Source organism: Doryrhamphus excisus, linkage group LG6 (assembly GCF_037039965.1).
Source record: "Doryrhamphus excisus strain RoL-2023G ecotype Guam linkage group LG6, RoL_Dexc_Guam_v1.1, whole genome shotgun sequence".
NCBI classification, from domain to species: Eukaryota; Metazoa; Chordata; class Actinopteri; order Syngnathiformes; family Syngnathidae; genus Doryrhamphus; species Doryrhamphus excisus.
Window position 1 is genome coordinate 836,114 of NC_136362.1, and position 72,089 is coordinate 908,202.

At 40.6% G+C, this 72,089-nt stretch overlaps 1 protein-coding gene across 1 annotated transcript; it reads left to right on the forward strand.

Moving 5' to 3' along the window:
- The first annotated feature begins 15,214 nt into the window (after nucleotides 1-15,214).
- LOC131137799 (PDZ domain-containing RING finger protein 4) lies at nucleotides 15,215-59,697 on the forward strand. The gene is made up of 8 exons (XM_058086110.2): nucleotides 15,215-15,628; nucleotides 43,771-44,015; nucleotides 47,059-47,161; nucleotides 51,305-51,403; nucleotides 54,458-54,520; nucleotides 56,803-56,904; nucleotides 56,994-57,122; nucleotides 58,051-59,697. Exons 1-8 carry the CDS (start codon nucleotides 15,560-15,562, stop codon nucleotides 59,230-59,232), a joined length of 1,992 nt encoding a protein of 663 aa, XP_057942093.2. The 5' UTR covers nucleotides 15,215-15,559; the 3' UTR covers nucleotides 59,233-59,697.
- Nucleotides 59,698-72,089: the final 12,392 nt, after the last annotated feature.

The following is a 72,089-nucleotide window of genomic DNA, read 5'->3' on the forward strand; positions in this document are numbered from 1 at the left end:
TTAAAGCGTCAAGATGGAGGACCAGTAGAGGCAGAATGCAACCCCGAGTCCCCAAAGATTCATACGGTAATGAACGTCAAGGCCATCCATCTCCACTATCGCACGTCCGCCTCTTATCTCACTTTCATTTACGGTAGGCGGCATCAGACGTTGGGACAACATTGATTTAACGTTAGTTCCACAACAAACATTCCTGGCTTCAACGTCCACCATTTAACATGTTTGTTCACAAATACCCCGGGATTTAGCACAAATACCCCGAGATTTAGCACAAATACCCCGAGATTTAGCACAAATACCCCGGGATTTAACACAATAGTCCAGGATTTAACACAAATACTCCAGGATTTAACACAATAGTCCAGGATTTAACACAAATACTCCAGGATTTAACACAAATAGTCCAGGATTTAACACAAATAGTCCAGGATTTAACACAAATAGTCCAGGATTTAACACAAATAGTCCAGGATTTAACACAATAGTCCAGGATTTAACACAATAGTCCAGGATTTAACACAATAGTCCAGGATTTAACACAATAGTCCAGGATTTAACACAAATACTCCGGGTTTTAACACAAATACTCCGGGTTTTAACACAAATAGTCCAGGATTTAACACAATAGTCCAGGATTTAACACAAATAGTCCTTGATTTAACACAAATACTCCGGGTTTTAACACAAATACTCCAGGATTTAACACAAATAGTCCAGGATTTAACACAAATAGTCCAGGATTTAACACAAATAGTCCGGGATTTAACACAAATAGTCCGGGATTTAACACAAATAGTCCGGGATTTAACACAAATAGTCCGGGATTTAACACAAATAGTCCGGGATTTAACACAAATAGTCCGGGATTTAACACAAATAGTCCGGGATTTAACACAAATAGTCCGGGATTTAACACAATAGTCCGGGATTTAACACAATAGTCCGGGATTTAACACAATAGTCCGGGATTTAACACAATAGTCCGGGATTTAACACAATAGTCCAGGATTTAACACAATAGTCCGGGATTTAACACAAATAGTCCGGGATTTAACACAAATAGTCCGGGATTTAACACAAATAGTCCGGGATTTAACACAAATAGTCCGGGATTTAACACAAATAGTCCGGGATTTAACACAAATAGTCCGGGATTTAACACAAATAGTCCGGGATTTAACACAAATAGTCCGGGATTTAACACAAATAGTCCGGGATTTAACACAAATAGTCCGGGATTTAACACAAATAGTCCGGGATTTAACACAAATAGTCCGGGATTTAACACAATAGTCCGGGATTTAACACAAATAGTCCGGGATTTAACACAAATAGTCCGGGATTTAACACAAATAGTCCGGGATTTAACACAAATACTCCAGGATTTTACACAAATACTCCAGGATTTTACACAAATACTCCAGGATTTTACACAAATACTCCAGGATTTTACACAAATAGTCCAGGATTTTACACAAATAGTCCAGGATTTAACACAAATAGTCCAGGATTTAATACAATAGTCCAGGATTTAACACAAATACTCCAGGATTTTAACAAATTTGTTCAGAAATACTTGGGTATTTAACATGTTTGTTGACAAATAATCTAGGATTTAACACAAATATTCCAGGATTTAACATGTTTGTTTACAAATATTCCAAGATTTAACACAAAGAGTCCAGGATTAAAATGTTTGTTCACAAATACCCTGGGATTTAACACAAATTCTCCAGGATTTAACACAAATACTCCAGGATTTAACACAAATACTCCAGGATTTAACATGTTTGTTCAAAAATACTCCAGGATTTATCACAATAGTCCAGGTTTTAACACAAATAATCCAAGATTTAACACAATAGTCCAGGATTTAACACAAATATTCCAGGATTTAACTAATTTGTTCAGAAATACTCGGGTATTTAACATGTTTATTAACAAATAATCTAGGATTTAACACAAATATTCCAGAATTTAACATGTTTGTTCACAAATACTCTGGTATTTAACATGTTTGTTTACAAATACTCCAGGATTTAAAATGTTTGTTCACAAATACTCTGGTATTTAACATGTTTGTTCACAAATGATCCGGAATTTACCATTTGTTTACAACTATTCTGGTATTTAACATGTTTGTTGACAATTAATCCTGGATTTAAGACAAAGAGTCCAGGATTAAAATGTTTGTTTACAAATACTTTGGTATTTAATATGTTTGTTGACAAATACTCCAGGATTTAACACAAATAGTCCAGGATTTAACTAATTTGTTCAGAAATACTCAGGTATTTAACATGTTTATTCACAAATACTCCAGGATTTAACACAAATAGTCCAGAATTTAACATGTTTGATCACAAATGTTCCAGGATTTCGCATGTTTGTTCAAAAATACCCCCAGATTTAATACAATAGTCCAGGATTTAACACAAATACTCCAGGATTTTAACAAACTTGTTCAGAAATACTTGGGTATTTAACATGTTTGTTGACAAATAATCTAGGATTTAACACAAATATTCCAGGATTTAACACAAAGAGTCCAGGATTAAAATGTTTGTTCACAAATACCCTGGGATTTAACACAATACCCTGGGATTTAACACAATTTCTCCAGGATTTAACACAAATTCTCCAGGATTTAACACAAATACTCCAGGATTTAACATGTTTGTTCAAAAATACTCCAGGATTTATCACAATAGTCCAGGTTTTAACACAAATAATCCAAGATTTAACACAATAGTCCAGGATTTAACACAAATACTCCAGGATTTAACAAATTTGTTCAGAAATACTTGGGTATTTAACATGTTTATTCACAAATTATCTAGGATTTAACACAAATATTCCAGGATTTAACATGTTTGTTCACAAATACTGAGGTATTTAACATGTTTGTTCACAAATACTCCAGGATTTAACATGTTTATTCACAAACAATCCGGAATTTACCATGTTTGTTTACAAATATTCTGGTATTTAACATGTTTGTTGACAATTAATCTTGGATTTAAGACAAAGAGTCCAGGATTAAAATGTTTGTTTACAAATACTTTGGTATTTAATATGTTTGTTGACAAATACTCCAGGATTTAACACAAATAGACCAGGATTTAACACAAATACTCCAGGATTTAACACATTTGTTCAGAAATACTCAGGTATTTAACATGTGTATTCACAAATAATCCAGGATTTAACACAAAGAGTCCAGGATTTAACATGTTTGTTTACAAATACTCTGGTATTTAACATGTTTGTTGACAAATACTCCAGGATTTAACACAAATAGTCAAGGATTTAACATGTTTATTCACAAATATTGCAGGATTTGTTCACAATTAGTCCTGGATTTAACACAAAGAGTCCGGGATTAAAATGTTTGGATTTAACAAATTTGTTCAAAAATACTCGGGTATTTAACATGTTTGTTGACAAATACTCCAGGATTTAACACAAATAGTCCATGATTTAACATGTTTGTTCACAAATATTCCAGGATTTAACACAAATACTCCAGGATTTAACATGTTTGTTCACAAATACTCCAGGATTTAACGCAAATATTCCAGAATTTAACACAAATAATCCAGGATTTAATATGTTTGTTCACAAATACTCCAGGATTTAACACAAATATTCCAGGATTTAACACAAATACTCCAGGATTTAACATGTTTGTTCACAAATATTCCAGGATTTAAAACAAATACTCCAGGATTTAACATGTTTGTTCACAAATACTCCAGGATTTAACACAAATATTCCAAGATTTAACACAAAGAGTCCAGGATTAAAATGTTTGTTCACAAATACCCTGGGATTTAACACAAATACTCCAGGATTTAACACAAATACTCCAGGATTTAACACAAATACTCCAGGATTTAACATGTTTGTTCACAAATACTCCAGGATTTAACACAAATATTCCAAGATTTAACACAAAGAGTCCAGGATTAAAATGTTTGTTCACAAATACCCTGGGATTTAACACAAATACTCCAGGATTTAACACAAATACTCCAGGATTTAACACAAATACTCCAAGATTTAACATGTTTGTTCAAAAATACTCCAGGATTTATCACAATAGTCCAGGTTTTAACACAAATAATCCAAGATTTAACACAATAGTCCAGGATTTGACACAAATACTCCAGGATTTGACACAAATACTCCAGGATTTGACACAAATACTGCATAATTGAATGTATTTGCTCAGACGTACTCTGGTATTTAACGTGTTTGTTGACAAATACTCCAGGTAGCCATAAGTCTTGGGACTGACCGCAGGTCCGTGTAACTCCACGGTGTCCCGATACTTCAGGTGGTCTGAAGGAGATGAGCATAGCTTTTGGGGGCCTTTGCCCCGTCTTTGGCCTCACAGGTACACCAACCAGAAACCTTGTTGTCTGTTTGCTGCAATTATTCTACAAAATGTCGGCGTGTACATCTCCTGTCAGGGTCACCGTGGCAGGAAGTGGCCTGCGTGGGGTGGGGCCACGGCAAGGAATTAATTAGCAAGGACGCTAGCTGTGTGTGCTGGTGTTGCCTTACCGGCTGCCTCCCTGGTGTCTTGTCTACAAAAGTAGTGATGACTCGGCACGCACAGGGGGGGGGGGTTGCTGAGGTGAGACAAATAAAGCAATTTGCATGTGATTACCTCCTCCAAGGAAGGCCATTTTTCCCATATGGATGTTCCTCTTATTGTTCCACTTGAGAGCAGAAGCTGCATTTCTATCCCAGTGTGTTTTTATAAGAGAGGAGCCGGTTACTCGTTACAATCGAGTATCCGTTACGGATAATGCATTTATTCCGGATACGAGTATGGTACAGGTACATTTCATCATCATCCGTACTCGTGTTTATAGAAAATTCCCATTATGTATTCACTCGTCACTAGGGTTGGCTATCGTTTCAGTTGGAGCGATTCCGGTTCTGATTGCGATTCCTCATTTTGATTCCGGTTCCTAACGATTCCGATTCTTTTCATGCTGGGTCTTTTGAGAACAATACAGTGAACGAGGCTGACCGTTCGTTTTCTATCATTGCATATTTGTATGAATTGGCAAATACTCCAGGATTTAACACAAATACTCCAGGATTTAACACAAATATTCCAGGATTTAACACAAATACTCCAGGATTTAACACAAATATTCTAGGATTTAACACAAATATTCCAGCATTTAACATGTTTGTTCACAAATATTCCAGGTTTTAACATTTGTTCACAAATACTCCAGGATTTAATACAAACACTCCAGGATTTAACACAAATATTCCAGGATTTAACACAAATATTCCAGGATTTAACACAAACACTCCAGGATTTAACATGTTTGTTTACAAATACTCCAGGATTTAACTCAAATGTTCCAGGATTTAACTCAAATGTTCCAGGATTTAACGCAAATACTCCAGGATTTAACACAAACACTCCAGGATTTAACATGTTTGTTTACAAATACTCCAGGATTTAACGCAAATATTCCAGGATTTAACACAAATACTCCAGGATTTAACACAAACACTCCAGGATTTAACATGTTTGTTTACAAATACTCCAGGATTTAACGCAAATATTCCAGGATTTAACACAAATAGTCCAGGATTTAATATGTTCGTTCACAATTATTCCAGGATTTAATATGTTTGTTCACAAATACTCCAGGATTTAACACAAATATTCCAGGATTTAACATGTTTGTTCACAAATACTCCAGGATTTAACACAAATATTCCAGGTTTTAACATTTGTTCACAAATACTCCAGGATTTAACAGAAATATTCCAGGATTTTACACAAATACTCCAGGATTTAAAGCAAATACTCCAGGATTTAACATGTTTGTTCACAAATATTCCAGGATTTAACACAAATATTCCAGGATTTAACACAAACACTCCAGGATTTAATATGTTTGTTCACAAATTTTCCAGGATTTAACACAAATATTCCAGGATTTAACACAAACACTCCAGGATTTAACACAAATATTCCAGAATTTAACACAAATATTCCAGGATTTAACACAAACACTCCAGGATTTAACATGTTTGTTTACAAATACTCCAGGATTTAACTCAAATGTTCCAGGATTTAACGCAAATACTCCAGGATTTAACACAAATAGTCCAGGATTTAATATGTTTGTTCACAAATACTCCAGGATTTAACAGAAATATTCCAGGATTTTACACAAATACTCCAGGATTTAAAGCAAATACTCCAGGATTTAACATGTTTGTTCACAAATATTCCAGGATTTAACACAAATATTCCAGGATTTAACACAAACACTCCAGGATTTAATATGTTTGTTCACAAATTTTCCAGGATTTAACACAAATATTCCAGGATTTAACACAAACACTCCAGGATTTAACACAAATATTCCAGAATTTAACACAAATATTCCAGGATTTAACACAAACACTCCAGGATTTAACATGTTTGTTTACAAATACTCCAGGATTTAACTCAAATGTTCCAGGATTTAACGCAAATACTCCAGGATTTAACACAAATAGTCCAGGATTTAATATGTTTGTTCACAGATACTCCAGGATTTAACACAAATAGTCCAAGATTAAAATGTTTGTTTACAAATACTCCCGGATTTAACACAAATACTCCAGGATTTAACACAAATATTCCAGGATTTAACATGTTTGTTCACAAATATTCCAGGATTTAACACAAATAGTCAAAGATTAAAATGTTTGTTCACAAATACTCCAGGATTTAACACAAATAGTCAAAGATTAAAATGTTTGTTCACAAATACTCCAGGATTTAACACAAATACTCCAGGATTTAACACAAATACTCCAGGATTTAACATGTTTGTTCACAGATACTCCAGGATTTAACACAAATATTCCAGGATTTAACATGTTTGTTCACAAATATTCCAGGATTTAACACAAATATTCCAGGATCTAACACAAACACTCCAGGATTTAACATGTTTGTTTACAAATACTCCAGGATTTAACGCAAATATTCCAGGATTTAACACAAATAGTCCAGGATTTAATATGTTTGTTCACAAATATTCCAGGATTTAACATGTTTGTTCACAAATATTCCAGGATTTAACATGTTTGTTCACAGATACTCCAGGATTTAACACAAATACTCCAGGATTTAACAGGAATAGTCCAAGATTAAAATGTTTGTTCACAAATACTCCCGGATTTAACACAAATACTCCAGGATTTAACACAAATAGTCCAGGATTTAACATGTTTGTTCACAAATATTCCAGGACATGGTGCTCCTGAACGTGCTCAATAAATGAGTCTCGTTTTTGTTATTTTTTTTCCATCCATTCATTTTCTACCGTTTATCCTCACGAGGGTCGCGGGGGTGCTGGAGCCTATCCCAGCTGTCTTTGGGCGAGAGGCGGGGTGGCATATACAAAATATACTCAAAATAAAGTTAACCAAGAAGATTTAAAAAAAACATAGAAATTGGAAAAAAAATAGCAAACATAATATTCTGAAAAAATAAAAATACATTTATATATAATAAATAAAAATGTATTAAAAATTAAAATATTATATATATAAAAAAATATTCTGAAAAAATGCTAATCTCATGAGGAAAAATCCTGAGAATAATACTGTATGAATGGAACATAACATGAAGAGGGACCCAAGTGGAGGAGTGAGGTTACAGGGAGAAGAGATACAGAAGGTGGAGAATTTGAAGTAGTCCAGAAACAATGGAGATTGTGAAAAGGAGGGGAGGTGAGACCAGCCATGTTGTTTGGTCTGGAGACAGGAAGCAGAACTGGAGGTAGCAGACATGAGAGTGACCATGATGGATAGGATCAGGAAGGAGTACATCAGAGGTACATTACATGTTTAGAGGCGTTGGAGATAAAGTCCTTTAGGCCAGACTCCAGTGTAGAGATAGTCAATATACAGTGAAGAAAATAAGTATTTGAACACCCTGCTATTTTGCTATTTCTCCCACTTAGAAATCATGGAGGGGTCTGAAATTTTCATCGTAGGTGCATGTCCACTGTGAGAGAGATAAACTAAAAAGAAAAATCCAGAAATCACAATGCATGATTTTTTAACAATTTATTTGTGTGATACAGCTGCTAATAAGTATTTGAACACCTGAGAAAATGAATGTTAATATTTGGTACAGTAGCCTTTGTTTGCTATTACAGAGGTCAAACGTTTCCTGTAGTTTTTCACCAGGTTTGCACACACTGCAGGAGGGATCTTGGCCCACTCCTCCACACAGATCTTCTCTAGATCAGTCAGGTTTCTGGGCTGTCGCTGAGAAACACGGAGTTTGAGCTCCCTCCAAAGATTTTCGATTGGGTTCAGGTCTGGAGACTGGCTGGGCCATGCTAGAACCTTGATATGCTTCTTACGGAGCCACTCCTTGGTTTTCCTGGCTGTGTGCTTCGGGTCGTTGTCGTGTTGGAAGACCCAGCCACGACCCATCTTCAATGCTCTGACAGAGGGAAGGAGGTTGTTCCCCAAAATCTCACAATACATGGCCCCAGTCATCCTCTCTTTAATGCAGTGCACTCGTCCTGTCCCATGTGCAGAAAAACACCCCCAAAGCATGATGCTACCACCCCCATGCTTCACAGTAGGGATGGTGTTCTTCGGATTGTACTCTTCATTCTTCTTCCTCCAAACACGCTTATTGGAATTATGACCAAAAAGTTCTATTTTGGTCTCATCTGACCATAAAACTTTCTCCCATGACTCCTCTGTATCATCCAAATGGTCATATGCAAACTTAAGACGGGCCTTGACATGTGCTGGTTTAAGCAGGGGAACCTTTCGTGCCATGCATGATTTCACATCATGACGTCTTAGTGTATTACCTACAGTAACCTTGGAAACGGTGGTCCCAGCTCTTTTCAGGTCATTGACCAAGTCCTGTCGTGTAGTTCTGGGCTGATTCCTCACCTTTCTTAGAATCATTGAGACCCCACGAGGTGATATCTTGCATGGGGCTCCACTCCGATTGAGATTGACCGTCATGTTTAGCTTCTTCCATTTTCTAATGATAGCTCCAACAGTGGACCTTTTTTCACCAAGCTGCTTGGTAATTGCTCCGTAGCCCTTTCCAGCCTTGTGGAGGTGTACAATTTTGTCTCTGGTGTCTTTGGACAGCTCTTTGGTCTTCGCCATGTTACAAGTTAAAGTCTTACTGATTGTATGGGGTGGACAGGTGTCTTTATGCAGCTAACGACCTCAAACAGGTGCATCTGATTCAGGATGATACATGGAGTGCAGGTGGACTTCTAATGGGCAGACTAACAGGTCTTTCAGGGTCAGAATTCTAGATGATACACAGGTGTTCAAATACTTATTTGCAGCTGTATCACACAAATAAATTGTTAAAAAATCATGCATTGTGATTTCTGGATTTTTCTTTTTAGTTTATCTCTCTCACAGTGGACATGCACCTACGATGAAAATTTCAGACCCCTCCATGATTTCTAAGTGGGAGAAATAGCAAAATAGCAGGGTGTTCAAATACTTATTTTCTTCACTGTATTGGTAGAAGGCTGTGTTGTGCTGGAGAATATGAAGCAGTGATATGTCACATAAAGCCTGACTCAAACCTTTGCTGCCCGACCGTCACACGAGTGGAGGCTCTTCTCTTTGACCAATGAGCTATGATGCTAACATAACATATGCCTCCGCCCCGCCCACTCTTGCTATACAATTAGTTCTGGGCTCATAATGTTGCCATCATAACATTCATTCATTTTCTACCGCTTGTCCTCACGAGGGTTGCGGGGGGTGCTGGAGCCTATCCCAGCTGTCTTAGGGTTCGTTCATTTTTCTACCACTTGTCCTCATGAGTGTTGTGGGGGCGCTGGAGCCTATCCCAGCTGTCTTCGGGTTCGATTAATTTTTCTACCACTTGTCCTCACGAGAGTCGCGGGGGTGCTGGAGCCTATCCCAGCTGTCTTAGGGTTCGTTCATTTTCTACCGCTTGTCCTCATGAGTGTCGTGGGGGCGCTGGAGCCTATCCCAGCTGTCTTAGGGTTTGTTGTTTTCTACCACTTGTCCTCACGAGGGTTGCGGGGGTGCTGGAGCCTATCCCAGCCGTCTTAGAGTTTGTTCATTTTCTACCGCTTGTCCTCACGAGGGTCGCGGGGGTGCTGGAGCCTATCCCAGCTGTCTTAGGGTTTGTTAATTTTCTACCGCTTGTCCTCACGAGGGTCGCAGGGGTGCTGGTGCCTATCCCAGCTGTCTGAAGGTTTGTTCATTTTCTACCGCTTGTCCTCATGAGGGTCGGGGGTGCTGGAGCCTATCCCAGCTGTCTTAGGGTTCATTCATTTTTCTGCCACTTGTCCTCATGAGTGTTGTGGGGGCGCCTATCCCAGCTGTCTTCGGGTTCGATTAATTTTTCTACCACTTGTCCTCACGAGAGTCGCGGGGGTGCTGGAGCCTATCCCAGCTGTCTTAGGGTTCGTTCATTTTCTATCGCTTGTCCTCATGAGTGTCGTGGGGGCGCTGGAGCCTATCCCAGCTGTCTTAGGGTTTGTTGTTTTCTACCACTTGTCCTCACGAGGGTTGCGGGGGTGCTGGAGCCTATCCCAGCCGTCTTAGAGTTTGTTCATTTTCTACCACTTGTCCTCACGAGGGTCGCAGGGGTGCTGGAGCCTATCCCAGCTGTCTGAAGGTTTGTTCATTTTCTACCGCTTGTCCTCATGAGGGTTGGGGGTGCTGGAGCCTATCCCAGCTGTCTTAGGGTTCATTCATTTTTCTGCCACTTGTCCTCATGAGTGTTGTGGGGGCGCTGGAGCCTATCCCAGCTGTCTTCGGGTTCGATTAATTTTTCTACCACTTGTCCTCACGAGAGTCGCGGGGGTGCTGGAGCCTATCCCAGCTGTCTTAGGGTTCGTTCATTTTCTACCGCTTGTCCTCGAGTGTCGTGGGGGTGCTGGAGCCTATCCCAGCTGTCTTAGGGTTCGTTCCTTTTCTACTGCTTGTCCTGACGAGGGTTGTGTGGGTGCTGGAGCCTATCCCAGCTGTCTTAGGGTTCGTTCATTTTCTACCGCTTTCTACTCACGAGGGTTGCGGGGGTGCTGGAGCCCATCCCAGCTGTCTTAGGGTTCGTTCATTTTCTACCGCTTGTCCTCACGAGGGTCGCGGGGGTGCTGGAGCCTATCCCAGCTGTCTTAGGGTTCAAAGTGTCTATGGCCAAAAATCTCAGATTTCATGCGTTTTAATGCACTTTCCAAACAGCATCCGTCACCAAGCTTTGACCGCCGCCAGGGGCTCCTGTATCGGTCTCGCTTGGCAGATGATGAGATGAACCATTTGGGTGACTGATGAGCGTCTTAACCTCGAGGGTCACTGATTGCCGCGTCGCAGCGTAACACTCATTCTTCTGCACCGCTAAGACTTTCACCACCAATAACCGAGACCGTCAGCAGCCTCTTTTATTTCTCTTTGTTGTATTTTCTGTTCTGCTTTTTGGTTTTGGTAATGGTAATGGTAATGGTAATGGTAATGGTAATGGTAATGGTTTTATTTCATTTGAACATGCATCAGATTCCATTTGAATGCATCCCATAATCAGTTCCCAGTTCCACATGTCCAAAAGGAGCAGGAAGAAGCAAAGCTTATTAAATCCTACCCCTCCATCTGGTACTTTTACAATCACTAACTGTTACATTTGTTCACTTCCTGCTTTCCTAATAGAGTTTACGTTTTTTTTGTTTAAATTAAATTAAATGAAATTTTAAAAATTAAATTACATTTAAAAAATGAATTAAATTAAATTAAAAAATAAACTAAATTAAATTAAATTACAATTTCAAAAATGTTATTTAATTAAAATTCAAAAATTAAATTAAATTAAAATTTCTTAAATTAAATTAAAATTTCTTAAATTAAATTAAAATTTCTAAAATTAAATTAAAATAAAAAAATAAATTAAATTAAAATTTAAAAAAATAAATTAAATTAAAATTTAAAAAAATAAATTAAATTAAAATTTAAAAAAATAAATTAAATTAAAATTTAAAAAAATAAATTAAATTAAATAAAAAAATAAACTAAATTAAATTAAAATTTTAAAAATTAAATCAAATAAATATTAAAAATAATTAAATTAAATTAAAATTTTAAAAAATAAATAAATATTTAAAAAATAAAATTAAAATTAAAAAAATAAATAAAAAATCAAGGATCAAAGTAGGAGGTGATATGACCTTAATTTAATTTAATTTAATTTAATTTAAGTACATTGCAGTACATTTAGCGAGTGAAGATTGCTTTTATAGTTATTATCCCATATTTCCACACAATAAGTAAGATATGGTAGAACCAGAGAGCAATAAAGAGTGTGGAGTGATTTCTGATTGAGAATAGAAATTCTTTTGGGTTGTGGACTTTGCAAAACAGCTTAGTATCCGTAGCTGCCTGACTTCCAAAGACTCAGTAAGTCCAACATACAGCATCTCGGCTCCAAACAAAACCCTTTCATGCCAAACAAGCTTCAAATCTGGGTTTTGCAATCGCCTAGCAACAGCAGAACGTTCCACTACTTGATTCTTGCTCATTCCCCCACCTTGTCTTTGGATTTTCTTTATTGGGAAAAAGTTCCTGCACTTGTGGTTTCCTTACCGCCAGGAGATCCATCCCAGTTGGGAACATCTCCGTGTGGAGGTTGCATGTTCTCCGCATGCTCGTCTCGGTTTTGTTTGGTTTCCTCTTCTGAAGAAACAAATCATGTAGTTTCTCTCCAGATTATATCCTCGTATTTGCTGAAAACAAATACTTTTGGTCCCGCGGGGGGGTTCTGTCATGCCCCCACCAGTTGATTCAGTTATCTGTACAAACAACTGCATGAGTTGCTGGCAACAGCGTTGTTCAAGAATGTTTACTGACATCTCCGTTACTTCTTTCGTGCAGCCCCCAGAGGGGCATTGCCCCCAACTATTTGACCATTACTGTTATTTACATCCGATGACATCAAAATTAGCTCAGATAACTGATCCCAGACATTTAGCATGCTAGTTGCACCCCCCCAAAAAAGACCTCCATGGCGTCACACCAGCTTGATTCTTCATTCTTGATTCACTCCTTGATTTTTGGGGATGAGGATATTTTTGAGCATCCACGACCTGGATGGATGCGAATCGCCGGATGTTTGATGCTATTATCCGGAATGGATCTTTGTGATGTAGCTCAACGTCTCTTGGCTCACCTCCAGGCATTCCCGGGCATCATATCCCGGGAGGACACTGATGAGCGACGCTCCCGGCGCCGTCGGCTGGGAGGCCAATTTGTTAGCAATTATGGCTTGTTAGCGGGGGCTTCCTGCTCATCAGAGGGGTTTCCACGAGGGGGACAATCACAGCAAAAATTATTGCAGTTTGAGGGGAGACAGAAGTGGATGAGGATTATTTTTTATTTTTTGCTGTAAATAAAAAAATAAGTGTATTAAAATTTTTTAAAAAATACATAAAAAACAAAACAACAACAAAAATAACTTAACTATATTAGGAAAGCAGGAAGTGGACAAATAAAAGAATATAAAATAAAATAAAGAAAATAAAAGAATATATATATATAAACAAAACAACAACAAAATAAAATAAAATATATATATTACATTTATTAATTGCATTAATTTCAATTAATAATACAATTATATAAATTAATTTATTATTAATTTATGTATTATTTATTATTATTGTTACATTTATTTATTAAAAACTATATTAGGAAAGCAGGAAGTGAACAAATGTAACAGTTACTGATTGTAAAAGTACCAGATGGAAGGGTAGGATTTAATAAGCATAATAAAACCATTACCATTACCATTATAGACAGTGGGCACGATCGTGCATCAGTCACTGAGTGTTTTTCTGCTTGTTTCGGCTGGCGTGACTCTGTTGGAAAAGCGCTTGCGGTACTGAATGCAGTACTATTGAGAAAAATACAGTTCCTTAAAAAAGTTAATAAAAAAAACCAAAACAAATTAATGCACAGAGTGAAACCTCTTCCTGCTGGTTTGAAGGAAAACACATGGCAAAATAGACGGTTGTGCAGCGCTGTACAGTGCGAGGGCGGCATCAAGCATTCTGCATTTGTGGCTAGCATAAAATACTACACTCCTCTCAATACGTTGCAGTATATACCTTGCAATGTTAAAGAAAATATTTCAGAAAATACATTGTGTTTTTAATAGGACGGCGAGCACGATCGTGCATCGGTCACTGATAAAAACTGTTGTTGCAAGCCCGACACATTATTGACACATTGTTATGTACCTGATTGCTAATTAGCTGCGTTATGAATATGCAATAAGTTGCTTTTCACCCAATTATTTTCAACTCCCCGTCAGCCAAAACAATCAAGGTCAGTTCATGGTGGGTATTTTTTCATTCTTAAAAGTTATGTTAAATTAAATTAAATTAAAAAAATAAACAAAATTAAATTAAATTAAAATTTCAAAAATTAAATTAAATTAAAATTTCAAAAATTAAATTAAATTAAAATTTCAAAAATTGAATTAAAATTTCTTAAATTAAATTAAATTAAAATTAAAAATATAAATTAAATTAAAATTTTAAAAACTTAAATTAAATTAAATAAAAACTAAATAAACTAAATTAAATTAAATTAAAATTTCTTAAATTAAATTAAAATTTCTTAAATTTAATTAAAACAAAAAATGAAATTAAATTAAAATAAAAAAATTAAATTAAAATTAAAAAAACATAAATTAAATAAAAAAACTAAAATAAATTAAAATTTTCAAAATTAAATTAAATTACAAAAATTAAATTTAAATTAAAAAAAATAATTAAAATTTAAACAATTAAATTAAAATAAAAAAATTAAATTAAAAAAATTAAATTAAAATTGAAAAATTAAATAAAAAATTAAATAAAATTTTAATTTAAGTTATGTTAAATTTGCATCTTGACTCCCAATTGTATACCGCCTTGTCATGTGACCCTTATTAATAAATACATAATAGAGACTTATGATAAAATGATGCAGGATTGGAATTCAGGATAAATGATGGTTATATAAGGAATATTTATTATGTATGACAGACGCTCATCATACAACTGATCCTCGCTTGCAAAGAGCCAGCTGTCAGCCAACTAGCTCCTCCCCGCCTTTAGGCCCGCCCCCCCAGCATCGCTTCCTCTCATTATTCATCAATGTAGTCACCGCGAGGAGGGACCAAAAGAGGGGGGGGTGTCTCATCCAGTCACAACTCCTCCGGCGTACGAGCGTGCGAGAGACGGCAAAGAGGCAAGGAAGGAAGAGGAGCGTGCAACACGGGGGAAGGAGAGGGGGGGGCGGCGGATGCTGAAGCTGCGAAAAGCGCCGTCCAGTCAGGTGGAGCGAGCGCGCCGCCTCCTTCTTGCACCTCAGAGAGATGCTCGGCGAAGAGGAGTGACGGACGGACGGATGAGAAGCAGGTCTGCGGTGTGCGTGGACCGTGACCCCCTCCCTCCGTCCCGTCGTGTCCGCCACCGCCGAGGATTGGACGCCTGCCGTTTCCACGACAACTAGAATGGGCTGCAATCTGTGCACTTTCCAGAAGCGAGAGGAACACTACAAGCTGCTGTATGAGATTGCACAGGTGAGATGCTGCTGCTTGTTTAGCGCTCTTGGTGGCGACAAAAGTGAAAGTGAAAGTGAAAGTGAAAAGAGGAGGGGCCACTTGGTCCTTTTTATGGAAGGTCAGTTCTGAAGAAACAAATCATGTACGTAGTTTCTCTCCAGATTATATCCTTGTATTTGCTGAAAACAGATACTTTTGATTGGAGGGGAGGGTTCTGTCATGCCCCGACCAGTTGATTCAGTTATCTGTACAAACCACTGCATGAGTTGCTGGCACCAGCGTTTTTCAAGAATGTTTACTGACGTCCCCGTTGCTTCTCGCACAGCCCCCAGTGGGGCACCGCCCCCAACTATTTCACTGTTATTGTTATATACATCTGATGACATCAAAAATAGCGAAAATTTAGCATTAACATTTAGCATGCTAGTTGCACCCCCCCTAAAAAAAAAGACTTCCACGCCGTCACACCAACTTGATTCGCTCCTTGATTTTTGGGGATGAGGATATTTTTGAGCATCCATGACATGGATGGATGCAAATTGCCGGATGTTTGACGCTATTAGCCGGAATTGATCTTTGTGATGTAGCTCAACGTCTCTTAGCTCACCTTCAGGTATTCCCGGGCATCATATCCCGGGAGAATGCTGACATCAAAAATAGCTCAGATAACTAACCCCCCCCCCCAAAAAAAGACCTCCATGGCGTCACCCCAGGTGGTTGTAATGTGTGCCCGAATTCAATGCACCTCGCTGGGCTTAGGATTAGTCAACGCTTCCTGTGATCCTGGTGCTTCCCAGTGCTTCCGCGTGCTTGTGAATGAATCCCGTGTGAAGCAGCGTTGGGAGCGGATTCGGCGCCGACGTTTTAGCCGCTGCCTTTAAGCATGCAATTTGTCACACTATGCCACAGCGCGGCTACCGCCGGCTCACGTTTGGAGGTGTAAATGTGTGAATAATGGGTGGTCGCTTGTCGCTAAAGGGTGACGCTGGGTCGAGGAGACTATCGGCACTCGCTAAGAGACAAGAATGTCACTGGGGGGCACGGGGGGGGGGGCAGGAAGTGCCTGGCTACCCGGTGAAAGCAGTTTGATGGAGTTATGAAACAAGATTTGGTAATTATGAAGTATTCATTTTAGCATTTAGCATTATATAACAATGTGTCTACACTGCATACTCATACAAAAAAATACGTTTTTGAGTATGTGAGAAGTATGCATCATCAGCTTACTACTCATACTCAAATTACCCAGGATGCAATGCAACGTGATGTCACTGTGAAAAAAAAAATAGTCTGAACACTGAACAGCAGAATGGACCAAGCGGCGATGTCAAGTTTTGGGGGTTTAGTACCCCCAAAAGGGGGGAATATATTGTAAAATGACTACTTTCTTGTTGTGATTGGTCACACTCCCAAGCATTCCCGAGGACTTCCAGACTACTGGTGTTTACTGGCAGGCAATCTGGGAATGTGGTTGCTTACATGATATATTTCCAGTTAGGAAATACCACAGGTACAATGACTTCTGGTTACGCTCAATGACTCACACTGAATTCATCACACAGCGGCTTAATAAGAATATCAATATGAATTGAAAAAACAATATTATTTTAAAGTCCCATAATGTAATTGTATTGTATATAGCGCACAGACCTCACAGCTAGGAGACCAGGGTTCAATTCCACCCTTACGGGTCCCAAGATATGACACCACCACAATACCAAAATCAGGGGTCTCAAACTCAATTTACCTGGGGGCCTGGGTGAGACTGGGCCGCATCAGGTAAAAAAATATATATATATATATATTATTAGTATTTGATTATTAATAATAATAAATAATAAAATAATAATTATTATTATTTATTTAAAATTAAAAAACAGTTTATTAAAAATAATAAAAAACAGAAGAAAAATAAAATTCCGGTTTTCATTTTTTTACAGAAAATAAGGTGGAAAAAATAAATCAAGAATAAAGAAAATAAATAAATAAATCAGTAATAAATAATAAATAAATACTCATAATAATACTACTAATAAAACAGCAAATAAGAAAAACTTAAGAGATAAGAGAAACCACACATACTAGTTGGTGGGTAGAGAATTTTTCTTATTAAGTTATTTAACCTTTAACATGAACATGAATGAAATTTCAGAGTTTTACCCAATTAGCAAGTTAGCATCGTTAGCATCGGGGTCTCAAACCCGCGAGTTTGAGACCCCTGGTGTAAATTAAATGTAAACTCTGTTTACATTTGTTGACAAACATGTGGCCCAACTCTGGCCCAAACAAGTTCAGGTGGCGGAAGAGCCACATGCGGCTCTGGAGCCATGTGTTGATGACCCCTGGTGTAAGTAAACGTACTGAGAAGACTTTACCGTATTGTAACTTCCTCCTTTTCTTATGCTTTGAGGACAAAAATGGCTTTGAATTGTTGGGTTTTTTTTTTGGCTTCATCATTCCCGTGGCGTCCAAGCGTGCACGTACCCGCCGAGCACCGGAGCTCAGCCATGCGTAGCTTTTGGGAATCTAATTAGCAGGATGGCAGATGTTGGTGAACGCCGCGACATGCACGGGGACGTTTAACCGCACATTCAATGGTCGGCCATGTTGAGGGCTTCCCACAAGGACTCAAACGCACAAGTGGCGTCTTTGTGCTGGTTTTTGCATTTTGCATATGTAATTGCACGGCTGCACGGTGGTCAAGTGGTACTCAACCTGTCGTTGAGAGGATCTTTGATCTTTGCTCGTGTCGTTTAGAGGATTTTTGACCATTACATCCTTAAAATCAGCAGAGTGCTCCTGTCGTCGTGACAATCTTTGACCACTTCATTCTTAAAAACAGCAGCGTGCTCCTGTCGTTTAGAGGATCTTTGACCATTACATCCTTAAAAACAGCTGAGTGCTCCTGTCGTTTAGAGGATCTTTGACCATTACATCCTTAAAAACAGCAGAGTGCTCCTGTCATTTAGAGGATCTTTGACCATTGCAATCTTAAAAACAGCAGCATGTTGCTGTCGTTTAGAGGATATTTGACCATTACATCCTTAAAAACAGCAGAGTGCTCCTGTCGTTGTGACAATCTTTGACCAATATATCCTTAAAAACAGCAGAGTGCTCCTGTCATTTAGAGGATCTTTGACCATTACTTCCTTACAAACAGCAGAGTGCTCCTGTCGTTTAGAGGATCTTTGACCATTACATCCTTAAAAACAGCAGAGTGCTCCTGTCGTTGAGAGGATCTTTGACCAGTACATTCTTAATAACAGCAGTGTGCTCCTGTCGTTTAGAGGATCTTTGACCACTACATCCTTAATAACAGCAGTGTGCTCCTGTCGTTTAGAGAATCTTTGAATAGTACATTCTTAAAAAACAGCAGCATGCTCCTGTCGTTTAGAGGATCTTTGACCATTACATCCTTAAAAACAGCTGAGTGCTCCTGTCGTTTAGAGGATCTTTGACCATTACATCCTTAAAAACAGCTGAGTGCTCCTGTCGTTTAGAGGATCTTTGACCATTACATCCTTAAAAACAGCAGAGTGCTCCTGTCATTTAGAGGATCTTTGACCATTGCAATCTTAAAAACAGCAGCATGTTGCTGTCGTTTAGAGGATATTTGACCATTACATCCTTAAAAACAGCAGAGTGCTCCTGTCGTTGTGACAATCTTTGACCAATATATCCTTAAAAACAGCAGAGTGCTCCTGTCATTTAGAGGATCTTTGACCATTACTTCCTTACAAACAGCAGAGTGCTCCTGTCGTTTAGAGGATCTTTGACCATTACATCCTTAAAAACAGCAGAGTGCTCCTGTCGTTTAGAGAATCTTTGAATAGTACATTCTTAAAAAACAGCAGCATGCTCCTGTCGTTTAGAGGATCTTTGACCATTACATCCTTAAAAACAGCTGAGTGCTCCTGTCGTTTAGAGGATCTTTGACCACTACATCCTTAAAAACAGCAGAGTGCTCCTGTTGTTTAGAGGATCTTTGACCATTACTTCCTTAAAAACAGCAGTGTGCTCCTGTCATTTAGAGGATCTTTGACCATTACATCCTTAAAAACAGCAGTGCTCCTGTCATTTAGAGGATCTTTGACAATTACTTCCTTAAAAGCAGCAGAGTGCTCCTGTTGTTGTGACAATCTATGAATAGTACATTCTTTAAAAACAGCAGCATGTTGCTGCCGTTTAGAGGATCTTTGACCAATACATCCTTAAAAACAGCAGAGTGCCCCATGTCGTTGAAAGGATCTTTGACCAGTACATTCTTAAAAACAGCAGAGTGCTCCTGTCGTTTAGAGGGTCTTTGACCATTACTTCCTTAAAAACAGCAGAGTGCCCCATGTCGTTGAGAGGATCTTTGACCAGTACATTCTTAAAAACAGCAGAGTGCTCCTGTCGTTTAGAGGATCTTTGACAATTACTTTCTTAAAAACATCATTGTGCTCCTGTCGTTTAGAGGATCTTTGACCATTACATCCTTAAAAAGAGCAGAGTGCTCCTGTCGTTTAGAGGATCTTTGACCATTACTTCCTTAAAAACAGCAGAGTGCCCCATGTCGTTTAGAGGATCTTTGAGTACTACATTCTTAAAAACAGCAGAGTGCTCCTGTCATTTAGAGGATCTTTGACCAGTACATCCTTAAAAACAGCAGAGTGCTCCTGTCGTTTAGAGGATCTTTGACCATTACATCCTTAAAAAGAGCTGAGTGCTCCTGTAGTTTAGAGGATCTTTGACCATTGCTTCCTTAAAAACAGCAGAGTGCTCCTGTCGTTTAGAGGATCTTTGAGTACTACATTCTTAAAAACAGCAGCATGCTCCTGTCGTTTAGAGGATCTTTGACTGGTGTTCCTGTAGTAAAAGCAGGGCACTACCAAGATGTTTTTCTATGAGATGTATTTCTCTGACCAGTCCAGGGTGGACGCCGCCTCTCCCCCCAAGACAGCTGGGATAGGCTCCAGCACCCCTGCGACCCTCGTGAGGAAAAAGCGGTAGAAGATGAATGAATGAATGTATTTCTCTGTTGATGTATTTATACTTGACATTATACACAAACAAAGTTCATCCAGTACTTCATAATTAATAAATGAATCTTTTCCTTACTTCTGCAGAGCAGGAACTTGTGACCAACAATTCCGTACTTTTCCAAATGCGCGTAGGAAACCTGGCCATGCACACCCACACACACAATGTGGAAGGTGGGTTGTTGTTCAGCAGGTCTCAGTGTTTACTTCCTGACTTTGGGTGAGCGTGGAATGTGATTGGTCCACTTAGCAGGCTGAGGATGCTGCAGCACCGACTGTGTAATTGCGTATTTCATCGTCTAATGGTCTTGGAAAATTGGAAATCACGGCCAAATCCCGGCCAGGCGTGCATGGAGCTCCTTAGCCGCCTCCTTGCAAACACAAAACCGCACATGAGACACGCACTCAATGACTTTATCGGGGAATCTTACGTTGCGGGGGGTTGGGGGGGGTGAAGAGCAAGCTGATGATGAATTGACCTTTTCCCTTTCATCATTCCCTTATCTCAATAAGAAGCCGGCTGACCTTTTCAGCCACACATCAAGTCCGTAAAGTCCTTTTTATCTCCCGTCTTTCATCCCGCGTACCTGGGAGAGCCGAGCAAGCCGTGACGTACGCGTCCCCCTCAGCTTCTCTGGCGGAAGACACACATAATATATGATGACAGCCACGGGGTTAGCATCTAAAGAGCACCCCCCATCCCCGGCCCCCGGTTGCCTTCCATTTCCCATCACCCCGTTGATTCATGGGGATCAGCCGGGATCTCTTGGGAGGATGACATGGATGACATCAGTACGGCGTCATCTGTGACTAATAGCAGCACTGTTCATATTGTGTTGGTTTATTTGCTTGGTTATTATCAGGGTGTACAGTAGCGGCCTAGCGGCCCTGGACTGGTGGCCAGCCAATCACAGGGCACATATAGACAAACAACCATTCACACTCACATTCATACCTATGGACAATTTGGAGTCGCTAATTAACCTAGGCTGCACGGCAGTTGAGTGGTTAGCACGCAGACCTCATAGCTTAAAAACACCACAGTGCTCCTGTCGTTTAGAGGATCTTTGACCATTACATTCTTAAAAACAGCAGAGTGCTCCTGTCGTTTAGAGGATCTTTGACCATTACATTCTTAAAAACAGCAGAGTGCTCCTGTCGTTTAGAGGATCTTTGACCATTACATTCTTAAAAACAGCAGAGTGCTCCTGTCTTTTAGAGGATCTTTGACCATTACATACTTAACAGCAGAGTGCTCCTGTGTTTTAGATGATCTTTGACCATTACTTTCTTAAAAACAGCAGAGTGCTCCTGTCATTTAGAGGATCTTTGAATAGTACATACTTAAAAACAGCAGAGTGCTCCTGTGTTTTAGAGGATCTTTGACCATTACATTCTTAAAAACAGCAGAGTCCTCCTGTGTTTTAGAGGATCTTTGACCATTACTTTCTTAAAAACAGCAGGTTCTCCTGTCATTTACAGGATCTTTGACCAGTACATACTTAAAATCAGCAAAGTGCTCCTTTGTTTTAGAGGATCTTTGACCATTACATTCTTAAAAACAGCAGCGTGCTCCTGTCGTTGAGAGGATCTTTGACCAGTACATACTTAAAAACAGCAAAGTGCTCCTTTGTTTTAGAGGATCTTTGACCATTACATTCTTAAAAACAGCAGCGTGCTCCTGTCGTTGAGAGGATCTTTGACCAGTACATACTTAAAAACAGCAAAGTGCTCCTTTGTTTTAGAGGATCTTTGACCATTACATTCTTGAAAACAGCAGCGTGCTCCTGTCGTTGAGAGGATCTTTGACCAGTACATACTTAAAAACAGCAGAGTGCTCCTGTCTTTTAGAGGATCTTTGACCATTACATTCTTAAAAACAGCAGAGTGCTCCTGTGTTTTAGATGATCTTTGACCATTACTTTCTTAAAAACAGTAGAGTGCTCCTGTCATTTAGAGGATCTTTGAGCGTGCAGACCTCACAGCTAGGAGACCAGAGTTCAATTCCACCCTCGGCCATCTCTGTGTAGAGTTTCCATGTTCTTCCTGTGCATGCGTGGGTTTTCTCCGGGTACTCCGCTTTCCTCCCACATTCCAAAAACATGCTAGGTTAATTAGCGACTCCAAATTGTCCATAGGTATGAATGTGAGTGTGAATGGTTGTTTGTCTATATGTGCCCTGTGATTGGCTGGGCACCAGTCCAGGGTGTACCCCGCCTCTGGTTCGACGACAGCTGGGATAGGCTCCAGCAACCCCCGAAGACAGCTGGGATAGGCTCCAGCAACCCCTCAAAGTCAGCTGGGATAGGCTCCTGTAAACCACAAAGACATCTGGGATAGGCTCCAGCAACCCCCAAGACAGCTACAGCTGGGATAGGCTCCAGCAACCCCCCAAAGACGGCTGGGATAGGCTCCAGCAACCCCCAAAGACGGCTGGGATAGGCTCCAGCAACCCCCAAAGACGGCTGGGATAGGCTCCAGCAACCCCCAAAGACGGCTGAGATAGGCTCCAGCAACCCCTCAAAGACGGCTGAGATAGGCTCCAGCAACCCCTCAAAGACGGCTGGGATAGGCCCCAGCAACCCCTCAAAGCTGGGGTAGGCCCCTGTAAACCCCAAAGACAGCTGGGATAGGCTCCAGCAACCCCTCAAAGACAGCTGGGATAGGCTCCAGCAACCCCCCAGACAGCTACAGCTGGGATAGACTCAGACTCCAGCAACCCCCCAAGACAGCTGGGATAGGCTCCGGCAACCCCTCAAAGACAGCTGGGATAGACTCCAGCAACCCTGAAGACAGCTGGGATAGGCTCCAGCACCCCCGCGACAGTTGTGAGTATAAGCAGTAGAAAATGAATGAATGAATGAATCAGGAGTTCTGACAGTCATAATTAACATAAGTAACGTAGCTCTTGTACTTCCTCGTATCTCCAAACAGCCTGTCATATGCTAATGTGTGTGTGTGTGTGTGTGTGAAGAGACTTTAACAGTTTGGTGCAAACAAAGCCTTGCGGATGGCACACTTGGTGGAAGGAAGCGCATGGTGGTCTTCACGCTGATTATCATTTGGGTTTCAGCAGACAGAAGTAGTCGATCTTTGATGAGTTTTCTTACAGGAAGGAAGGCTAGTTAGGCCGCCTTGCTTGGACGCCGCCTCTTTTTCATCTTTGCCTTGCAACATGTTAGCAACCCCCCCCCCCCACCTCACCCCCCCAAGCTGTAAGATATCAGCTGCGGCATCGGAGCTGACATTTGGAGAAATAGGATGGTGTCAGGCCAGGTGGTGCCTCCATGATGTACACTGTATCAGGAGATAAAGACTTCATAGATGCTGAGGAGGAGGAGAGACTTTCACCTCTCCTCCGTCTCCTCCTCCGTCTCCTCCTCCGTCTCCTCCTCATGCTGTCAAACTCTCCAGGCACTGGGGAGGGGGGTGTCTGTTTGTAGATGAGGTGTTGCACTGGAAGTGTCAGGGTGTCACTCCTCACTCCGCAGGTCCCTGACAGGAGTACTTTGCTGTTTTTAAGAATGTACTGGTCATAGATCCTCTAAACGACAGGAGCACTCTGCTGTTTTTAAGAATGTACTGGTCATAGATCCTCTAAACAACAGGAGCGCTCTGCTGTTTTTAAGAATGTACTGGTCATAGATCCTCTAAACAACAGGAGCGCTCTGCTGTTTTTAAGAATGTAGTACTCAAAGATCCTCCAAACGACAGGAGCACTCTGCTGTTTTTAAGAATGTAGTACTCAAAGATCCTCTAAACAACAGGAGCATTCTGCTGTTTTTAAGAATGTACTGGTCAAAGATCCTCTAAACGACAGGAGAACTTTGATGTTTTAAGAATGTACTGATCATAGATCCTCTAAACGACAGGAGCACTCTGCTGTTTTTAAGAATGTAGTACTCAAAGATCATCTAAACGACCGGAGCACTCTGCTGTTTTTAAGGATGTAATGGTCAAAGATCCTCTAAACGAGAGGAACACTCTGCTGTTTTTAAGGATGTAATGGTCAAAGATCCTCTAAACGACAGGAGAACTCTGCTACATTCTTAAAAACAGCAGAGTACTCCTGTCATTTAGAGGATCTTTGACCATTACTTTCTTAAAAACTGGAGTACTTTGATGTTTTAAGAACGTACTGGTCATAGATCCTCTAAACGACAGGAGTACTCTGCTGTTTTTAAGAATGTAGCAGAGTTCTCCTGTTGTTTAGAGTACTTTGATGTTTTAAGAATGTACTGGTCATAGATCCTCTAAACGACAGGAGCACTCTGCTGTTTTTAAGAATGTAGTACTCAAAGATCCTCTAAACGGTAGGAGCACTCTGCTGTTTTTAAGGATGTAATGGTTAAAGATCCTCTAAACGACAGGAGAACTCTGTTACATTCTTAAAAACAGCAGAGTACTCCTGTTGTTTAGAGGATCTATAACCAGTACATTCTTAAAACATCAAAGTACTCCAGTCTTTAAAAAAGTAATGGTCAAAGATCCTTTAAACGACTGGAGTACTTTACTTAGACAAACAACCATTCACACTCACATTCATACCTATGGACAATTTGGAGTCGCTAATTAACCTAGCATGTTTTTGGAATGTGGGAGGAAACTCGGAATCGAACTCGGGTCTCTTAGCTTGCACAGGGAGAACATGCAAACTCCACACAGAGATGGCCGCGGGTGGAATTGAACCCTGGTCTCCTAGCTGTGAGGTCTGTGTGCTAACCACTCATCCACCCAAAAAAAAACATTGTTATGATATTTTGTGATATTGTCTTTAAGATGTCCTGTGATTGGCTGGCGACCAGTCCAGGGTGTACCCCGCCTCTCGCCCGAACACAGCTGGGATAGGCTCCAGCATACTGCGAAAATAAATGAATAAATGTCTTTAGGTTTGTCATCTTTCACTCTGGAGAATTAACATTTGTGACATCTGTTAAACATTAGCAGCACTTCCATTTGTGTTTGTTGATCTTTTTAGTAGTTTTACTAGTTTCCCAAGCGTTTAAATCGAGCGTAAAGGTCGGGTTTTATAACGAGGCGTTTGCAATGCGAGCATCGCGTCGGCTTCCTGAGCACTCCGATGTCGCCCCCAAGATCAATGCCGAGGTGTCACGACGCTACACTCGCCCACATCGACGCCACGCTAATTTAATATCGTCAGTCTGCATGTTAATTGATTTGCAGACACTCACGGAAAATCGCTTTCCAATCGCGGCGCCACTTGTCATGTGACGGCGAGCACGCGTATACGAGAGCGAAGTATTTTGACGGCATTATGCAGTGTTGTGGTACACAAGTTCACAGTAGCAAGTAGGAAGGAAGCTTGGCGAAGGTTGGAATGGCGACCGTGTTTTCTCCCCTCGCGGCAAGCATCAGACCCGGCACCTCCTACGCAAGTCCATCCTCCCACGGAGAGACACTGGGAGGGGCTATGCTACCCCCACGAGCTCCCTTAGGGGTCCAGAAGTGAACTAGTTTGAACTTTCGGAGTGTAATGGTACGCCGTCATGACGGTTCAGTTCACAGTTGCCGAAGACACAATGTGGCAATGAGATCAACTGCAGGAATATTGATATTTTTTTGGCCTTAACTGTTAGCTAGCAAAGATCTAAAGTCAACGGCTGATGACCTCACGGGTGACCTAACTGGAGGTACAATGACTTCTGGTTACGAAACTAACTAATATGAAATACTGTCCCGCTCAATGACAAACAACACTTAATTCATCACACAGCGACTGAATTTGAATATCAATATGAATGAATGAATTCATTCATTTTTTTAGGGTGCTGGAGCCTATCCCAGCTGTCTTTGGGCAAGAGGCAGGGTACACCCTGGACTGGTGGCCAGCCAATCACAGGGCACATATAGACAAACAACCATTCACACTCACATATCAATATGAATCGTATCGTATTGCATTGTATTGTATCGTATCGCATTGTAAAGAGGGTGAATTGTATCGCATCGTATCGTATTGTATCACAATGTATTGCATCGTATCATCGCATTGTATTGTATTGCATTGTATCGTATCGTATCGCATCGTGAAGAGGGTGAATCGTATCGCATTGTATTGTATCGTATCATATCGCATCGTGAGGAGGGTGAATCGTATCACATTATATCACATTGTATTGCATCGTATCGCATCGTATCGTATTGCATTGTATCGTACTGCATTGTATTGTATTGCATTGTATCATATCGTATCGCATCGTGAAGAGGGTGAATCGTATCGCATCGCATTGTATCGTATCGCATCGTGAGGAGGGTGAATTGTATCGCATCATATAACATTGTATTGCATCGTATATCGCATAGCATCATGTCATATCACATCGTATCGTATTGCATTGTATCGTATCATATTGCATTGTATCGCACCGTGAGGAGGGTGAATCGTATGGCATTATATCGCATCGTATCGCCTAGTACAGGGGTCAGCAACCTGCGGCTCCAGAGCCGCATGTGGCTCTTCAGCCTCTTTGTTGTGGCTCCCTTTGCAATGTTTGAATATTTTTTTAACACCCGAGTGGGTAAAATGCATGTGTTTGTAATGAGTTTAAAAAAATCCAACTTTGTGTGAGACCATGAATGCATCCTGACTGAGTTCTGACAGCAGACAGGATGCTATTCAGTTCTCTCTCACACAAGTAAACATGAAGGAAAATAAGTAATACTTTACCATGGGCTGCACGGCGTACGAGGGGTTAGCACGCAGGCCTCACAACTAGAAGACCCGAGTTCAATTCCACCCTGAGTTTGCATGTTCTCCCCGTGCATGTGTGGGTTTTTTTCCGGGTACTCCGGTTTCCTCCCATATTCCAAAAACATGCTAGGTTAATTAGCGACTCCAAATTGTCCATAGGTATGAATGTGAGTGTGAATGGTTGTTTGTCTATATGTGCCCTGTGATTGGCTGGGCACCACTGAATGGTGAAGTAATACTTTCCCAGAACTACTTGATAATTCCAAAAAATATATTAGAGATCATTTTTTTAAAAAACTGGTGCATGGGAACTTGTTTGCCAGAGTAAACAAATCAGGTAAGTTTACTGTACTTTACACATATATTTATGTAAGTTTATCTCCAATACTAGCAAGAGTACTCCAACTCGTCTTTTGTTATCTGAACTACTTTGATACCCCCTAATTGTTTTAAACATACTATGTTTTGCGGCTCCAGGTTATTTTTCTTTAGTGTGCAAGGGGGTAAAATGGCTCTTTTCATAGTAAAGGTTGCCGACCCCTGGCCTAGTATCATGTCATATTGCATCGCATCGTATTGCATCGTATTGCATCGTATCGCATCGTATGTATCGTGAACAGGGTGAATCATATCGCATCGTATGGCATCGTATCGTATTGTAACGTATCGTGAAGAGGGTGAATCGTATCGCATCGTATTGTATTGTATCACATTGTATCGCATCGTATCATATCGCATCGTTTTGTATTACATTGTATCATATCGCATCATGAAGAGGGTGAATCGTATCGTATTGCATTGTATCATATCGTATCGCATCGTGAAGAGGGTGAATCGTATCGTATTGCATTGTATCATATCGTATCGCATCGTGAAGAGGGTGAATCGTATCACATCGCATTGTATCGTATCACATCGTGAGGTGGGTGAATTGTATCGCATCGTATCGCATAGCATCATGTCATATCGCATCGTATCGTATTGTATTGTACCGTATCGCATCGTGAGGAGGGTGAATCGTATCGCATCATATCACATTATATCGCATTGTATCGCATAGTATCATGTCATATCGCATTGTATCGTATCGCATCGTACCGCATTGTATCGTATTGTATCGTGAAGAGTGTGAATCGTATCGCATTGTGTCATATCGCATCGCATCGCGTCGTATCGTATCACAACGTATCATGAAGAGTGTGAATTGCATCGTATCGCATCGTATCGTATCGTAACGTATTGTGAAGAGGGTGAATCGTATTGCATTGTATTACATCGTATTGTATCGTATCACATCATATCCCATCGCATCGTATCGTGAAGAGGGTGAATCGTATCACATCGTATCATCCGAAAATTCCATGTATCGTTAAAGTATGGTATCACTGGCAGTGCATCCTGATGTGTATCAAATGGTCCTCAGTAAGAGATTCCCACCCTTAGTGTGTTCGTATATTTCCATCCATTCTGCCTGAAATCTTCCTTTGTGATGATTAGAAATGCTGCAAATGATAAACAAAGCAAGCTATTAAAAAGCCACAGTGATGCTAATGAACGGCGCAGCCAACTGACAAGCGAAGGTCTTTGTTGTGCCGGCGAGGCCTCGGCTGACGACCTCCTCCATCGATTGCAACGTCCTCTGGGGTAATGCGGCGAGCGGGCGACGGCGGTGCGAATCACGAATGACGAGAGTGGATAATGTCAGCGCAGTGGCGAAGTGTTAGTCCATTAATGTCACCAGCGCGTCACCATCTATTGACTGGCCGTGCTCCATGGTGCTTTCTCCTCATTTAGACTCCAGGCTGCGGATCATGTCTTCCTCCACCTGATTTATGGGCCTTTTATGTGATTGGCTGCACTAAAAGGTCTGGTATTGACCTGGAGCTGACACGGTTCAGGGTAGTTAAACGGGTACATTTCGATGGAGACGACGGAATTGGAAGAGGAAGTAGTGCTGATGCGGTCAATAGCACCAATGTCTGTTTTTAGACAAAGACTACATTGAACTGAATTCATCAATAGCAGTATATGTCGGGGGTGGCTACTTCCTGGGGGCATTGACACTACACAAAGCAAGCTGTATTTTCCTTTGTGTCTGGGAGGGTGTGACTAGAAATAGCTCAATGTCTGTGAATGCACCACGCTTTCTTGTGCTTTGCTAGCTATGTCACGTTTAAGGGCGACTCTGTCACACGAGCGCCCCCAAAGGTGCTAAAGAGTGCGACCATTAAGAGCTCAGCTTGTGTCGTGTGGGAGAATTCATCCCACAATGAAGACTTGAGCACTATTTGTATCCCTACTCAAAGTGGGCGGGGTATAAACCGGAAGTGGGTGTGGTTTAACCGGAAATGGGCACAGCTTTAAGCTGGGCTTAAAGGCACATTATTTTAAGTGTGAAATTGAGCGGTTTTCCAACAGAGTCAAGCCACCCGAAACAAGCAGAAAAACACTCAGTGACTGATGCACGATCGTGCCCACTGTCTATAATGGTAATGGTTAATGGTAATGGTTTTATTTCATTTGAACATGCATCAGATTCCAATTGAATGCATCCCATAATCAGTTCACAGTTCCACATGTCCAAAAGGAGTAGGAAGAAGCAAAGCTTATTAAATCCTACCCACAATCGTGCAAGATAATACATTTCATGTGATAGAATTTTATTGATTTCATTGCATGAAACAACACGATAATTTGTTGTGGCTTTGGTTTGGGGGTGTGAAGAAACAGCTAAAACAGCTAAAAAAACTGTGACTGATGCACGATCGTGCCCGCTGTCTTGTTAAAAACACTGTGTATTTTATGAAACAAGTTAATATTTTAGCCATGCGTGCGAAATGCTTGATGCCCCTCTTGTGCGACATCTTGAAAGATGCGAGCTGAAGAAAAAGCCTAGAGAAGAAACTTGCCGACTGACTTCATCAGAGCCAAAGTGAACTTCCTGGATTTCAATCTTGGAATCGTGGACCTGAATACTACGTATTTGTAAATTAAGAACTTGAACGCATCAGCGGCATTGCTGGGTATTGTCACTACTACACACAAAGTACTTGACTTGCTTCACACCACATAACCCTCGAAGCATTGGGCATACTAGCATAACAAACCAAGAAACAAGCAAAAAAAAAGTCAGTGACTGATGCACGATCGTGCCAGCTGTCTTGTTAAAAACACTGTGTATTTTACGAAACAAGTTAATATTTTAGCCATGCGTGCGAAATGCTTGATGCCACCCTTGTCGCATCTTGAAAGAGGCGAGCTGAAGAAAAGCAGAGAGCAAAAAAAAACAGTCAGTGATTGATGCACAATCGTGCCCGCTGTCTTGTTAAAAACACTGTGTATTTTATGAAACAAGTTAATATTTTAGTCTATATGTGCCCTGTGATTGGCTGGCGACCAGTCCAGGGTGTACCCCGCCTCTCGCCCGAAGACAGCTGGGATAGGCTCCAGCACCCCCTTGTGAGGAAAAAGTGGTAGAAAATGAATGAATGAATGAGTTAATATTTTAGCCATGCGTGCGGAATGCTTGATGCCGCCCTTGTGCGACATCTTGAAAGAGGTGAGCTGAAGAAAAGCAGAGAGCAAAAAAACACAGTGACTGATGCACTATCGTGCCCACTGTCTTGGGCACACTAGCATAACAAACCAAGAAAAAGAAAAAAAAGTCAGTGACTGATGCACGATCGTGCCAGCTGTCTTGTTGAAAACACTATTTTTTAACAAGTTAATATTTTAGCCATGCGTGCAAAATGCTTGATGCCACCCTTGTGCGACATCTTGAAAGAGGCGAGCTGAAGAAAAGACTACAGCAAAAAAACAGTCAGTGACTGATGCACGATCGTGCCCGCTGTCTTGTTAAAAACACTGTGTTTTTTTTAAACAAGTTAATATTTTAGCCATGCGTGCTAAATGCTTGATGCCGCCCTTGTGCGACATCTTGAAAGAGGCGAGCTGAAGAAAAGCAGAGAGCAAAAAAACCACAGTCAGTGACTGATGCATGATCGTGCCCGTTGTCTTGTTAAAACACTGTATTTTACGAAACAATTTAATACTTTAGCCATGCGTGCGAAATGCTTGATGCCGCCCTTGCGCAACACCTTGAAAGAGGCGAGCTGAAGAAAAGCAAAGAGCAAAAAAAAAACAGTCAGTGACTGATGCACGATCGTGCCAGCTGACAGTTTTGCATAGTTAGCAAAGAAATATTTCTCGGAATATTGTATAACTGCAATAACAAGGAAACACTTCCAAGGATTTGTATCCAATCTGTGTGAAATCTTGGAATACTTGTGACTCTCCGTCCCTCAGGTGTCCGTCTGGATTCCCTCGTGACTCGAACGCCTCTCAATCACCGGGTGAAGAGCTCCGCAGAGAGACGGCTAATTATATCCTGAAACTCATCATACCGTGTCCATATGGACCCCCCTCCCCCTTTTTTTTTTTTCTTCCGCCCACTGAGCTGTCACACTCCGGGTGCTAAATGTTGCAGTTTGGCAGAGAATTAAATGTGCAAAACAGCGAGTGAGAAAAGCCGGGGTTGCCAGATGTGAGCGGGGTTGCTAACAGGTTGCTACCCTCTGCTGTTTGGGACCAATTAGCGCTTGTCAGGGCTACGCTAGTTTGTAAGTGCTGGGATTGTTGTCAAAGAATCACGCGGTGTTGCCAAATAATTGAGAGAACCTGAGAACCTGATGCCCTCCATGGGGGCACCGCGAGAGCCATTTGGTGTCATTCCAGTCAGTTGTTCCGTGGGCTCCACATGGTGCCGTCATCCCTGTCAAGCCGACTCCTGACCAAATGGAATCTGTTGCCAAACCTGTGCTAAAGCGGTTAGCCGCTTTGACCTTCCTCGGCACTGCAGACACCATGGAGGAGTGGTCAAAACAGTTCATTTCAGTAAAAAGATCCGTTCATTTGTCGAGTCAGTTCGTTCATGTTGGTTCCGACGACTAGTAGTGTATCAGTCATGAACAAATGGGTCTGTATTTTTCTCAATAGCACTGCATTCAGTACTACAAGTGGTTTTCCAATAGAGTCAAGCCATCTGAAACAAACAGAAAAATACTCAGTGACTGATGCACAATGGTGCCCACTGTCTATAATGGTTTTATTTCATTTGAACATGCATCAGATTACAATTGAGTGCATCCCATAATCAGTTCCCAGTTCCACATGTCCAAAAGAAGTAGGAAGAAGCAAAGCTTATTAAATCCTACCCCTCCAATCTGGTACTTTTACAATCTCTAACTGTTACATTTGTTCACTTCCTGCTTTCCTAATACAGTTTAAGTTTTTTTTTTTGTTTTTTTGTCACGTATCGAAGTACGAAGTGATATGACGATACAATGACATAACGGGTACCAAACACTGTAAGTTAATATTTTAGCCACGCGTGCAAAATGCTTGATGCCGCATTTGTGCGACATCTTGAAAGAGGCGAGCTGAAGACAAGCCCTGATTCTAGTGTTGTGCATGAACGGACTGAACGGGTTATTTAGGGGCGGTGACCTCATTCGTTCCGTTCGCAAAAAAGAATGAGTTTGTTCATGACCGATACACCACTAGAGGAAGGTAACATTGTGGAACATGGCTGCTCAGGTTTGGAAGTACTATTTTTCATCATGATATCCTGGAAGTACCAGAGTAGTAATTTGGAAGTTTGGTAGCCTTCATCCAGAATCCTTATGTGAAGGATGAATATATATTTATTTCCCTTTTCTGTCATAAGACTTCCAATTGCTTCTGTTATTGTGATGGCTGTATCTTCCAGCACAAAAATATTTTCTCCAGTCCTCACATGAAAATTTTGACATAAAACCAGCCGGGGAATTTTGCCCTTCATCCAGAATCCTTATGTGAAGGATGAATATTTATTTATTTCCATTTTCCGTGACGAGACTTCCAATTGCTTCTGTTATTGTGATGGCTGTATCTTCCAGCACAGAAATATTTTCTCCAGTCATCAGATGAAAATGTTGACATAAAACTAGCATCTTTTTGAATCTTGGCAGTGGAAGGAAGAGCTCAATGTCCACTCTTGCATCTGTCCCGTTGACTGATGCCGAAAATAGCGGTTAGCTCGGATTTGGTAAGGCGGCCAATTGCTTCTCTCATTGTGATGGCTGTATCTTCCAGCACAAAAATATTTTCTCCACGTGAAAATGTTGACATAAAACCAGCCAGGGAATTTTGCCCTTCATCCAGAATCCTTATGTGAAGGATGAATATTTATTTATTTCCATTTTCCATGACAAGACTTCCAATTGCTTCTCTCATTGTGATGGCTGTATCTTCCAGCACAGAAATTTTTTCTCCAGTTTTCAGATGAAAATGTTGACATAAAACTAGCATCTTTTTTAATTTTGGCAGTGGAAGAGCTCGACGTCCAATCTTGCATCTGTCCGGGTGACTGATGCCGAAAATAGCGGTTAGCACGGACTTGCTAAGGCGGCCAGATGAATAAAGGAACGTGCACTTTGGGGGGGAATATTCATCCACAATCTGTATGTGAAACATGAATGTTGGAAGGGGGGAATCCAATTAGCGTGGGGGGGGGGGTTGGGCTCGTGGGTGCTAACTGCTAATTGGTTAAGGGGAGACGGGTGCAGATGTGCCTATCAGCATTGTGAGGACTAATGGAGCCGTCCGTATGCTGAGTGGACCACCTTCTAAAGTGCTGAGAGCGAGGCCACAAGATATAAACAAATTCCTTCCTAATTCCACTAATCCTTCTTTTCCCGTGAAATACTCCCATGAGGTTTCGCATTGAGGGATGACACAGGTGGCGGATGGTTCCCGGGACGGTCCCCTCATGGTGGCTTCGGGAAAGCATTGTCTGTCCATTCTAGCAGATCTGGCAATTAAGAAAGCATACACACTATTTAAAGAATTGCTGTTAGCGCTATAACGAGCTATAATGAGCGCCATGGGGGGGGGGGTGGCGCCGCCCTGATCCCTGTTGAGGTCACTGCCGTTAATGTTTACCTGTCAGCTACGGTTATGTCCAGTTATCCATATTGATGCGTCACAGGTAATACTATACTACTTCCTGATCCTATCCATCCTGGTCACTCCCAATGAGAACCTCAGCATCTTCATCTCTGCTACTTCCAATTCTGCTTCCTGTCTTTCCCTCAGTGGCGCAACATGGCTGGTCTCACTACAGTTTTGTTTACCTTTCATTTTAGCTGTAGAGGGTAAACTGAAGTTGACAGAGCACAGTTCCCTGTGGTGCTCCCGCGCTCTTAGTGGGTTTCGAATATAGAATAAGGGAATCTTAAAGAACCAAATCATAGAATGAGAACCAGATCGTTTATTCCTGGTAACAATTACTAATACAGATGTGCGGGCTTATCTGCAGTCCCTGTAAGCCTACAAGTAAACGGGTCTTATTACAGCGCAGCTGCAAAAAAGCAACCTTCCTTTGAAGATTGTGTAAGAGGCTGGAGTCCTGGACCAATCAGCTTTCGCCACACGTATACCAAGTATCTTTTGTCTGTATTTGTGAGACTATGTGTTTGTGTTAGCTTTTATGTTTAGCTAGCAAAATTTAGCAAATAGCTTCAGGCCTGCATTTCCCCATTGAGGTCTTCCAGTCAGGTGGTCTGCTATCCAAACTAGTCCGATCTGTCTCCTATCTGTGTCCGTTTGTCCCCGAGGACCTGAGGGCCGATGGTGTTCTGTACCCGCTTCTTCTTGGGGTTCAGAAGGTCTGTGATGTGACTTGTTATCCGGGGCTTTGTTGTGAGCCTTGATGGCGTCGGTTGATGAAGCCGCTGTCACCGAAGGTCTCCTTGTAACAAGTCGTGGCACAAAGCCCGATTAAGAGCCAAGACGTTCTTCAGACGGTAATCACAAGTAGAATCAATCTGCCTCCAGGCCCCCCGTGGGGTGGATGGTGGAAGAGCGTCTGCAAGGGAAGAGCTTGCCAGAGTGGATGTTACTTTTTTTTTCTCTCTCTCAACACTTGAATCTCAGCACACTCTTGTCAGGCTGCCACAGTCGATAAACAAAAGACAGGAAAGAGGAAATTGGAGGCAACTGAGGGCTTCATGCTGAGTCCTGATTGCACAGTTGGAAGAAATGATGCTTTTTAATAAATAGGCTGCATGATTGCATCACTGCTGAGACGCATTGATTGGAGCGTCAACAATATGGACGCCTCGGCTTCTGGCTTTGATTGCTGCTGAGGACGTGGATCCTTGAGCTCTGGGAATGTTGCTGGAAGCGTATGGAAGATAATATGCCAGGCATCCATTCATCCATCCATCCAGCCATCCTTCCAACATCCATCCATCCTTCCAACATCCATCCATCCTTCCAACATCCATCCATCCATTCATCCATCCTTCCAACATCCATCCATCCATCCATCCTTCCAACATCCATCCATCCTTCCAGCATCCATCCATCCTCCGTACATCCTTCCACCATCTATCCATCCTTCCATCATCCTTCAGTCATCCACCATCCATCCATCCTTCCAGCATCCATCCATCCTTCCAACATCCATCCATCCTTCCATCATCCATCCATCCATTCATCCATTCATCCATCCTTCCAACATCCATCCATCCATCCATCCATCCTTCCAACATCCATCCATCCTTCCAGCATCCATCCATCCTCCGTACATCCTTCCACCATCTATCCATCCTTCCATCATCCTTCAGTCATCCACCATCCATCCATCCTTCCAACATCCATCCATCCTTCCAACATCCATCCATCCATCCATCCATTCTTCCATCATCCATCCATCCTTCCATCATCCATCCATCCATCCATCCATCCATCCTTCCATCATCCATCCATCCTTCCATCATCCATCCATCCATTCATCCTTCCATCATCCATCCATCCATTCATCCATCCTTCCAACATCCATCCATCCTTCCATCATCCATTCATCCATCCTTCCAACATCCATCCATCCTTCCATCATCCATTCATCCATCCTTCCAACATCCATCCATCCATTCATCCATTCATCCATCCTTCCAACATCCATCCATCCATCCATCCTTCCAACATCCATCCATCCTTCCAACATCCATCCATCCTTCCAGCATCCATCCATCCTCCGTACATCCTTCCACCATCTATCCATCCTTCCATCATCCTTCAGTCATCCACCATCCATTCATCCTTCCAACATCCATCCATCCTTCCATCATCCATCCATCCTTCCATCCATCCTTCCAACATCCATCCATCCTTCCATCATCCATCCATCCATCCATCCATCCATCCTTCCATCATCCATCCATCCATTCATCCATTCATCCATCCTTCCAACATCCATCCATCCTTCCATCATCCATCCATCCATTCATCCTTCCATCATCCATCCATCCATTCATCCATTCATCCATCCTTCCAACATCCATCCATCCTTCCATCATCCATTCATCCATCCTTCCAACATCCATCCATCCTTCCATCATCCATTCATCCATCCTTCCAACATCCATCCATCCATCCTTCCAACATCCATCCATCCTTCCAGCATCCATTCATCCATCCTTCCATCATCCTTCTATCACCCACCATCACTCCATCCAACATCCATCTATCCTTCCATCATCCATCCAGCATCCATCCATCCATCATCCACCCATCCATCCTCCCAACATCATCCATCCTTCCATCATCCATCCTCCCAACATCCATCCATCCTCCCAACATCCATCCTTCCATCATCCATCTTTTGTACATCCTTCCATCATCCATCCAGCATCCATCATCCATCCGCCCAACATCCATCCATCCTCCCAACATCCATCCATCCTCCCAACATCCATCCTTGCGTCATCCATTCTTCATACATCCTTCCATCATCCATCCAGCATCCATCCATCCATCATCCATCCATCCTCCGTACATCCTTCCGTCATCCATCCATCATCCACCCATCCATCGTCCCAACATCCATCCATCCAGCATCCATTCATCCATCCATCCAACATCCTTCCTCCCAACACCCATCCATCCTTCCATCCTCTATACATCCTTTCATCATCCATCCATCCATCCTCCCAACATCCATCAGTCCATCCTTCCATCAGTCATTCTTCCTTCCATCATCCATCCATCGTCCCAACATCCATCCATCCAACATCCATCCTTCCATCATCCATCCATACTCCATACATCCTTCCATCATCCATCCATCCTCCGTACATCCTTCCATCATCCATCCATCCATCCTCCCAACATCCATTCATCCTTCCACCATCCTTCCATCATCCATCCTTCCAACATCCAGCCACCATCCTTCTACCATCCATCCTTTCTTCCATCATCCTTCAACCATCCATCCTTCCATCATCCATCCAGCATCCATCCATCAATCCTTCCAACATCCATCCATCCATCCTTCCATCATCCATCCAGCATCCATCCATCTGTCCAACATCCATCAATCCTTCCAACATCCATCCATCCATCCTTCCATCATCCATCCAACATCCATCCATCATCGGTGCTCTACTGAAGAAGTATCTATAATAGTTGTAAAAGTTGCATCTTCCATGAAAGATGACCTGCAGTGCGATCGGGTGTTGCCATCTTGTTTACGGGTCAACACGCCGCCGACACGGAGAACAAACGGGCTCCTTTCATAAGAGCCGTCCTTGCTCGACGGGGTTGGACAGTAAACGCCAAGCTGATGCACGTTAGAACCCAGCTAGATTGCTGCTCGGGGGGAGAACATCGGCAGAATTCATCAAATCTCCTGCTGGTTTAAAACCATGGCGGCAGAGACTTTAAAAGTGGAAGGAAGCCAGACGCCCTGTGGGGGGGGGGGGGAGTGTTATGTGCTGGGAGGGGTTGAAGTGGGGGCCATATATTGGTTTGTGTAGAGATGTCAAAGGGGTTTGTCAGGTTTCCCCTAGTGGCACGTTCCTCCCTCTCTCTCTCTCTCTCTCTCTCTCTCTCTCGCTCGCTCGCTCTAAGCCGCTGAAGGAGTGATTTATGCAGTCAGAAGAGCCGGCGGCCCGTCTTTCATCCTGACACCTATTATTAAAATCAGACATTTGAGTGTGAAGTGGAAACAAAGCAGGGAACGACGGAAAAAGACGCAAAAGATCCACACAAAAATACGTCAACACAAGAACTGCATGTCGATGCGCCTTCACTTGGAATTCATGGTGGGCAAAAATGTTCATTTCAGTGAACAGGATCATTCCGCTTCATTCAGTAAAAAGAGCCGTTCATTTCGGTCAATTGCTTGTTAGCCTGTGATCTCCCCCTGTGCATAGATCCGGTCAGTCGTGTCGAGTCAGTCCGTTCACTCATGTTCACGTTGGTTCCGACTCAACAGCTCACCAACTGGTGCTGTGTCGGTCATGAACAAAATGGCTGCCAAACTGTACGGGTATTTTATGAGCGGTTCATTCATTCGCAAAAAAGAACTAGTTCTTTTAACCCGTTCGTTCACGAATGCCACACCACTACTCAGAATCAAAACATGGCGGCAGCCGCGGCAAAACTTGTTTACCACCTTCTAAATACACTTTTTACCATGATTAGAGCCCTCTAGACATGAAATAACACCCCTATAGTCCCCTTTTACTCATATTACCCAATATAGTAGCCATAATAAGGGAAAATAAGACGGAAAACTTGTTTACAACCTTCTAAATACACTTTTTACCATGAGTAGAGCCCTCTACACAGGATATAACACCCCTATAGCTCCCTTTACACTCTTATTACCCAATATATTAGACATAATAACAGCACATAAGACAGAAAACTTGTTTACCACCTTCTAAATACACTTTGGAACATGATTAGAGCCTTCTTGACATGAAATAGCACCCCTATAGTCACCTTTATACTCCTATTAACCAATATAGTAGACATAGTAAGGAAAAATGAGACATGCATTACCTGTTTACCACCTTCTAGATCCATTTTTTTTAACATGATTAGAGCCCTCTAGATATGAAATAACATCCCTATAGTCACCTTTACACTCCTATTATCCAATATAGTAGATATAATAAGGGAAAATAACACATAGAAACCACATATACCAAACTTCTAAATATACATTTTTTTACCGTTAAAGCCCTCTAGACATGAAATAACACCCCTATAGTCACCTTTACACTCCTATTACCCAATTTGGTAGACACAGTAAGGGAAAATGAGACATGCATTTCCTGTTTACCACCTTCTAGATCCACTTTTTACCATGATTAGAGCCCTCTGGATATGAAATAACACCCCTATAGTCACCTTTACACTCCTATTACCCAATATAGTAGACATAATAAGAGAAAATAACACATAGAAACCATGCATACCACCTTCTAAATATACTTTTTTACCATTAAAGCCCTCTAGACATGAAATAACACCCCTATAGTCACCTCCTTACCCAATATAGTAGACATAGTAAGGGAAAATGAGACATGCATTACCTGTTTACCACCTTCTAGATCCACTTTTTTACCATGATTAGAGCCCTCTAGATAAAAAATAACACCCCTATAGCCACCTTTACACCCCTATTATCCAATATAGTAGACATAATAAGAGGAAATACGACATAGAAAACATGTTTACAACATCTAAATGCACTTTGTAACATAATTAGAGCCCTCTTGACATGGAATAACACCCCTATAGTCACCTTTACACTCCTATTACCCAATATAGTAGACATAGTAAGGGAAAATGAGACATGCATTACCTGTTTGCTACCTTCTAGATCCACTTTTTACCATGATTAGAGCCCTCTAGATATGAAATAACACCCCTATAGTCACACTCCTATTACCCAATATAGTAGACATAATAAGAGAAAATAATAACAATCTTTCTTATTTATTGATTATTATTTATAATCATTTTACTCAAGTACAAATGTGCTTTTATTTTTTTAAATCCATAAACGATCCTCCTTCGGCACGTGCCTGGAAATGGAAAACAATTAATTAGTATTCCACACCGTCAAGTAATATATGCAGTTCATTGGCAAGGCATTAAAAGCTAATGGACTTGCTGAGTCTTCCGCCAGGGGAGCGCCGTGTTGAATAAGTCCATCAATCACGTACATCAGCGAGCCTTCGCCAGCTGGCGGCGGCACGTCATGGCGCCCAAAAGGGGGAAAGACCCTCGCATCGACATCGTAAGAGATAAAGCGGACCTGCTTTGGACCTTAAACACTCATACCTTTAAGCTTGTGGAATATATTCCAGCATTTATTATTATTAATTATTTATTATTATATTTATTTATTAATATTTACTTCTAGAATTGTTGGGCTGATATAATAGAATTATGTAAGCATACTGATAAATTTTTAAAAATTGCATTAAAAAGTGCAAAAGGTTAGCAACAGACCTCCGTGGCGTCACGCCGGCTACTCAGAACATGTGCCCGAAAACAGTGCACCTTACTGGGCCACAGCAGGAGGCTCACCCCCCTCTATACTCTGGTTCTCCTGATAGTAGTGATGTGCTAGTACTGTCGCGATATTTCATTAGGACTAATCAACAAATGAATGGAAATACAATTTATCAGTTCCAGGGTCAAACTATCACCCTCTATTTTTGTCAGCATTATGCCATGCTGGACTGTGCTTCTGTCCACATTTACTTTCATTTCCTGTTCGATGGTCATCATCACCCTTTGCTATCACTCATACATCTTTTGTTGGCTGTCCTGCAATGCAGTTCACTCAATTTCCTGTTCTATGGTTGTCATCACACTTTAGTGGCGGCACCTGTATGAGTCTTTTTTATTATTATTATTATTATTGCAGGCTTGGCCATTTTGTACTGAGCAGCCAAGACAGAACAGACTTCCAGGGCGTCACGCCGGCTACTCAGAACATGTGCCCGAAAACAGTGCACCTTACTGGGCCACAGCAGGAGGCTCACCCCCCTCTATACTCTGGTTCTCCTGATAGTAGTGATGTGCTAGTACTGTCGTGATATTTCATTAGGACTAATCAACAAATGAATGGAAATACAATTCATCAGTTCCAGGGTCAAACTATCACCCTCCATTTTTGTCTTAACTGTCTTTACTGAGTATTTACCGAGTATTACTATTGAATGGAAAGCAGCAATCTCAGGTCATCTTATGCCATACTGTACTGTGCTTCTGTCAACATTTACTTCCATTTCCTGTTCTATGGTCATCATCACACTTTGCTATCACTCGTACATCTTTTGTTGGCTAGACAGAGACGCAAATACAGCTGTCCTGGAACGCAGTTCATTCAATTTCCTGTTCTATGGTTGTCATCACACTTTAGTGGCGGCACCTGTGTGAGTCTCTTTTATTATTATTATTATTGCTGGCCATTTTGTACTGAGCAGCCAAGACAGAGACATGGATACCGCTCTCCTGCTTCACAGTTTCTGGTTCTATGGTCGTCATCACACTTTCCCCCTGACTTGCTCGGGTGACATCATAAAAAAGCAAAAATAATGTGGTTGCTGTCCGTGGTGCTGAACTCGTCTGAACTAGTGTTGTTTAATGATTAGTGAGCGTGTCTCCGAATGGTTTTGTTGTTGTTTTGGTTTGTCATACTTCATGTCTGTGATGGGGGGGTCATATGAACGTTTCACCCAAAATGAACTGCTGGCAGCACTCGTGCAGCCCATCATGCAGGCCATGATGTCATCACCACTGAGACACAATGATTGTCTGTAATAATGATGTACAAGCTGTACACTGACTACTCTAAAGTATATCATAGATGACTGAAAATGCATGTTTAGCTCTGTTAGCTGACGGTTGCTGGGGGGTACAGCTGGAGGTTCCAAGCCCCGGCTTCCCATGTGTCCCAGGTTGGATCCGACAGTGCAGGACTTAAGTCCACTTATTATTCATGTGTTGATTGAAGAGCAATTACTCCGTCTGGCTAGCCTGAAAAGCGATAAAGAAGGCGGAGGAGGAGCCAGGGCAGGACCGGGGGTTGGAGGGGGGGGGGTGATTTTTCTGCAGGAAAACCCCACCCCCAACCACCCCATGGAGGATTATGCTGCATTGGTGACCCACTTTATGTTTACAACCACGAACAAACTGATTTTTAATTACATACACTATGTCTGATTTGTCGGTTTTTGGGGTCGATCTGGTCCAGGTTCAAACTGTGGCTATGAAGGAAGCATAGGAGTTTATGAAGTTACATATGCTAATATTCATAGCTGAGAAATGAGACATACATTACCTGTATACCACCTTCTAGATCCACTTTTTACCACGATTAGAGCCCTCTAGATATGAAATAACACCCCTATAGTCACCTTTACACTCCTATTACCCAATCTAGTAGACATAATAAGGGAAAATGAGACATGCATTAACTGTTTACCACCTCCTAGATCGACTTTTTAGCATGATTAGAGCGCTCTAGATTTGAAATAACACCCCTATAGTCACCTCTACATTCCTATTACCCAATATAGTAGACTTAATAAGAGCAAATAACACATAGAAAATATGTCTACCACCTTCTAGATCCACTTTTTTACCATGATTAGAGCCCTCTAGATATGAAATAACACCCCTATAGTCACCTTTACACTCCTATTACCCAATATAGTAGACATAATAAGAGAAAATAACACCTAAAAACCACGTATACGACCTTATAAAAATATGTATTTTTTATCATTAAAGCCCTCTAGACATGAAATAACACCCCTATAGTCACCTTTATACTCCTATTACCCAATATAGTAGACATAATAAGGGAAAATGAGACATGCATTACCTGTTTACTACCTTCTAGATCGACTTTTTAGCATGATTAGAGCCCTCCACATTTAAAATAACACCCCTATAGTCACCTTTACTCTTATTACCCAATATAGTAGACATAATAAAAGAAAATAACACATAAAAACCACATATACCACCTTATAAAAATATATATTTTTTACCATTAAAGCCCTGTAGACATGAAATAACACCCCTATAGTCACCTTTATACTCCTATTACCCAATATAGTAGACATAATAAGGGAAAGTGAGACATGCATTACCTGTTTACTACCTTCTAGATCGACTTTTTAGCATGCTTAGAGCCCTCTACATTTGAAATAACACCCCTATAGTCACCTCTACATTCCTATTACCCAATATAGTAGACATAATAAGAGCAAATAAGACGGAAAACTTGTTTACCACCTTCTAAATGCACTTTTTGCATGATTAGAGACCTCTAGACATAAAATAACACCCCTATAGTCACCTTTACACTCCTATTACCCAATATAGTAGACATAATAAGAGAAAATAACACATAAAAACCATGTATACCAGCTTATAAAAATATAATTTTTCCAGGGTGTACCTCGCCCCTCGCCCCAAGACAGCTGGGATAGGCTCCAGCACCCCCCGTGACCCTCGTGAGGAAGAAGTTGCTGGATGTTCAATACTTGTGTTTCTGTCTTCCTCAGGTCAATGGCAAAGAGTTATCCAAGCCCGGCCATGAGGAGTCCATGCTGGAGTCCATCCGACCCGCCAAGGACCCCGTCGTGGTTCCGGTTGTCCGTCAGACCCCCGGTGGTCCGCCTCAGGAAATCCATGTGGTGGACGTCTGCACGCAGACCGACATCACCTTTGAACACATCATGGCGCTGGCCAAGCTGCGGCCCTCCACGCCGCCCGTGCCCGACGTCTGCCCCCTTCTGCTGTCCGACAGGTGGGCGGAGTTCTCATCCAATTAGCATTTTATTTCAAATTATGAGCTAAAGAGACCCGACATACGCCACCTGGTGGACACGCCATCTCTTCCTGACCGTTACATTAAACACAGCAGCAGGCTAATCCAACAAGCCTTTTACTTGTTTTCCAGCAGCATTCCTGCTGGTGGAAAACATGGAGAATTTTTTCTCATAATTGTGACTTTTATCCTGCAATTTGGACTTTTTATTTCATATTTATGACATTTTTCTCATCATAGTGACTGTTTATCACATAATTATGATTTTTATGTTGTCATTTTTACTTTTCTTTTGATCTTGGAATTCTGACATTTTTCTACTTCCTTGATGTTGCTGTGTTGTTGTTTGTCATATATAACATAATTTACATTGGACTATGCTAGCTATGCTAGTTCCTTGATGTTGCTGTCTTGTTTTCTGTCATATATGACATAGTTTACATTGGACTATGCTAGCTATGCTAGTTCCTTGATGTTGCAGTGCTGTTGTTTGTCATATATTACATTGTTTACATTGGACTATGCTAGCTATGCTAGTTCCTTGATGTTGCAGTGCTGTTGTTTGTCATATATTACATTGTTTACATTGGACTATGCTAGCTATGCTAGTTCCTTGATGTTGCAGTGCTGTGGTTTGTCATATATGACATAGTTTACATTGGACTATACTAGCTATGCTAGTTCCTTGATGTTGCAGTGCTGTTGTTTGTCATATATGACATAGTTTACGTTTGACTATGCTAACTATGCTAGTTCCTTGATGTTCCTGTGCTATTGTTTGTCATATATATGACATAGTTTACGTTTGACTATGCTAACTATGCTAGTTCCTTGATGTTCCTGTGCTATTGTTTGTCATATATATGACATAGTTTACGTTTGACTATGCTAACTATGCTAGTTCCTTGATGTTGCAGTGCTGTTGTTTGTCATATATGACATAGTTTACATTGGACTATACTAGCTATGCTAGTTCCTTGATGTTGCAGTGCTGTTGTTTGTCATATATGACATAGTTTACGTTGGACTATGCTAGTTCCTTGATGTTCCTGTGCTGTTGTTTGTCATATATATGACATAGTTTACGTTTGACTATGCTAACTATGCTAGTTCCTTGATGTTCCTGTGCTATTGTTTGTCATATATATGACATAGTTTACGTTTGACTATGCTAACTATGCTAGTTCCTTGATGTTGCAGTGCTGTTGTTTGTCATATATGACATAGTTTACATTGGACTATGCTAACTATGCTAGTTCCTTGATGTTGCAGTGCTGTTGTTTGTCATATATGACATAGTTTATGTTGAACTATGCTAGCTATGCTAGTTCCTTGATGTCGCTGCGCTGCTGTTTATCATATATGACATAGTTTATATTGGACTATGCTAGCTATGCGAGTTTGTTGATGTTGCAGTGCTGTTGTTTGTCATATATGACATAGTTTATGTTGAACTATGCTAGCTATGCTAGTTCCTTGATGTTGCTGCGCTGTTGTTTGTCATATATGACATAGTTTATATTGGACTATGCTAGCTATGCGAGTTTGTTGATGTTGCGGTGCTGTTGTTTGTCATATATGACATAGTTTACATTGGACTATACTAGCTATGCTAGTTCCTTGATGTTGCAGTGCTGTTGTTTGTCATATATGGCATGGTTACATTGGACTATACTAGCTATGCTAGTTCGTTGATGTTGCTGTGCTGTTGTTTGTCATATATTTGACATAGTTTATGTTAGACTATGCTAGCTCTGCTAGTTCCTTGATGTTGCTGTGCTGTTGTTTGTCATCTATGACATCGTTTATGTTAGACTATGCTAGCTCGGCTGGTTCCTTGATGTTGTTGTGCTGTTGTTTGTCATATATGACATAGTTTACATTGGACTATACTAGCTATGCGAGTTTGTTGATGTTGCTGTGCTGTTATTTGTCATATAGATATGACATAGTTTACGTTAGATGATGCTAGCTCTGCTAGTTCCTTGAAGTTGCTGTGCTGTTGTTTGTCATCTATGACATAGTTTATGTTGAACTATGCTAGCTATGCTAGTTCCTCAATGTTGCTGTGCTGTTGTTTGTCATATATATGACATTGTTTATGTTAGACTATGCTAGCTCTGCTGGTTCCTTGATGTTGTTGTGCTGTTGTTTGTCATATATGACATAGTTTACATTGGACTATCATTGGACTACATTTCTTTTCTTTCGATCTTGGAATTCTGATATTTTTCTCATCATTTTGACTTTTTATGTTGTCATTTTTACTTTTCTTTTGATCGTGGAATTCTGACTTTTTAATTTATTCATGCACACACATGCACATCGGAGAGGCGGGAAGCAGGACTGGGCTTTGGCCACCCCCAAAATAAGACAGTATAAGTACATAAGTATACAGTGTACTGCAAGTATAAAGTATGAATGGCTGTGTGCTTGCATGAAGAGGATAATTATTGGAGATAATCCCCCCAGGATGTTGGGGGCCAGTGATAGCAAAGATAGCAAGATGGCCCCCTCAGGTCTCTCGGCAGGTTTACTAGGTGATTAAAGCAAATGGGCTAGTAAAAAGTGGGCAACACATCGGAGCGGCCCGCTTACAGCCTGCGGGCTCGGCCCAAATGTAATCAATACGCCTCATAAAAGTCCCATTTCCCGCCACTTCGTAGGCAATCAGGTGCTGATTTGATAGCGATGGCACACGTTTGTCACATGTTGTGTTTGTGATGCTAGCTGATAGAAAGATAGCGTTTAGCTTGTGTGGTCCTGATGCTGCCTCTCACTGAGTGATGGAATAATAATAGAGTGGCAGTTTGAGTTTGAGGGGGGGCCTGGGGGGGGGGGGTGACGGGGATGAGCTTGTTATTAGCAATCGGCTTTACTTTTATCGCACGCACTCAAGCTGTGTGAGCCAAAGCCCTCGACACTCCTCCACCGAGACAAACCCGTCACTCGGAGGGATTGAAAGAAAAGAGAAGGATGCTACTTACTCCGCTTCTTTGTGTCGCCCCGTCTCTCCTGACAGCTGTCATTCCCTTCACACTACGGAGCAGGAGTTCTTCCACGAGACCGACTACCTCTCGCCGCTTCCAGTCGACGCTGAAAGGACGGAAGAGTTGGAATACGAGGTAAGATTCCCACTACTCCCACTACCAGTAGTCGCTCCTAAACACAGCTCTACAAAGACTCCATTTATTATCATCAAAAACTGTACATACAAAATTAAAATGTGGGGTTCGGCAGTAGTCTGGAAGTCCTCTGGAGCGTAGGTGGAATAAATGAAAACAGAGCATTTGGAAATCAAAGAAAAATACAGCTGGAATAGGTGCAGATTCTGGAAGATCTAGAAAGCTTTCTAGGCTATGCTAGCCATGCTAGTTACTTGATGTCGCTTTGCTGTTGTTTGTCATATATGACATAGTTTATGTTTGACTATGCCAGTTACTTGATGTCGCTGTGCTGTTGTTTGTCATATATGACATAGTTTATGTTGGACTATGCTAGTTCCTTGATGTTGCAGTGCTGTTGTTTGTCGTATATGACATAGTTTACATTGGACTATGCTGGCTATGCAAGTATATTGATGTTGCTGTGCTGTTGTTTGTCATATATATGACAAAATTAGAATGTGGGGTTCGGCAGTAGTCCGGAAGTCCTCTGGAGCGTAGGTGAAATAAATGAAAACAGAGCGTTTTGGAAATCAAAGAAAATACAGCTGGAATAGGTGCAGATTCTGGAAGATCTAGAAAGCTTTCTAGCCTATGCTAGTCATGCTAGTTACTTGATGTTGCTTTGCTGTTGTTTGTCATATATGACATAGTTTATGTTGGACTATGCCAGTTCCTTGATGTTGAAGTGCTGTTGTTTGTCATATACGACATAGTTTCCGTTGGACTATGCTAGCCATGCTAGTTACTTGATGTCGCTTTGCTGTTGTTTGTCATATATGACACAGTTTATGTTGGACGATGCCATTTCCTTGATGTTGCAGTGCTGTTGTTTGTCATATACGACATAGTTTACGTTGGACGATGCTAGCCATGCTAGTTACTTGATGTCGCTGTGCTGTTGTTTGTCATATATGACACAGTTTATGTTGGACTATGCTAGCCATGCTAGTTACTTGATGTCGCTGTGCTGTTGTTTGTCATATATGACACAGTTTATGTTGGACTATGCCAGTTCCTTGATGTTGAAGTGCTGTTGTTTGTCATATATGACATAGTTTACGTTGGACTATGCTAGCCATGCTAGTTACTTGATGCCGCTGTGCTGTTGTTTGTCATATATGACACAGTTTATGTTGGACTATGCCAGTTCCTTGATGTTGCAGTGCTGTTGTTTGTCATATATGACATAGTTTACATTGGACTATGCTAGCCATGCTAGTTACTTGATGTCGCTGTGCTGTTGTTTGTCATATATGACACAGTTTATGTTGGACTATGCTAGTTCCTTGATGTTGCAGTGCTGTTGTCTGTCGTATATGACATAGTTTACATTGGACTATGCTGGCTATGCAATTATATTGATGTTGCTGTGCTGTTGTTTGTCATATGTATGGCAAAATTAGAATGTGAGGTTCGGCAGTAGTCCGGAAGTCCTCTGGAGCATAGGTGAAATAAATGAAAACAGAGCGTTTTGGAAATCAAAGAAAATACAGCTGGAATAGGTGCAGATTCTGGAAGATCGAGAAAGCATGCTGTGGTTATTGTGTGTTACTGCTCTATAGGAGTCCACAACTCAATAGAAAGGGCCCAAAATTAGCGTAATAGGATGCAATTGTTATGGTTTTATTAATGTAAGCTACTTTTGAAACGTCTGCATCGCAATGCACCTAAAAATCAATTATTTCACCCACGTGGTAGTTCTCCCCTGTAGAGTTTTTGATTCCTTGTTGTAGTAGTTGTTGCCAAAAATGTCATTTTCTGTGCATGGCGGATTTTTTCTAGTTTTAGCACCATAGCTTTTCAAAATACAACAAATCTCTTGGCTATGTATCCTGTTTTTGCATGTTAGCTTAGTTAGCTTCATTTCATAGTCTTGTTATGATGATAATATTTTCCTGCTGGAAATGTTGAGTGAAAAAGCTTGAATGAATTATTTACAACTTAAAGTAGTGAAGTAGTTGTTGTTGTTTTCATTCTGGATTGATTCAACGTTCTATGAACTTGTACTTTAATGCCAAACGTCCTTGAAAACAATGATAAAACATGGCTGCCATGCTGTGTCGGCATGGTACATTTTTAATGATGTTTACCAAATGGGAGACGGGTCCAAACACTAATTGGCTCCACCAGCGAGCAGATCCTTCCGGGGGGGGGGGGCTGTGTGCGTGTTTGGGGGGGGCAAATACATAACCAAGCGTAATGCTGTGTGAAGTACAGCGGTAACTGAAGTCTAGGGAAATGCAATGTGAGGTAAGTAACTCTACTAACTCACCTAACTCAACTAACTCGTACTCAATCCCGTCATTTCTTCTTGTCGGTACTTATTTTCAACCAAACAAAGCCAATATGTTTCATCACAACATATTAATTATGAATTTTAAAGGTATGTATGTATGTAAAGTTAGCCTGCAAGTTTAAATATTACATGTGGAGAACCCCAGGGGTCAATACCGGGACCAAAGCTGTTCAACTTGTATATCTGTAAAGTGACAAAAAACCTAAAGTTGGCAATATTTGCGGATGACATAGTTAATTGTCATAGTTAATTGTAGTTACTTGATGTCGCTGTGCTGTTGTTTGTCATATATGACTTACGTTACGTTGGACTATGCTAGTTCCTTGATGTTGCCGTGCTGTTGTTTGTCATATACGACATAGTTTACATTGGACTATGCTGGCTATGCTAGTTCCTTGATGTTGCTATGCTGCTGTTTGTCATATATGACATGGTTTACATTGGACTATGCTAGCCATGCTACTTCTTTGATGTTGCTTATGCTGTTGTTTGTCATATATGTATGACATAGTTGATGTTGGACTATGCTAGCTATGATAGTTCTTTGATGTTGCTGTGCTGTTGTTTGTCATATATGACATAGTTTATGTTGGACTATGCTAGCCATGCTAGTTACTTGATGTCGCTTTGCTGTTGTTTGTCATATATGACATACTTTACGTTGGACTATGCTAACTATGCTAGTTCCTTGATGTTGCAGTGCTGTTGTTTGTCATATATGACATACTTTACGTTGGACTATGCTAGCTATGCTAGTTCCTTGATGTTGCACTGCTGTTGTTTGTCATATATGACATAGTTTACGTTGGACTATGCTAGCTATGCTAGTTCCTTGATGTTGCACTGCTGTTGTTTGTCATATATAACATACTTTATGTTGGACTATGCTAGCTATGCTAGTTACTTGATGTTGCAGTGCTGTTGTTTGTCATATATGACATAGTTTACGTTGGACTATGCTGGCTATGCTAGTTCCTTAATGATGCTATGTTGTTGTTTGTCATATATGACATAGTTTATGTTGGACTATGCTAGTTCCTTGATGTTGCAGTGCTGTTGTTTGTCATATATGACAGTTTATGTTGGACTATGCTAGCCCTGCCAGTTCCTTGATGTTGCAGTGCTGTTGTTTGTCATATATGACATAGTTTACATTGGACTATGCTAGCTATGCGAGTTCCTTGATGTTACTGTGTTGTAGTTTGTCATATATGATATAGTTTACATTGAACTATGCTAGTTCCTTGATGTTGCAGCGTTGTTGTTTGTCATATAAGACATAGTTTACGTTAGACTATGCTAGCTCTGCTTGTCCCTTGAAGTTGCTGTGTTGTTGTTTGTCATATATGAAGTAGCTTACATTGGACTATGCTAGCTATGCTGGCTCCTTGATGTGGCTGTGCTGTTGTTTGTCATACAGTATCTGACATAGTTTATGTTGGACAAGTGCAGAGTTCCAGCGTGTATGTCTTTATGTGTCTATATGTCAGGTGGAAGGAAGGAGGCCATTTCACACTTGGTTCCCTCCAGTATGTGTGATGTTTGAGGGCGGAGCCACTGGGGCGTGTGGGGGGTGTTGTTCAAGTTTGTCAGGGGGGAGATGAGGAATTATTTTCATCCAGCAACCATTAGCATATTTGTCTGTTATAAACGTGGATCTTCTATTTTTAGCATCAAGTGGAAAAACACTGCAGGTCCTCTGACATTTTAATTCTCCTTATGATCCAAAGTTTGCTACTCATAAATGTACTTTTGGGGAAGATACAGTATTTGTATTTTTTTCACTTTATCGTTTCACTTCACAGGAAGTGGAATTGTGCCGACTCGGCAGCCAAGAAAAGCTGGGGCTGACTTTGTGCTACAGGACGGACGAGGAGGAGGACGTGGCCATCTACGTCAGCGAGGTGAGGACACGCCCTCAGGAAATGCGTTTACATACAGTACATATCCAAGTACATATTACTGTAATGTTGGCTGAGACACACAAGCACCAGACCCGATCACCAGAACAACAGCTCTTTTTGTTACTTTCAATAACGCAAAGGCCAAATACTATCATCTAATCTAATCTAACACAGGCTAACCAATGCTAAGCTAACACTCAACTCGGAACTCCAGCGCACTCAGCTCCGTTAGCGAACACATTTAAAGCAACACACACAAGCATAAGTACTATTTGTGTCTTATTTTCTCGTCTACTATATCAGGTAATAGGAGTGTACAGGTGACTATAGGGGTGTTATTTCATGTCTAGAGGGCTCTAATCATGTTAAAAAGTGTATTTAGAAGGTGGTAAACAAGTTTTATGTCTTATTTTCTCTTATTATGTCCACTATATTGGGCAATAGGAGTGTAAATGTGACTATAGGGGTGTTATTTCATGTCTAGAGGGCTCTAATCATGTTAAAAAGTGTATTTAGAAGGTGGTAAACAAGTTTTATGTCTTATTTTCTCTTATTATGTCTACTATATTGGGCAATAGGAGTGTAAAGGTGACTATAGGGGTGTTATTTCATGTCTAGAGGGCTCTAATAATGTTATAACGTGTATTTAGAAGGTGGTAAACAAGTTTTATGTCTTATTTTCTCTTATTATGTCCACTATATTGGGCAATAGGAGTGTAAAAGTGACTATAGGGGTGTTATTTCATGTCTAGAGGGCTCTAATCATGTTAAAAAGTGTATTTAGAAGGTGGTAAACAGGTTTTATGTCTTATTTTCTCTTATTATGTCCACTATATTGGGCAATAGGAGTGTAAAGGTGACTATAGGGGTGTTATTTCATGTCTAGAGGGCTCTAATCATGTTAAAAAGTGTATTTAGAAGGTGGTAAACAAGTTTTATGTCTTATTTTCTCTTATTATGTCTACTATATTGGGCAATAGGAGTGTAAAGGTGACTATAGGGGTGTTATTTCATGTTTAGAGGGCTCTAATCATGTTAAAAAGTGTATTTAGAAGGTGGTAAACAACTTTTATGTCTTATTTTCTCTTATTATGTCTACTATATTGGGCAATAGGAGTGTAAAGGTGACTATAGGGGTGTTATTTCATGTCTAGCGGGCTCTAATCATGTTAAAAAGTGTATTTAGAAGGTGGTAAACAAGTTTTATGTCTAATTTTCTCTTATTATGTCCACTGTATTGGGCAATAGGAGTGTTAAGGTGACTATAGGGGTGTTAATTCATGTCTAGAGGGCTCTAATAATGTTATAACGTGTATTTAGAAGGTGGTAAACAAGTTTTATGTCTTATTTTCTCTTATTATGTCTACTATATTGGGCAATAGGAGTGTAAAGGTGACTATAGGGGTGTTATTTCATGTCTAGAGGGCTCTAATAATGTTATAACGTGTATTTAGAAGGTGGTAAACAAGTTTTATGTCTTATTTTCTCTTATTATGTCCACTATAATGGGCAATAGGAGTGTAAAGGTGACTATAGGGGTGTTATTTCATGTCTAGAGGGCTCTAATAATGTTATAACGTGTATTTACAAGGTGGTAAACAAGTTTTATGTCTTATTTTCTCTTATTATGTCTACTATATTGGGCAATAGGAGTGTAAAGGTAACTATAGGGGTGTTATTTCATGTCTAGAGGGCTCTAATAATGTTATAACGTGTATTTAGAAGGTGGTAAACAAGTTTTATGTCTTATTTTCTCTTATTATGTCCACTATATTGGGCAATAGGAGTGTAAAGGTGACTATAGGGGTGTTATTCCATGTCTAGAGGGCTCTAATCATGTTAAAAAGTGTATTTAGAAGGTGGTAAACAAGTTTTATGTCTTATTTTCTCTTATTATGTCCACTATATTGGGCAATAGGAGTGTAAAGGTGACTATAGGGGTGTTATTTCATGTCTAGAGGGCTCTAATCATGTTAAAAAGTGTATTTAGAAGGTGGTAAACAAGTTTTATGTCTAATTTTCTCTTATTATGTCCACTGTATTGGGCAATAGGAGTGTTAAGGTGACTATAGGGGTGTTAATTCATGTCTAGAGGGCTCTAATAATGTTATAACGTGTATTTAGAAGGTGGTAAACAAGTTTTATGTCTTATTTTCTCTTATTATGTCTACTATATTGGGCAATAGGAGTGTAAAGGTGACTATAGGGGTGTTATTTCATGTCTAGAGGGCTCTAATAATGTTATAACGTGTATTTAGAAGGTGGTAAACAAGTTTTATGTCTTATTTTCTCTTATTATGTCTACTATATTGGGCAATAGGAGTGTAAAGGTAACTATAGGGGTGTTATTTCATGTCTAGAGGGCTCTAATAATGTTATAACGTGTATTTAGAAGGTGGTAAACAAGTTTTATGTCTTATTTTCTCTTATTATGTCCACTATATTGGGCAATAGGAGTGTAAAGGTGACTATAGGGGTGTTATTTCATGTCTAGAGGGCTCTAATCATGTTAAAAAGTGTATTTAGAAGGTGGTAAACAAGTTTTATGTCTTATTTTCTCTTATTATGTCCACTATATTGGGCAATAGGAGTGTAAAGGTGACTATAGGGGTGTTATTTCATGTCTAGAGGGCTCTAATCATGTTAAAAAGTGTATTTAGAAGGTGGTAGACAGGTTTTCTATGCTCTAACTACTAAATATTTTATTCAAAAATTAGGAATTTTACTCCTAATAGTTGGAATCAATAAACCCGCATAAACGAGAGATTACTGTATTGTAGAATAAATTTTTTTATATTTTTATAATATTTTTTTGGGCCTTTTCTGTGCATTGTAGCATGAGAAAACACTTTAATATGAGCTAGCTAACAAAGACATCATGGGAAGTATCTATTTCAATGCTAAAGCCTAGACAAAAAAAATATATATATACATATATTAACCAAGCTACAGCGATATTATTACTGCTTTTTTTTATTATTATTTATTATTATTACCCCCCCCCCCCCCCCCCATGGCTGTCTGACCCGGCAACATCTCTGTCTGTCTTTCCAGATCTGCCCCAACAGCATTGCCGCTAAAGATGGTCGCATCCGAGAAGGGGACCGCATCCTGCAGGTATCAGCCGGACTCGAACCCCCCCCCTTTACAATTTCATTCATGTAAAATTTTTACGTTATGCTAACCGTGAATATTTTTATTTTACTTTTGTCTCAGAACATTCCAACTTCATTCATCCTAATTTTCCTTTCCCTTTTCCAATGCTTGTGCTCTTCAGGGTCCAACCTCTCCAACATTATCAGACTATAGGGGTGTTATTTCATGTCGAGAGGGCTCTAATAATGTTAAAACGCATATTTAGAAGATGTTTTTTCTGCTTTTACTACCAAAATAAGTAAGGATAATTCATAATGCGGGTGGCACGGCGGTCGAGTGGTTAGCGCTCAGACCTCACAGCTAGGAGACCAGGGTTCAATCCCACCCTCGGCCATCTCTGTGTGGAGTTTGCATGTTCTCCCCGTGCATGCGTGGGTTTTCTCCGGGTACTCCGGTTTCCTCCCACATTCCAAAAACATGCTAGGTTAATTAGCGACTCCAAATTGTCCATAGGTATGAATGTGAGTGTGAATGGTTGTTTGTCTATATGTGCCCTGTGATTGGCTGGCCACCAGTCCAGGGTGTACCCTGCCTCTCGCCCAAAGACAGCTGGGATAGGCTCCAGCACCCCCCGCGACCCTTGTGAGGATAAGCGGTAGAAAATGAATGAATGAATAAATAAAATTAAAACTAAAAAAAACTTACTATATTAGGAAAGCAGGAAGTGAACAAATGTAACAGTTACTGATTGTAAAAACTGATTGAAAAAAATAATAAATTAAAAAAAATAAATACAAAATTTAATTTAATTTAATTCTTAACAACTAAAAAAAACCTTAAACTATATTAGGAAAGCAGGAAGTGAACAAATGTAACAGTTACTGATTGGGTGTTATTTCATGTCTACAAGGCTCTCGCCGGCCTAGCTTAATGTTAGTGGAAAAATATAGAATGATAAATTTGAAAAAAATAATAAATAAAATAAAAAATTTAATTTAATTTAATTGTGTAAAGGTGACTATAGGGGTGTTATTTCATGTCTACAAGACTCTCGCCGGCCTAGCTTAATATTAGTGGAAAAATATAGAATGATAAATTTGAAAAAAATAAATAAAATAAAAAAATTAATTTAATTTAATTTAATTGTGTAAAGGTGACTATAGGGGTGTTATTTCATGTCTACAAGGCTCTCGCCGGCCTGGCTTAATATTAGTGGAAAAATATAGAATGATAAATTTGAAAAAAATAATAAATAAAATGAAAAATGTAATTTAATTTAATTTAATTTAATTTAATTGTGTAAAGGTGACTATAGGGGTGTTATTTCATGTCTACAAGGCTCTCGCCGGCCTGGCTTAATATTAGTGGAAAAATATAGAATGATAAATTTGAAAAAAATAATAAATAAAATAAAAAATGTAATTTAATTTAATTTAATTTAATTGTGTAAAGGTGACTATAGGGGTGTTATTTCATGTCTACAAGGCTCTCGCCGGCCTAGGTTAATATTACTGGAAAAATATAGAATGATAAATTTGAAAAAAATAATAAATAAAATAAAAAATGTAATTTAATTTAATTTAATTGTGTAAAGGTGACTATAGGGGTGTTATTTCATGTCTACAAGGCTCTCGCCGGCCTAGCTTAATATTACTGGAAAAATATAGAATGATAAATTTGAAAAAAATAATAAATAAAAAAATAACTACACAATTTAATTTAATTAAATTTAATTTAATTTTATTTAATTTAATTTAATTTAAAAAAATTGGAAAAAATTTAAAAAAATGTAAAAAAATTTAAAAAAATTTAAAAATAATTTTAAAAATACCAGATGGAGGGATAGGATTTAATAAGCTTTGCTTCTTCCTACTCCTTTTGGACATGTGGAACTGGGAACTGATTATGGGATGCATTCAATTGGAATCTGATGCATGTTCAAATGAAATAAAACCATTTCCAAAATCTTCCATTACTAATAAAGGAATCCAACATGGCGTCGCCAATTAAGCACAATAAAGGCGGGATTGCTGTAATTGTGTGTTGGGGTGTTGGGGGAGTCGACCAGAAGAATGGGGTTGGGGGGTGGTGGTGGGGAGTAGTTGTTTACGTGTACAGTGGTGCTATTATCCAGCCGTGACGGCACCATTAATCTGGCCAGCGAAAAGATGGACGCTGGCTGTCACGGACCGGTTAATTGTACGGAGAGATGTATCTACACGGCGTCCTCCACCGGGACCCGACCTCCTTTTCATGTACCGACTGTACGCACCTGGCGCTGATCCACTTTACATGTCTTGCAGATTAATGGTCGAGATGTTCAAGACCGGGAGGAGGCCATGGCTGTGCTCTCCAGCGAGGAGTGGCACAGCGTTCTGTTGCTGGTGGCCAGGCCGGAGCTCCAAGTACGTGCATGCGTGGGCATCATGTGACCTGATGTGCTCCACCTTCAATGTGGACTCATGGATGCTCACGTGACTTTGTCCATCCTCAGCTGGAGGAGGCCTGGCTGGACGACGAGCACAGCGAGTTCCTGGAGCAGCTGAAGATGGAAATGTTGGAGGAACAGCAGCGTGAGGAGATGGACCTCGACGCCTTCCAGGAGGAGCAGGACAGCGAGCAGGTCGGACTTTTGGAATTCTTTGGAAAGCTGTGTTATTACACTGCTTGCTAACTAGCAAGACTTGTTAGCGGCAATTTAACCAATGTAATGGTAATGGTAATGGTAATGGGGTAATGGTAGATTCCAATTGAATGCATCCCATAATCAGTTCCCAGTTCCACATGTCCAAAAGGAGTAGGAAGAAGCAAAGCTTATTAAATCCTACCCCTCCATCTGGTACTTTTACAATCACTAACTGTTACATTTGTTCACTTCCTGCTTTCCTAATATCATTTAATTTTTCTTAAGTTTTAAATTAAATTAAATTACATTACATTACATTACATTAAATTACTTTTTTATTTATTTTTTTATTTATTTTATTTTTATTTTATTTTTATTGTATTTTTATTTTATTTTTATTTTATTATTTTTATTTTATTTTTTTCAAATTTGTCATTCTATGTTTTTCCACTAATATTAAGCTAGGCCAGCGAGAGCCTTGTAGTCATGAAATAACACCAATTTAATTTAATTTAATTTAATTTAATTTAATTTAATTTAATTTAATTTAATTTAATTTAATTTAATTTAATTTAATTTAATTTAATTTAATAACATGGTGCATGTTCTTTCGGCTGTTAGCAAACAGCATGATTTTAGTTTTATTTAAGTTCAAGGATTATTATTATTATTATGAAAGCATATTTTTCATGTGAAGCGAATTACCGATTTTGCAAAAACAAGTCAGTATGAATCCTGATGAAGGATGCTGAATATTTATGGCAGATGAAGCATTCATAACCCAAACATCATCATTATCATCATTTGGAATTCTGTTTGCTTTGGGAAGACGAAGAGTCTGCATTCCAGTATTCCCAGGATTGATTTTGCATATGAAAAGCATTGTGTATCATATATTCATAAACAGGAAATGTTTTGTTTACAGAGAGCAGATGACGACCGGCCCACCTGCTCCACGCGGACCCTGAAAGACGGAACAGCGGACTCGGACCACAACGTCCTGGCGTCCATCTTCTGGGACACGCGCTGCCCCGAGGGCCGGGAGGACGAGGAATCGGAAGGGGAGCGATTCCAGCAGCTCCTGGAGCTCAAGTGTCAAATCCGCAACAGCGGCGAATACGACGTTTTCTACAGCCGGCGTAGCGTGTGTAGCGTCGCCGAGCAGAGCGGCGTGCAGCACGAGTTGCGGATGCTCAACGAGGAGCTGCGTAGCATCGAGCTGGAATGTCAGAACATCATGGAAGCGCACAAACTCGGCAAGGGAAAGCAGTCGGCGCCCTCGATGCCCGGAAACCGAAACCGAAACGAGAGACTGGAAAAATGGGATAAGGACAGCTCCAGTGCTTACAACACCGCCGAGAGCTCCCGTAGTACTCCGTTGACCATGGATCGTTCTCCGGAACATTCCCTGCAGAGGATGGTGAGCCTCACTAACCAGAAGAACCTCAGCATCATGAGTCCGATTCCAGCATGCAGGGCTCCCGTCCTGGGAAAGAGCAGCAGCCCGGACCACAGCAATCCGTCAGACCAATCGGATCAGACGCTGCTTCCTGAAGACCAACACAAGTTCAAACCTCGACTTTCCCAAATTCCTTACTTTTCCCCGTCGCTTAGTTCACAAAGCTACATGCAGCTAATCCAGCAGCGCTCGGAATTGCTTGATGAACCCAAAATGGAGTGGAAGGTTAAAATCCGCAGCGACGGCACCCGTTATATCACAAAGCGTCCCGTTCGGGATAAGATCCTTCGTGAGCGCGCCTTGAAGATCAAAGAGGAACGCAGCGGCGGCATGACCACGGACGACGACGCCATCAGCGAAATGAAAATGGGCCGCTACTGGAGCAAAGAGGAGAGGAAGCAGCATCTGGTCCGAGCTAAGGAACACAGGAAGAGGCGGGAATTCATGCAGAGGAGCCGACTGGAGAGCTTGAAGGAGAACCCTCAAAGCGACGACATCAACATCATCGAGCTGAGCCACAAGAAGATGATGAAGAAGCGGAACAAGAAGATCCTGGATAACTGGATGACCATCCAGGAACTCATGACTCACGGCGCCAAGGCTCCCGATGGAGCGCAGGTCCACTTCCTGTCCGTCACGACTGTCTGAGAAGCAACGTATGTTCTACCCGTGTGGTATGAGATCATTGCCTCGTTAATGCGGCCTTTTTATGATGACATTTTTCACACTTTATAAACACAAACACCATTTTGGAAAAATTCCATGGCCTTCCTTCATCTTTTTTACATCACTTTTTTATTGGACGGATGACATTTTGGCATTTTGTGGACCCCGGTTTCGCACTCACTGTACCACTTAAAGGTTTGGAGACGCTTGTTGTAATCCCTCCTTGGTTCCTCAATAAATTCATTTCCGTGATATCTCAGCCAACGTTAATAAATGGAATATTTTGGTCATTAGACGGGTTGTAACATTATTAGAGCCTTGTAGACATGAAATAACACCCCTATAGTCACCTTTACACTCCTATTTTTTTTTACTGGACGCCAACGTTCAACATTTACTACTTCAAACTTGGCGTTATTTATTTTTCCACTAATATTAAGCTAGGCCGGCGAGTGGTTAGCGCACAGGCCTCACAGCAAGGAGACCCACGTTCAATTCCACCCACTGGCATCTGTTATATCCGTGATATATCAGCCAATGTTAATAAATTTAACATTTTGGTCATTATAGCATACAAAACCTGTACAGGTTTTAACATTATTAGAGCCTTGTAGACATGAAATAACACCCCTATAGTCACCTTTACACTGCTATTTTTGTTTTACTGGAGGCCAACGTTCAACGTTTACTACTTCAAACTTGTCATGAGGCTAGGCTAGCTAGGCTGGCGAGTGGTTAGCGCACAGGCCTCACAGCGAGGAGACCCAAGTTCAATTCCACCTACTGGCATCTCTGTTATATCCGTGATATATCAGCCAATGTTAATAAATGAAATATTTTGGTCATTATAGCATACAAAACCTGTACGAGTTGTAACATTAGAGCCTTGTAGACATGAAATAACACCCCTATAGTCATCTTTACACTACTATTTTTTTTTTACGTTCACCGGAAACAGGCAACTTATGCCTATATTATTTTTCCACTAATATTAGGCTAGGCTGGTTAGCGCGCAGGCCTCACAGCGAGGTGACCCCGAGTTCAATTCCACCCACTGGCATCTCTGTTATATCCGTTATATATCAACCAATGTTAATAAATGGAATATTTTGGTCATTATAGCATACAAAACCTGTACAGGTTTTAACATTATTAGAGCCTTGTAGACATGAAATAACACCCCTATAGTCACCTTTACACTGCTATTTTTGTTTTACTGGAGGCCAACGTTCAACGTTTACTACTTCAAACTTGTCATTATTTATTTTTCCACTAATATTAAGCTAGGCCGGCGAGTGGTTAGCGCACAGGCCTCACAGCAAGGAGACCCATGTTCAATTCCACCCACTGGCATCTGTTATATCCGTGATATATCAGCCAATGTTAATAAATGGAATATTTTGGTCATTATAGCATACAAAACCTGTACGGGTTGTAACATTATTAGAGCCTTGTAGACATGAAATAACACCCCTATAGTCACCTTTACACTACTATTTTTTTTTTTACTGGAGGCCAACGTTCACTGGAAACACGCAACTTATGCCTAGTGACCACAATACTACTTCAAATTTGTCGTTCTCTATTTTTCCACTAATATTAAGCTAGGCCGGCGAGAGCCTTGTAGACATGAGATAACACCCCTATAGTCACTTGTACACCCCTATTTTTTTTGTTTACGTCACATATCCCAGGCTACGGGATCACCGGACATAATGTAATGTACAACCCGGTGCTAGCATAGCAAAATAATTAGCCTCTTTACCGCGCGTACAAATTCTGACCTTGACCTTACTAGAGGTACTTACTAGTGACCACAGTACTACTTCAAATTTGTTGGTCTATATTTTTCCGCTAATATTAAGCTAGCGAGTGGTTAGCGCGCAGGCCTCACAACGAGGAGCCCCAAGTTCAATTCCACTCACTGACATCTCTGTGTGGAGTTTGCATGTTTTCCCCGTGCATGCGTGGGTTTTCTCCGGGTACTCCGGTTCCCTCCCACATTCCAAAAAAAAAACATGCTAGGTTAATTAGCGACTCCAAATTGTCCATAGGTATGAATGTGAGTGTGAATGGTTGTTTGTCTATATGGGCCCTGTGATTGGCTATCCACCGGTGTTTATATCGGATTCCCTTCCTGACAACTTGTCTTGTAGCTTATGCGCTACTTGAAGCTCCTAACCCAGAAAAGTGGGTTTCGGCAGTAGTCCTGAAGTCTTCGGGAATGCTTGGGAGTGTACACCAATCACAGTGGAGTGCACGTACCCGAAAGCGAGCCGTGGGTGGAATAAAACTATTTTGGAAATGTAAAAAAAAAATAAAAAATACAGCTGGAATAGGTGCAGATTCTGGAAGATCTAGAAAGCTTTCAGTGTATTATCATTTCAGTGCAAAAGGTTTACCAGAGACCTCCATGGTGTAACACCAGCTATTTGAAACATGTGCCCGAATACAGTGCACCTTGCTGGGCCACAGCAGGTGCCTCCTCCCCCTCTATACTCTGGTTCTCCTAATAGTAGTGATGTGCTTGTGGTAATGCCATAATATTTCATTAGGACTAATCAAAAGTATGTTTGGTCACATGCTAATTTCTCCCAGTCCTTCTTACCCCCCAGTACAAAGTACACAACAAAATTGCAAAAAAAGCAATTTTTTTTTACTGATTCAATACAACGGAAGGCTAATCATTTTTTTTTTCATTTCAAAACAAATATTGTAAATTTCACTGTTCCAGCCTGTCTTTGTTTTGCAGTGGCTGTCTCATGATAATAGGCAGCACATTTGTAGCCTGTTGAAAAAATATGTGATGATTGTAATCTTTGCAAAAAAATAAATAAATTACAACAAATTTCATGTTTTGATTTTTTTTAAACGCATATTTCTTTGCATGTATTTTTTCTAATTTATTTGTACACTTCAGTCTCATAATAAAACCTAAAATTTGTTTTATTTGTCATAATATTAATAATATATTTTTCTTGATTATTTATATTTTATACTACTAAATTGGCATTCATTTTCATAATAATATTATGAGTTTGTTTTTGTAAAATTGTGATTTTTTTCTAGTAAGAATACAACTTTTTCTCTAAATATTTTGACTTTATTCATGTAAAATAAATCGATTTTAATTGTACAATTATATCCACTTTCTTGTGTATTTTCTCCCTTATTATGACTTTTATTGTGTTATTTTCATAGTATTATAACTTTTTCTTTTCAGTTTTATTTATTGTATTTTTTTTTACTTAAAAAATATATATTTTTCCTTTAATATTGCAACTCTTCTAACAACATGATATTATGTCCCTCAAAATATGACAATATTTTGTCATTTTATTTGGACTTCATTCTTGTAAAATTACTGCTGGATTGTTCATTTTTGCTAATTTTTTTAGGGTCAAGCTTAAGCAAAGGGTAGCGTTAGCTCTTGGTTAGCATTTGGTACTTTTCCAGCCTTTTGTATGTAATGATGTCATAAAGGTCCCAGAACTATTTTATTTTTATTCTTGGTACATTTTAAAGATGTCAGAGTATGAAAAAAAAAAATTTGGAAAAAAGTTATAGCGCAGCGCGGCGCACCGACACCTCCGTCCCTCCCACCGACGCAAGTGGCAAAGAGGGACTAGAGAAGGCGTGAGAGGTTTTAACACAGTTGAGTGTAATCTTAACCAATCACATGAACACCTCCCATTGTGTCATCTGCTCCTGACATTTAGATTAAACACAGCAGCAGGCTAATCCAGGCATCGTGATTGTGAGCCACCTGCCACCTGATGTGTTCATTAATTTTCTACCGCTTATCCTTGAGGGTCGCGGGGGGTGCTGGAGCCTATCCCAGCCATATATCCCAATCCCAGGGTACATATAGAAAAACACTCAATTTGGAGTCGCTAATTAAGCTAGCATGTTTTTGCAATGTGGAAACCGGAGTACCCGGAGAAAACCCACGCATGCACGGGGAGAACATGCAAACTCCACACAGAGATAGCCGAGGGAGGAATTGAACTGGGGTCTCCAAGCTGTGAGGCCTACGCTCTAACCACTCATCCACTGTGCAGCCCATCTACATGTGTTACTAAATATCAATATGCCAAACTTACATCCATTTTCCACTATGTGGCCCCCATTGGAGGACAATAATGCCCCCCCCCGAAACAAAGACATGGCTTCCAAAGACAAATAAATGAGATGACTCAGCAGGAGCAGCAGAAACAGGAGGAAGTGTCATTCCTAAGTGAACACACGGACTAATTAACATGCAAAAATATGCAGGCTTTATTTAACAGTCAGTCCAGATTGGCTTCATCCGGTGTTGCTGTCAGCGTGTCGACAGTCTTTGACGTCTCATCGGAAGACGACGGAATGACAGGCGAGTTTGCACTCAATTACACACAAAACGCTGTCAAATCCACTTTGGTTCGTACTGATAAAATCACAAAAGACTTTGGGAAACCCTGAGTGAAGCATTACAATGTTGTGGGTCTTCTCCAACAAATGGTGTGAGAAGTGGGATTCCGCGTTGGGAAAACCGGTGTCAAAGACTTGTTCCGTATTGGGAACATCGGTGTCAAAGACTTGGGAAACCCTGAGTGAAGCATTACGATCTCTGGAATAGATGTTGTGGGTCTTCTCCAACAAATGGTATGAGAAGTGGGATTCCGCGTTGGGAACACCAGTGTCAAAGACTTGGGAAACCCTGAGTGAAGCATTGGGTTCTATCTCTGCAATAGATGTTGTGGGTCTTCTCCAACAAATGGTTTAAGAAGTGGGATTCCGTGTTGGGAAAACCGGTGTCAAAGACTTGGGAAAACCTGAGTGAAGCATTAGGATCTCTTGAATAGATGTTGTGGGTCTTCTTCAACAAATGGTGAGAGAAGTGGGATTCCGCGTTGGGAAAACCGATGGGTCTTCTCCAACAAATGGTGTGTGAAGTGGGGTTCCGCATTGGGAACATCGGTGTCAAAGACTTGGGAAACCCTGAGTGAAGCATAAAGATCTCTGGAATAGATGTTGTGGGTCTTCGCCAACAAATGGTGTGAGAAGTGGGATTCCGCGTTGGGAAAACCGGTGTCAAAGACTTGGGAAACCCTGAGTGAAGCATTGGGATCTCTGGAATAGATGTTGTGGGTCTTCTCCAACAAATGGTTTAAGAAGTGGGATTCCGCATTGGGAAAACCGGCGTCAAAGACTTGGGAAACCCTGAGTGAAGCAAGTGGGACTGTGTGGGAGAAGTGGGAGAAGACCCACAACATCTATTCCAGAGATCCTAATGCGTCACTCAGGGTTTCCCAATTCCTTTGGTGTGAGAAGTGGGATTCTGCATCGTGAACACCGGTGTCTTGGGAACATCCGGAGTGAAGCATTAGGATCTCTGAAATAGATGTTGTGGGTCTTCTCCAACAAATGGTGTGAGAAGTGGGATTCCGCGTTGGGAACACCGGTGCCTAAGACTTGGGGAAATCCTAGAATCCTAGATTCCAGAGATCCTAATGCTTCACTCAGGGTTTCCCAAGTCTTTGACACCGATGTTCCCAATACGGAACCCCACTTCTCTCACCATTTGTTGGAGAAGACCCACAACATCTATTCCAGAGATCCCAATGCTTCACTCAGGGTTTCCCAAGTCTTTGACACCGGTTTTCCCAACGTAGAATCCCACTTCTCACACCATTTGTTGGAGAAAACCCACAACATCAATTCCAGACATCCCAATGCTTCACTCAGGGTTTCCCAAGTCTTTGACACCGATTTTCCCAACGCAGAATCCCACTTCTCACACCATTTGTTGGAGAAGACCCACAACATCGATTCCAGAGATCCCAATGCTTCACTCAGGGTTTCCCAAGTCTTTGACACCGATTTTCCCAACGCAGAATCCCACTTCTCACACCATTTGTTGGAGAAGACCCACAACATCTATTCCAGAGATCCCAATGCTTCACTCAGGGTTTCCCAAGTCTTTGACACCGATTTTCCCAACGCGGAATCCCACTTCTTAAACCATTTGTTGGAAAAGACCCACAACATCTTTTCCAGAGATCCTTATGCTTCACTCAGGGTTTCCCAAGTCTTTGACACCGGTTTTCCCAACGTAGAATCCCACTTCTCACACCATTTGTTGGAGAAAACCCACAACATCTATTCCAGAGATCCTTATGCTTCACTCAGGGTTTCCCAAGTCTTTGACACCGATTTTCCCAACGCAGAATCCCACTTCTCACACCATTTGTTGGAGAAGACCCACAACATCTATTCCAGAGATAGAACCCAATGCTTCACTCAGGGTTTCCCAAGTCTTTGACACTGGTTTTCCCAACGCGGAATCCCACTTCTCACACCATGAGGGTACCTTCCTCTGATCGTTTTACAGCCTGTTAACGGTCCAAACAGTTCCAGCCCCTATGCGGAGCAGTGGCACGATAATCGTAGTTCTGTAGTTATAAAGTTCAGTTTTCCTCCAAACAATAATCTTCCCAGGATTTGTCTTCCGTGTCCCCGTGGAGATGCCTTTCATCTGCTTCTATTCCCGACGACACGGAGAGATGAACATAAAAGTATACCTCTGCAAGCTGGTGGCATGATTTACGTCTTGTTTACCACTTTTCCACCCGCATCACCCCAGTGGAGCCGCCCACTCCTGCCACAGTTCTTGCACCCCCCCCCCCCCAACCCCCACCCCCCTTTCAAGAATAGTTGCTTTTATTCTGTCAGGAGACACGGAATGTATACCGACATCTAAAGTCTTCTTCCCGACGCAAACCCCTTGGATGATTGCAGCTGTTTGTTTGAAGATACGGCACCTCGACACCCGCCCGCCCCAACCACCCACCCCCGAGGAAGCTGATTTTACCCTCTGGTTGGGTGTCCTACATAACGGCAGCCTTCCACAGGATGGTGTACCTGGCCAAAACTCCGCCCATTGTTTGTCTTTGGGTGGATTTTGTGGGATTTCTGTCACCGCGTTGTTGCCACCACATTTGGGAATATGTGACAAAAAGGCGCATTTATCCGAACGGCATTGTGTAACAGTCAAGCACACTCGCTGTTTCTTTGAAAAACATCATGACTGTGCCTTCAATCGTAGGCCGCGCTATGAACCCAGCATTAGCATTGGGGGAAAGGACTAATTCTATGCCGGTGTTTACCAGACAAGTGAGATGTTTCAGTGGGCTCGTAGATGAGAAACTGTTTAGCAGATCCGTGGGGGAAGACCAGAGGCACAAGGAAACAGGATGTAGAACCTTTCACACAGCAAAGCCTGCCATTGCAGAAAGCAGAAAGGACACGCACCAGCTAAAAAGATGCTTTGATAATAATAGATTGTCCTTGAACTTAAATAAAACTAAAATCATGCTGTTTGCTAACAGCAGAAAGGACATGCACTGTTAACTATTAACAAATCAAAAATAAAAATAAAAATAAAAATAAAAATAAAAATAAAAATAAAAATAAAAATAAAAATAAAAATAAAAATAAAAATAAAAATAAAAATAAAAATAAAAATAAATTAGGAAAGCAGGAAGTGAACAAATGTAACAGTTACTGATTGTAAAACTATACTGACTAAACTATATTGACAGTTACTATGGTACCCATTATATCATTGGATGGTCATATCACCTCGTACTTCAGACAAATTTAAAAAAATATATATATATTATTAAATGTATTAATTACATTAATTTCAATTAATTATGAATTATTTAAATTAATTTATTTTTATTTATTTATTATTTATTGTTATTATTAAATGTCTTCATTAAAAACTATATTAGGAAAGCAGGAAGTGAACAAATGCCAACTCCACACAGAGATGCCCGTGGGTGGAATTGAACCTAGCCTAAAATTAGTAACAGAATGTGTAGGCACGGTAAAGAGGCTAATTATTTTGCTATGCTAGCGCTGGGTTGTACATTACATTACATTACATTACATTACATTACATTACATTACATTACATTACATCCGGTGATCCCGTAGTGACGTCCCATGTGTGACGTAAACAAAAAAAATAGGAGTGTAAAGTTGACTATAGGGGTGTTATTTCATGTCTACAAGGCTCTCGCCGGCCTGGCTTAATATTAGTGGAAAAATATAGAATGACAAATTCGAAAAATAAAAATAAATAATTGTATTTATTTTTTTAATAAAATAAAATAAAATAAAATAAAATAAAATAAAATAAAATAAAATAAAATAAAATAAAATAAAAATTAAATTAAATTACATTTTTTTACAACTAAAAAAAACTTAAAACTATATTAGGAAAGCAGGAAGTGAACAAATGTAAGAGTTACTGATTGTAAAAGTACCAGATCGAGGGGTAGGATTTAATAAGCTTTGCTTCTTCCTACTCCTTTTGGACATGTGGAACTGGGAACTGATTATGGGATGCACTCAATTGTAATCTGATGCATGTTCAAATGAAATAAAACCATTACCATTACCGTTAGGAGAAACATTACGGGTCAAAGAGAACATGATTATAATAGAAGGCACGTCTGGATTGTATGTAAATATTCCTAGTAGGGAGCACTCGTGCTGCTAAACAAACTCCGCCGTGCACTTTATTACACCGCCATTATCCCATCAGCCAGGCCTGCGAAAATCTCTTTATGGGCAATGAATGAAAAAGAAATATTAAAGGAGCACAATGAATGCGGTGGAGGGCAATGAGGATCTTGGATGGACGAGATACGTTCTCGGTTGCCCCGAGACGGTGGCGCTACGCACAGATATCATCATGTCATTCAACCTGTCTATTCATATTCACCCGTCAAAGCGAGAACACGCACGACCGTTTTTTTTTCATTTCACCAGCAAATATGACTCCGATATGACGACGTAATGAGACTGACAGCCAGAGCAATAACACCCCCATCACTTGGCCAAGGAGGAATAAAGGCTGTGATTTGGAGAGATGTGAAAAGCCTGGAGAGAAATATTAATACTGCTTATGAAAATAAAAGGCCAAGTCCGCCGGGCTTTATCAATATGCCAAATAGCGACGCAGATAAGCACAGATTTCATTCATTTCACCAAGATAATCACCTGCTTTTTTTCACGCTGCTCTGTACTTATTAAAAATACTAAGAATAGACCGATATGGGTTTTTTCAGGCCGATGCCGATACCGATTTTTTTCCATCACCCCTAGCCGATGGCCGACTTTGCTCAATTTCCCTCAATTTACATGAAAAAATTAAAAAAATTAAACACTAGCATGCTAACAGCGAGCATTGCTTGCATGCTAACATTAAAGTTCACTTTGTTGCTATTTTTAAAGTATAAACTTACATAGAATGTTAACATGCTAACTATTAGTATGCTTATGTTATTAACAAGCTAATGTTAACATGTTAGCATTTTAGCTATTTTCACGGGTATTACTTTACATAAGGCTGCACGGCGGTCGTGTGGTTAGCGCGCAGACCAGACAGCTAGGAGACCCGGGTTCAATTCCACCCTCGGCGATCTCTGTGTGGAGTTTGCATGTTCTCCCCGGTTTCCTCCCCCAAACTTACATAGAGTGTTAACATGCTAACAGTTAGTATGCTAGTGTTATTAACAAACTAATGTTAACATGTTAGCATTTTAGCTATTTTCATGGATATTACGTTACATAAGGCGGCACGGCGGTCGTGTGGTTAGCGCGCAGACCAGACAGCTAGAAGACCAGGGTTCAATTCCACCCTCTGCCTGCTCTGTTCTCCCCGGTTTCCTCCCCCAAACTTACATAGAGTGCTAACATGCTAACAGTTAGTATGCTTGTGTTAGTAACAAGCTAATGTTAACATGTTAGCATTTTAGCTATTTTCACGGGTATTACTTTACATAAGGCTGCATGGCGGTCGTGTGGTTAGTGCGCAGACCAGACAGCTAGGAGACCCGGGTTCAATTCCACCCTCGGCGATCTCCGTGTGGAGTTTGCATGTTCTCCCCGGTTTCCTCCCCCAAACTTACATAGAGTGTTAACATGCTAACAGTTAGTATGCTAGTGTTATTAACAAGCTAATGTTAACATGTTAGCATTTTAGCTATTTTCATAGATATCATGATACATAAGGCGGCACGGCGGTCGAGTGGTTAGCGCGCAGACCTCACAGCTAGAAGACCCGGGTTCAATTCCACCCTCGGCCATCTCTGTGTGGAGTTTCCATGTTCTCCCCGTGCATGCATGGGTTTTTTTCCGGGTACTCCGGTTTCCTCCCACATTCCAAAAAAACATGCAAGGTTAATTAGCGACTCCAAATTGTCCAAGCCAATCACAGGGCACATATAGACAAACAACCATTCACACTCACATTCATACCTATGGACAATTTGGAGTTGCTAATTAATCTAGCATGTTTTTTTTTGGAATGTGGGAGGAAACTGGAATACCCGGAGAAAACCCACACATGTACGGGGAGAACATGCAAACTCCACACAGAGATGGCCGAGTATGGAATTGAACCCGGGTCTCCTAGCTCTGAGGTCTGTGCCGTGCAGCCCCAGTGTTTAGTGTAATCTAAACCAATCACATGAACGCCTCCCATTACCTTGTTATCTGCTCCTGACAGTTACATTAAACACAGCAGCAGGCTAATCCAGGCATTGTGATTGTGAGCCACCGATTGTGAGGCACATATAGACAAACAACCATTCACACTCACATTCATACCGATGTCGCACACCTGTTTTATGACGACAATATGGAATCAGCTAAAAATGCATTTCACCAGAAACACCAGAAAAAGTGTCATTAGCGCTCGTGGCAGCCAAGCAGTGCTAATCATTTAACCACAAAGACCCACAGAAACATCACAAAGCAAACTTATTCATTTGCATTTAGATTGTCTTTTCATAATAAAATGTGCATGGAAGGAGTAACAAATCTGGGGGGGGGGGGGGGGGATAATGGAAATTTCTGAGCTCGACTGAGCCTGAAGTACAAGAAATCATCAGAAAAGATTTTTTTGTGGTTGGAAAAACAGCAAATTCAAAATGTTGGAATGGAACAATCCAAATGAATTGAGAGCTTGCTAGCATTCTAGAAGGATTAACCAAATAAGGGCGTTCATCGTGATGTTGCCCCCGGCGACCACCGACTATCTAACGACAGACTCCGACAATGATGAGAGGGAACCTTGACAAACACTTCTTGATCCGGTTCCATATGGAGCAACCAAGATGATGAAATATGGAACAAGTGCTCATCTGTTACAAGGTCACCCAATTTGAACACATTATTATGTCTACTGTATTGGCTAATAGGAGTGTAAATGTGACTATAGGGGTGTTACTTCATGTCTAGAGGGCTCTAAAAATCTTAAAAAGCATATTCAGAAGGTGGTAAATAGGTTTTCTATGTCTTATACTGAATGTCTTTTTTCTTATGTCTGGGTAATTGCGTCTAATAGGAGTGTAAAAGTGACTATAGGGGTGTTATTTCATGGACTCAGTGGACTCTAATCATGTTAAAGGGTGTATTTTGAAGGTGGTAAACAAAATATCTATGTCTTTTTGTCTTATTTTCAGTTATTATGTCTATTATATTGGGTAATAAGAGTCTAAAGGTGACTATAGGGGTGTTATTTCATGTCTAGTGGACTCTAATCATGTTAAAAGGTGTATTTTGAAGGTGGTAAACAGGATTTCTATGTCTTATTTTCAGTTATTATTTCTACTATATTGGATGATGCGAGTGCCACGGTGACTATAGGGGTGTTACTTCATGTCTAGAGGGCTCTAAAAATCTTCAAAAGCATATTTAGGAGGTGGTAAATAGGTTTTCTATGTCTTACACTGAATGTCTTTTTTTCTCATGTCTGGGTAATAGTTTCTAATAGGAGTGTAAAAGTGACTATAGGGGTGTTATTTCATGTCTAGTGGGCTCTAATCATGTTAAAAGGTGTATTTTGAAGGTGGTAAACAGGATTTCTATGTCTTATTTTCAGTTATTATGTCTACTATATTGGATGATGTGAGTGCCACGGTGACTATAGGGGTGTTATTTCATGTCTAGTGGACTCTAATCCTGTTAAAAGGTGTATTTTGAAGGTGGTAAACAGGATTTCTGTGTCTTATATGTCTTATTTTTCAGTTATTATGTCTACTATATTGGGTAATGGGAGTGTAAAGGTGACTATAGGGGTGTTATTCCATTTCTGGAGGGCTCTAAAAATCTTAAAAAGCATATTCAGAAGGTGGTAAACAGGTTTTCTATGTCTTATACTGAATGTCTTTTTTCTCATGTCTGGGTAATAGTTTCTGACAGGAGTGTAAAAGTGACTATAGGGGTGTTATTTCATGTCTAGAGGGCTCTAATCATGTTAAAAGGTGTATTTTGAAGGTGGTAAACAGGATTTCTGTCTTATTTTCCCTTATTATGTCTACTATATTGGGTAATAGGAGTTTAAAGGTGACTATAGGGGTGTTATTTCATGTTTATAGAGCTCTTATCATGTTAAAAGGTGCATTTTTAAGGTGGTAAACAGGATTTCTATGTCTTATATGTCTTATTTTCAGTTATTATGTCTACTATATTGGGTAATAGGAGTGTAAAGGTGACTATAGGGGTGTTATTCCATGTCTAGAGGGCTCTAAAAATCTTGAAAAGCATATTTAGAAGGTGGTAAACAGGTTTTCTATGTCTTATACTGAATGTCTTTTTTCTCATGTCTGGGTAATAGTTTCTGACAGGAGTGTAAAAGTGACTATAGGGGTGTTATTTCATGTCTAGAGGGCTCTAATCATGTTAAAAGGTGTATTTTGAAGGTGGTAAACAGGATTTCTGTCTTATTTTCCCTTATTATGTCTACTATATTGGGTAATAGGAGCTTAAAGGTGACTATA

What these genes read in the sequence shown, in the direction of transcription:
- LOC131137799 (XM_058086110.2), top strand. Translation starts at nt 15,560, where the DNA reads ATGGGCTGCAATCTGTGCACTTTCCAGAAGCGAGAGGAACACTACAAG. An exon ending in TGCTGTATGAGATTGCACAG is followed by an intron (nt 15,629 to 43,770) that starts GTGAGATGCTGC and finishes TGTCTTCCTCAG; the next exon opens with GTCAATGGCAAAGAGTTATC. An exon ending in AAGGGGACCGCATCCTGCAG is followed by an intron (nt 54,521 to 56,802) that starts GTATCAGCCGGA and finishes CATGTCTTGCAG; the next exon opens with ATTAATGGTCGAGATGTTCA.